Below are 72,089 nucleotides of genomic sequence, written 5' to 3' on the forward strand. Positions count from 1 at the left end.
GAGGGACAATCTTGCTTGAGTTCCTATGCTCATGAGATCTCTCTCTACCACTAGGGATGTTGCTGCCACCTTGGGGCTCTAGCTCCAGCTTCTTTCTAGTTCTCTGAAGCTCTAGGACGTTTCTGTCTAAGGCTACCTGCTGTCTTCGGATTCTAAGCTGATGTTCCTCATATTTGAGCAGCCTTTCTTTCCTCTCATGGGAGGTTTCCCTCCTGTGGGAAGAAACAGAGGTCCTTATAGATGTGTCAGAATGGATAGACTCCTGAAAAGGCGATCTTGACCTTCTAGGCACACCTCCAACTCTCCCAGGTGGAGTAAAGAGAGGGCCATCATGACCATCTTCCTCCTGACCAAGTTGAGCTGCATCTTCCAGGTTAATATCATTGTCATCTTCCTGGTCAGCTTCAGAAGTCAGGGGGTATTTTCACCCCTGGTCCTTTCCTCATTTGCTGCCCCACCCACTCTGCCTGCCCCTTCAGACCCTGAGGCCTTTCTGAGATCATCCAACAACAGTACCTCTATGAGGCGTTGGGTGTTTGCACTTTTTCTTGTCTTCAATCTCCTAGTAGTACAAATGCTCTCAATTCCAAGAATGGGAGTTTGCCATACTTGGATGCCAGTAACATACTGACATCAGGCAGGGACCCACTGGTTCCTGTCCTTGAAGACATCACTGGTGTGGTGTATGTACCTACCTACTCTAGTGTGGCCTACTAAACTCTCTTGAGTTATAGAAAGGGTGTGCTAAGCCCTTGACACGCAACTCTAAGCTCAGTAGAACTTACTGTAGTTTAAGCTTGAGTTATATGTACCTCAGGTACCTTTACTGGTTTTCAGTTAGCCACTCACTTGAGATTATCTGGTAAAACAATTAAGCTTGAATCCCAACCGCTGCACACCAATATGAGAAGTTGGCCTGGCATATGCTTTCCAATAGTTATAGTGGGCACGTTGCACCAGTCCAAACAACCCCTTAGAGGTGATAGGTTAAAGATAACCCTATTTGAAAGCTGTCCTAGTGGCAGCTATGGAGAGCAGCCTTCAGGCTAAGTCTTGAAGGAATGTAAAGCAGCTTGTTTTACCAGTGTATAATCTCTTGAATGGCTAAATGAAAAGAGAACCACACCAGGTATATATATATAAAATATAATTATTTATTCTAAACACACAGTACTAGTCTTATGATGAGGCTAGAGGTCAAAGCACATACGTTACACTTAATATATCATAGTAAATTAGTACAATATACATTAGGCCCTAGGGGCAAACCAAACCATATATTAAGAAAGTGGAGTAAGAACCACGACTTGGATAGACACAAGGCCTAGAGCCTGGAAAATCGCTGGGACCACACGGAACCACTCAGGATAGTGACACTGAGAACCCACGGGGGATGCGTGCAGTGTGAGAACACAGCCGCAAATTGCCGTTAGCTTTGATGTGAAAAGTCGCGGTTGGAAATGTAAAGATTAAGGACACTTAGGAGAGGACTTTGAGCAAACCTCTTTAGACTTAAGGGGTTCTAGGGCCAACACCCATGGGAGCACTGGAGTACTCAAGTTACCTCACCCAGGGAAGCCTGGTGCATAGGTGTCTTTTGGTGTCGTGAATCGTTGTTGATTTCAATGGCGATCTGCTTTAAGGTGCTGCTGCTGTCGAGAAGTGAAGTGCCCGGTGTGATCCAAGCCTGGATCGAAGATGTGAGGAACCTGAAAGCAGAGCAGGCAGAGTCTGGGTCACTTGCCAGTGACCAAGGGCACGATAGACAAATGCCCACTGATGTAGCGTGATTTCAGATTGAAGAGGTGAAGCTTGACTCTGAAGCCACGAGGACCAGGAGGCGTTAACGGTGACCAGGAGCTGGATTCAAGCTTTCCCATGAAGGATGTTGAGTGCTGTGGCATCAGTGACTGGATTGGACCCAACAAGCCTTGGCAACAGCAACCCACACAGAAAGAGACCAGTGACCCTAACCCTCGGGTAGGTCACTCCCCACCGCTGCTGCTCCGCCTGCCAGTCTTTTTGCCTCCTGCTCCCCCCTCCAGATCGGCGCTCTCCTACCCCGTTCGAGCGCCGCCTGGACTGCCTGCGCCTGGTTTGAGTGCCCCTGTGTGCCTGCCTGCCCCTTCCTCTTTTTCTGTACCCCTGCCTGAGTGCCCGTGTGCCTGCCTGCTCCATTATCTATTGGTGCCCCCGTGTGAGTTGCTTCGCCCGCCGGGCTCCTCAGCCCCGTTCTCCCGCCGCTGCCTCCCGTGCGGCCCCGCCCCCCCACACCCATTGGATTCTTCCCTCCCGCCTCCCAGCTGACCCCTCCTCCCCTCCTCCCCTCTTATGACGTCCCCGGAGCAACCGCCCAGCGGACGCGCGCAGAGGGCGCGCCAATTGTGCGCCAAAGGCAAGCCCGTCTGCGCCCATCCGCTCCTGGACCGCGCCCAGTGCCAGGACCCCTGGTCCCCACCACTGCAAGACGACCCGACAGACCTACGACGCCGACGCCCTCTATGCACTCAATGCCGGCCGTAACCCCCCCTGCTGCCGGGCCACCCCGAAACGCATTCACGGACCCTTCACCTGCAGAACCTGCAAGTTCACCTGCCTCCGAACCTGCACTGCACCCGCCAAGCACCAGCAGCAACCTCAAGTGCATCCTGCTCAACACCCGCTCCGTCCACAGACACGCCGTGGAACTCTGGAACCTCCTCGACACAACATCACCAGACATCGCCTTCCTCACGGAAACCTGGATGAATGCCTCCTCAGCGCCCGATATCGCCATCGCCATCCCGGACGGGTACAAGATCAGGAGGGACCGCGTCAACCAGACCGGAGGAGGCATCGCCATCATGCACAAGAACACCATCCTGTTGGGTTTTACCTTTCTGCCCTGCCTGCTATGGTGTATTCTTAGAATGTTCCCTGCGTGGAACACTCTGTTCATTCTCTTCTCGGCAGTTGCTGCCGGGGAGTTGCTGTTGCTGGACCTACAATAAATCCCTCCTTCCTACCTTCCGTGTGGACCCTTCTTCTCTTCAGTGGCGACGATTGCCGAAGGTGCCAGCTCCCAGCCTCCCCAACTCCATGAGAGATCCACGTGCGAGTCTTGTTTCATGGCGGCGGAAATTCGAGGAAATTCAATTTCCTTCGTGTAAAGTTGTATCCAACGTTGTCTTCCTTCCTGCACTTCCGACGCTGTCCTGTTGATGCTGATTCTTCATTCCTTGGGATATTTAAGGTACTGTCAAACCTTTTTCTCCTTCGCGATCGAGCTCTGCAGTGCTCTCGCGCTTCTACGTATTGCCTGACCTGCCTGACTAAGCGGACGAGACATCCTACGTTACGCGTGGCGGCCATTTTTTTGCTGTATCCTAGCAACCTCACGGCTATTCTGTTTTCCGCTGATGCGCACAGCTCTCCATTGCCGCTTCCAAGCGCTCAGCTGTTTTGTGTAATTTACCGCTGATGCGCACAGCTCTCCATTGCCCTTCCAAGCGCTCACCTGTTTTGTGTAATTTACCGCTGATGCGCACAGCTTGTTTCGAGTTCGCCATCAACGCGCTCAACATAATTCTCTCATAGTGTACTAAAGTCTATGAAAGTCTATAGTGATTATACTGAAACAACGCATTTTGACTCACTGTTAAATAAGGAAAAAGACTTTGTATTTTTTTTTTTCTCTCTTTTAAGTACCTCTTATTGCATCTATGTTTTGGCGTAACTTTTTCCTTTGTGTGTACTGAGGCAGCAACTCACCCACGCAATGGATCATATCTTGGCCCCTCCTTCTTTTTTACAAGCTGCTGGCACTCCACCAGTACCTTGGGAACAGTGGAAGGACACGTTTGAAGCATATTTAGAGGCCATAGAGGGTGAAACTTTTACTAGTAAAAAGAAAAAAGCCCTGCTTGTTTACAATCTCGGCAATGAAGGAAGGAACATTCTAAAGACTTTAACATTGGAAGTGGTGAACACTACTGTGAATGGCGATAATGGCGATGCTCTTCTTATTGATGATTATGCTTCTTTAATCAAAACTCTTGATAAAAGATTCTCTCCGAAAAGGAACGTTGTACTAGAACGCCATAGGTTTTTACAACGCGCTCAATCACCCGGCGAATCTATTGACGATTTTGTGGCGGCACTCCGCATTTTAGCCATCAACTGTAATTATAGGGAATTTAGGGATGAGATCATACGTGATCAACTTATTGAAAGAACTTCCAATAAGAAAATTCAAGAAAAGCTTCTGGCTTCAGGTGATCCCGACTTAGAGACCGCACTCACTCTGGCTAAAAGTATTGAGCATTCCCAATTTTGTGTAAGAGAAATGAGTCTTTCTTCATCATCCTCACCTTCCACGTCTTCAGTAGAAGTAAAACTCTTAAATGCCAAACCTGCATCTAAGCCCAAAGCTAGTGCTTTGCCACATGTCATTCGTCCTGCTCCGACCAATGTTTCTTTGCAAAACAAGTCTACACAAAACGATTTGTTATGTTTTCGATGTGGCAGTAAATCTCATTTAGGTTCTGCCAAGTTTTGTTTTGCCCTCAATCAAACCTGCTACAAATGTGGAAACAAAGGTCATTATTCTCGCATGTGCAAAGCTGTGGCCACTAACAAAGCCAATCGCTCTGTAAAAAACATTTCTGGAGAGTCTGATGAAGAAAGTTATGAACTATTAATGCTATCTTCTGCTTCACAAGAGGCCGGAGTAGTTGAACTGTCTGCCTTGTCTGGGCTTCGGAAGAGGAAATCTCCTTCGTGTCTTATAACTGTGAATGGTGTCGTCTGCAAGTTTCTTGCAGATTCTGGTTCTCCCTTCACCCTGTTGAACTTTTCTGATTTTAGCAAACTATCTGGCTTATCAATAGAACCTTCTTGTATAAAAATCTTTGCTTATAACAGCAAAAGAGTTGAAGTTTTGGGAAAGTGTTCTGCCAAACTTGAATTCCACTCCAATCACACTACTGGTGTAGTATTCATAGTCAAGGAAGGCACCAACCTTTTGGGGTGGGATGAACAGGGTGACTTGAACATAGTTCTTGATCCTAACCATCCGGATATGGTGTTATCTCGAAAGGAACTATGTGAGTTTTATGCCTCAACTTCTACACCTATTAAAGCGATTACTGTGTCTCTAGTAAGTAACTCCAAGTGGGCACTTATGTTTCCAGAGGTATTCAGTGGGAAACTGGGGAAACTCAAGGGTTTTCAGCATCGTATAATTTTAAAGGAGAGTGCTGTGCCTGTAGCGCATAAAGTGCGTAAAGTGCCTTTAAGCTTGCGGGAAGAGTTGAAAAAGGAATTGGAGCGGCTGTGTGTTGCTGGTGTGATCGAGCCAATTGAGGGTTCCGAATGGCTCGCCCCCATAGTTTTGGCCAGGAAATCCGACAAATGTTTGAGGATGTGTGTTGACCTACGCGATCTCAATGGCAACATTTGGATCGACCGCCAGCCTCTACCCAACATAAATGAGATGTTAGCGACCCTCGAGGGTGCCAAATTTTTCACATCCCTTGACATCTCATCCGCTTATCACCAGATTGAACTGTGTCCCAATTCTAGACATCTTACCTCATTTGTAACCCCAGAAGGAGCTTATCGCTACATCCGCATGCCTTTTGGGTTGGCTTCAGCTTCAGCCGTTTTTCAGAGACTAATGAACAATTTATTCAAAGACATTCCTGGGGTTGTGTTTTTCCAAGATGATATATTGGTCCATGGCAAGTCTGAACTTGAACATGACGAGCGTGTTAAACTTGTTCTGAGCATCCTTAATTCCAGTGGTCTAACTTTGAGGGAAGATAAGTGCAAATTCCTTCAAGATGGTGTAGACTACCTTGGTCACCACATTTCCCAGAATGGGATTGAACCAAAAGTAAAAATAATCGATGCTATCCAGAATGCTCCTGTTCCTGAGAACAAGGATCAATTACGCTCATACCTTGGTCTGGTGGAGTATTACTCCAAATTTGTCAAAAACTTTTCTTCAAAAACTGCTGCCATGCGTAGTCTCTTGAAAAAGAATGCTAAGTTTGTTTGGGATGATGCGTGTAACCTGAATTTTAATGATATCAAGCAAGAGATTATTGGTGCCCGTCCTTTGAAGTTGTTTAACATCAATGACTTATGTATCGTTTCCACTGATGCCAGCAATGTGGGTTTGGGGGCTGTTCTTATGCAGAAGAGGAGCGATGGTCGTGAAGAAACCATTGCTTTTGCCTCCAGGACTCTGAGGGGTGCCGAGGGAACGTATTCGACCATCGAAAAAGAGGCTTTGGCAATGTGGTGGGGTGTGATGCATTTCAAAAATTTTCTTTGGGGGAACAGATTCATCTTAAGGACTGATCACAAGCCCCTAGTCGATTTGTTCACAACTAAAGGGGGTGGAAGGGCAACTCCACGAATTTCTAAGTGGCAGTTCAGGTTGCAGGAATTTCAGTATCAGCTCGAGTATGTGGCTGGGGCAAAAAATTTGATTGCGGATTGTTTATCCAGGCTACCCCTTTCTGATTGTGACGACTGTTTTGCAAATGACGATTTGGAGGTGGTTTGTGCAATTGGTTCTTTGAGTGACTCTGTTGGTTGTGCTCTTTCTGAGTATGAGTGGTTGGAGGGCATTGCTTCTGACGGTGATATGCAAGTCGTTATTGACCTTCTCTCCAAATCTTGGCCTTGCGAAAAGGACTGTCCTTCTGAAATTGTTCCTTACTTAAGAGTTAGAGATGAACTATCTCTTGTGGATGGCATTTTGAGAAGAGGTGGTTTGCTTGTGGTTCCTTCTTCCATCCGTGGTAAGATTCTTCGTCTCGCTCATGAAGGCCATCCTGGCATCCGTTCAATGAAGCGTAGAGTGAGACAAGATTTTTGGTGGCCGGGCGTGGACAAGGATGTGGAGCATTTTGTTCGTGAGTGTTGTGAATGTGTCGTGAGCGACAAATCTCAAGTCACGCATCCTCTACCTGTTGAACCTGTCATTGTGAAGAGTTCTCCGTGGTCCAAGTTGGCTTTGGACATTGCAGGTCCCTATGGTCTTGTGGGCTCATCTCCTAAGTTTATTTTAGTGTTGATTGATTACATGACCAAATGGCCAGAGGTTAGGTTTGTTGATTCTGTCAGTTCTTCTGTGGTGATTGCTTTTTTGCGTGATGTCTTTTCCAGGGAAGGTTTTCCTGAGGAGATTGTTTCTGACAATGGCACGCAATTGGTATCTGCTGAGATGTCGTCTTTCTTCAAGGAGGCTGGCATCAGGCATATTTGCACCTCTCTCTATCATCCCCGCAGCAACGGCTTAGTTGAGCGTTTTAACCGGGTGGTCAAGGAGCATCTTCAACTGGCCCTAGTGAACGGTTTGCACTGGCGTCAGGTTGTTGGGGACATGTTATGGGCTGTGAGGACCACTCCGCATGTGTCTACCGGCGTTGCCCCTTTTACCTTGCTACGCGGTAGGGTTGCTGGAACCAAGTTGAACAAAGAGTGGATGGCTAGGAAAGCTGTCGATGCTGGTCGTTTAGCTGGTGTTGCTGATGTCAGGGCTTCTGTCCAGGAAAAGTATGGTACGCGATCTGGTGTCTTGTCCTCCAAAGTGAAGGTTGGTGACTGGGTTAGAGTAAAGAGGCCTGGTTTTATTCGCAAGGGTGAGTCGCGTTTTTCTTCTCCCAAAAAGGTGTCTGTGGTGAAGGATTATGTGGTAGTGCTGGAGGATGGAAGGATTTGGAACAAGTCGTTTGTGTCAGTTGTGCCTGATTCCATGGTTGAACGTGTCCGTATGCGTTTGGGTGATGGTGCTTTCCCGGTTTCCCCCAGGGTGGGTGGTGTTGGTTCTCCCATTTCTCCTCCTGGTTCACCCATTCCCACCCCTGTTCCCCTCTCTGTTCCCGGGAGGGCAACTTCTTCCAGGGTCAGGTCTGTTCCGGTGAAGTTCCAAGATTATATGTTGGGTTGACTCAGATCTTGATCTGTCTTCTCCTCGTTTCGTTGACTCTGATCTCGATCTGTCTCCTTTCGTTTTCTTGTTTTCTCCTTGGTCTGTTCCTCTTCTTATCTTCTTCTGTTCCTCGTCTTATTTTCCTTCTGTTGAACGTGCTTTCTTCTTTCCTGTCTGTGCTTTTGGGGTTTATTTTATTTTTGTCTTCTTTTCTCTTCTTCTTTCCTTTTCTGTGAAGAAAGGGAGGTGTGTTGGGTTTTACCTTTCTGCCCTGCCTGCTATGGTGTATTCTTAGAATGTTCCCTGCGTGGAACACTCTGTTCATTCTCTTCTCGGCAGTTGCTGCCGGGGAGTTGCTGTTGCTGGACCTACAATAAATCCCTCCTTCCTACCTTCCGTGTGGACCCTTCTTCTCTTCACATCCGCATCACAACGGACTCCAACGACACCTTTACCGCCGCCGAGCACCTCCACTTCCAGATTCACACCGACCCAAAGACGGCCCTCAGAGGCACCCTCATCTACGGACCCCTGGGACCACGCACACAATTCAGCGAAGACATCACGGACTTCATCAGCCCACACGCCCTCCCTTCCGCCGACTACATCCTCCTAGGGGACCTCAACTTCCACCTGGAGAACAACAAGGACCGCAACACCGCCGCCCTGCTGGACAACCTCGCCAACCTCGGACTCAAGCAACTGGTCAACACCCCCACCCACTACGCCGGTCACACGCTTGATCCCGTCTTCTCATCCGGCAAGCACATCACCTTCAGCCACTCCACCGGACTACACAGGACCGACCACTGCTGCGTCCACTTCAGCTTCAGAAGAACCACAACCCACCACCACCCGCAACAGGTTCCTCACAGAAGCTGGAGCAAGATCACCGCCGACCAGCTCACCACCTCCCTCAGCCAGAACCCACCCGCCAGCACAACGGACCCCAACGAAGCAGCCCGCAACTTCACGCAGTGGCTGACCGCCTGCGCGGACGACCTCGCACCACTGAAGAACCCTCCCAGCAGACCCATAAGCAAGAAGGCCTCCTGGTTCACCGACGAACTCAAGGACTCCAAGAAGACCTGCCGCACCCTCGAGAAAGCCTGGCTCCTTGACCAGACCACTGACAACATGACCGCCCTCAAACACGCCACCCGCAAGCACCACCAGCTCATCCGCACCACCAAGAAGAAATCACTGAAGGAACGACTGGACAACAACGCCCATGACAGCAAGGAACTCTTCACCATCGTCAAGGAGTTCTCCAACCCCAGCACTGGCAACAACGACATCACTCACTCACAAGATCTCTGCGATTCTCTCGCCTCGTTCTTCAACCGCAAGATTGCCGACATCCACAACAGTTTCGGCGCACCATCCACGCACCCAACCGTCGAACCAACGCCCCCCACTGCCACCATCCGCACCTGGACCACGGTGACCACCGAAGGCACAGCCCGCACGATGAACACCATCCACTCCGGATCTCCGACCGACCCCTGCCCCCACCACGTCTTCAACAAGGCCCACTCCACCATCGCACCCCAACTCCGGGACGTCATCAACACTTCCCTCAACACCGCCACCTTCCCGGAGAGCTGGAAGCATGCCCAGCTCAGCGCCCTACTGAAGAAACCAACAGCGGACCCCACCGACCTCAACAACTTCTGCCCCATCTCGCTCCTCCCTTTTCCTTCCAAAGTCATCGAGAAGATCGTCAACAAACAGCTTGCCGCCTTCCTCGAGACGAACGGATCCCTCAACCCCTCGCAGTCCGGTTTCAGAGCCAACCACAGCACCGAGACCGCCCTCATCACAGCGGCACTCATCCTCCTGGACCTCTCTGCAGCGTTCGACACGGTCTGCCACCGCACCCTAGTTCAACGCCTCAGCAACATCGGCATCCAAGAGAAGGCACTGGAGTGGATCATCTCGTTCTTCGCCGGTAGAACACAGAGAGTCCGCCTCCCCCGTTTCGATCCGAGGCCACCGAAGTCATCTGCGGCGTTCCTCAAGGATCATCTCTCAGCCCCACCCTCTTCAACATCTACATGAGACCTCTTGCTGCCATCGCACGCCAACACAACCTCAACATCATCTCCTATGCCGATGACACCCAGTTGATCCTCTCCCTCACCAGAGACCCCGACACCGCCAGAACCAGCATGCACGAAGGGGTGAAAGACGTCGCCGAGTGGATGAAGAACAGCCGCCTGAAACTGAACTCAGACAAGACGGAAGACCTCATCCTGGGACCATCGCCCTCCGCCTGGGACGACTCCTGGTGGCCCCCAGCCCTGGGCACCGCTCCCAAGCCAACAGACCACGCACGCAACTTGGGTTTCATCCTGGACTCCTCCCTCTCGATGACCAGACAAGTCAACGCCGTCTCCTCATCATGCTTTCACACCCTACGCATGCTTTGCAAGATCTTCTGATGGATCCCGACCGAAACCAGGAAGATGGTCACCCAGGCCCCGTCACCAGCCGACTGGACTACGGAAACACCCTCTACGCCGGAACCACAGCCAAGCTACAGAAAAGACTCCAACACATCCAGAACGCCTCCGCCCGACTCATCCTGGATATCCCCTGACGCAGCCACATCTCCGGCCACCTGAGGGACCTGCACTGGCTCCCTGTCAACAAGAGGATCACGTTCAGGCTCCTCATCCACGCACACAAGTCTGGGCCCCAAGTACCTCAACGACCGCCTGACCTTCTACACGCCCCCCCGCCAGCTACGGTCTACTAGCCTCGCCTTCGTCGCCGTACCACGCATCCGAAGAGCCACCGCCGGTGATAGATCCTTCTCCTACCTGGCGGCCAAGACATGGAACTCCCTCCCCATCCACCTTCGGCTGACCCAGGGATACCTCGCCTTCAGGAGACAACTCAAGACCTGGCTGTTCGAGCAGTAGCGAACCCCTTCCCCCAAGCGCCTTGAGACTCTTCCGAGTGAGTAGTGCGCTATACAAGTGTTATGATTGATTGATTGATTGATTGAAAGAGAAAAGATGCTTCGGTGTGTATCAGTAAGGTCCGGGGGACTCACCAAGTGGTGGACAGTCAGGGCACGTCTGGAGCAATCAGAGAAACCCAAGGAAAGTCAAAGTTGCCTTCTCAGGGACCCACCAGTCAACAGACCAGGGAGTGTGAAGGTACCTCAAGCGATAACACAAAGGGCCTGCTCACAGAACCCTCGTGGAGTGTAGGCCAGCAATCTTCAGTGAAAAAGGTGCTCGAGGTATGGGCTACAAGTACGCCAATGCACAGCCTCAATGAACGTCAAAAAGCTAATGAACTTGCCAACGTGCACGGTGTCCAGGGGTTCTGGTTCCATGGTACCCACAAGGGCTACGGGTCTCAGCTTTGCTGGGGACTTGGTTTAGCCTCTGGGAAGTCTGGAACTCCACCTCCTGTGTTGCAAATACTTTGAGGTCCAGCAGGAGCTTCGGAGATGCAAACCAGCAGATGCATCTTAGGTGTCTGCCAAGCAGGGGAGTAACTCCTTTACTCCAAGGGAGATTCTTCAGTCATCTAGTTGTGTAGATCGTCGAAGTTCCTGGATTTCTGTAGCAGAGGTTCGTCCAGGTGTATCTAAAGTCCTGTAGTCAGGGGTTCCTTTCTTATACCCAAGGAAGGGGTTGGGCATATTCTGAGGACCCACCTATGGGAGGGTTTGGAAAGAGGGGTGGCTATACCCATTTCCTTTGTCCAGTTTTTCACTAGAGCTGAACTGGGCTATGCACAGGGACACCAAATGTGCCCCCAGTGCATTCTTCAAAGCACTCTTGGAGTGCACCCACCCAGCCCCATTACACTAAAGCCTGTCTGGGAGGTGGTTACAACTCCCTGTGACAGCAAACCTTTTGTCCAGGCCTCCCCTGATGGAGTTCCATCCAGCAGCAGGAGGCCAGACTCATGTCTGTGGCTGCAGCATCCATTTTGTGATGCCAGGGCTCTTTTAAACTGGTACCGGGTGTACCGTTGTGAACATGTCTCTCCCTGTCGAAGGTGGGATCATACCCCCACTGCCAGGACTGGCTTAGGATATGATTCCAAAGTGTTTGACACCAATATCAACATGTTTCCTTGCAGCCATTCCAAAGTTAGCATTTACTGTGAGGATATAATGCACTTAAGATTATATGGTTTAGCTGCATCACAGAACAACCCCGGACAATCGATTCTGAAGGCTGCAGAGAGGCCCTGCACATGCATGGGCACCCTCTCACACAAAACCCAGCACCCTGCCTTCAGGATTGATAAGGCCTGCCATAGGGGTGACTGATAGGTTTATATATGTAGTGATTTAAGGTAGATATAGGTAGCCTATATCAAAGTCGGGGTGCATGCACCACCTTACCCAGGCTGCAGTAGCAGTTCTGTGGTGTCATTTTGGAAGGCTTCCCAGGGGTGGCATAATATAGGCTGCAGCCCCTGGTAGGTCTCTGGGGTACCTATGCCCTTGGTACCTAGGGTACCATATACTAGGGACTTATAAGGGTACCCCAGAATCCAATGTGAGGTGTACCTAAGGTACTAGGAATCAATTTAGAGAGGAAGCAGCTAGGCTGCGGTCCTGAAATAGCAGGGCCCCAGCCAGACTAAAGTCGAAAAACATTGAAACATCAGCAAAACGTGGGGATAATCATAAGAAGCAGATCCTACTCTCCTACAGCTAAATTTTGCGAAATTTCACATAATTAGATAAATACAAATTCTGCGTACCCTGAACAAAAACATAGTTCACCCTGCTGAGGCTGATACATTAAACACCATTAAATACAAGCAGCCAGCAGCAACATGGTTACAGTGCTACAAGGCTACAAGACTGAGATAGAGCACTATAAAAATAAAGATATTGATCATATTTACTTCCTTTTCTGCTCCCCGGATTAGAGAACAAAGAACAGGGCTTCGTACTCAGGACTTCCAAGAAGGATACCAGACCAGATACCCTGAGGATGACCCAGGCAAAATTCTAATCTATCTTGAATTCCATTGCAGTGATAGGAGATAGCCCCTGCATCAGCCCCGGCCACCCCAAACCAGACCACATCCTGTCCTCACCATCTGCCCGCACCTGCTTGAAAGAAAAATGTGTGCAATTTTCGCCCAACTTAAACAAAGCAGAGTGTCTCTGAAGCAGGCGCTGTGCTTCTGCACAGCTGATGCAAACAACAAGAAAAGAGTGCACAAAGGACATTACATTTAAAAAAAGAGGAAAACCACAGTAAAGGGGCCAGTCTCCAGGGAAACACTAAAAGGTGGGACCAAACAAACATACCCACTAAACAAAAGCAGTCCTTTATAAAGGGCACCAACAGGAGCCAACAGAATACAGGGGTGGTGCTTCACGCCAATATTCCAACACTACAAGCCTCGCAGCAGCGCATGTGCTCTGCTAGGCTCTGCAGTGACCTGCTGGTCACTGTTCTAGTTGTCCTGATGTACCACCCAATCCCGGAGTGCTGGCTTACACCCCCACCCCACAGCCATCCACCACAGGCATCACTGGGCATGTGACCCAGCCAATAAAAGGGGCCAGGCGCACATGCCCAGGGCCAGTTCTACCCACTAACTACGTGTGTCTGTGTCATCACTACTAGTGCATGAGGGCCTAGGGCACTGCACCATTACATTGGCGATGAGTGGGACCTGCTCGCGTGTATAGCCACCTTGTTCGGTGGTGGAAGGGGGAGAGTGCTGCCCTTGTTAAGGTCACCCCCTGCAGCAGGTGAGGGAATCATCTGAGCACCCACGGGTGTGTGGAGAGCCCTGGGGTGAAGGTAAAGGAGTGGGAGCCCACCCCGCGTCTGAAGAGCACGTGGCTGTGCCATCCGGGGTGATGTGAGCCCCTGTGATGTCAGAAGAGAACTGTGAGCGAGGCTGGACTGCCGAGATGCCGGCCGACACCGCAGGCAGTGCCACGAGGCTGATGAAGCCCGACCAGTGAGTGGGTAGAAGGTGAGCCCTAAGTAGGGAGACGGAACAGCGAAGAAAGCCTGATAAGAGGAGGACGAGAGCAGGGCTGTGCCCAGCTCCCTCTCACCCCGCAAAGAAGGAGAACACTACCTTAAGCTCCATGGGCTCCGTGTAGCAGCTCCAGCCCACTACCGTGCAGTGTGTGAACTGAGAGAGGCTGCTGCCGTTCAGTGGCGTAACGAACCTTGAGGGGGCCTCCCTGCAGGGTACGTGAAGGGGCCCCCTCCGGACTCAATCTAGAGCTCCTGAGCAGAAGTGCGATGCTGACGGGGCCCCATGGAGGGTGAGGGCCCCCCCACACCACAGGGGCTGCAGGGGCCTGTGTTATGCCCCCTGCTGCGGTGGGTGGAGTAAAGTGGAGACAGTGTGTGGCCCACGGCCAACCTGAACGGACACTGATGGTACATGAGGTGTTCTCCCACAACTACACTCACTGCACGGAGGAAGGGATGCCGCCGTCTTGCAGGAGTAGTTCCACCACGTGGTGCGGCCGACTGCAATGGTGCCCTGACCGGGTCCACAGGGAGCATGTGTCTGGAAGTCAGAGGAAAGGCCTGGCACGTGGCCTGCAAGGGGAGGGCTGGTCGAGTGTTAGAATGAGGTGAGGCCCACCCCCAGCAAAGTGAACAGACAACGGCTGGAGTGCGGCATGCGCAGCCGTGTGAAGCTGGAGTGAGCAACGAGGCACGCAACATTTAGGAGTTGCCAGGAGACCTGAAAATGAGTGACAGGGCTACCTAGTGGCATAGCACTGGTACCACATCAGCGGCAAGAGAGACACTTTTGAGGATGGCTGTTACCTCCTTAAAGGCGAGAAAAAGAAAAAAAATGAAAGAAAGAAGTACTTGACTAAAGCAACAAAATTACTAACCCTAAAGATGCACTGAAAAGGCCATGCCGCGAGTGCGAGGGACCATCTGCATCAGGTGAAGCTGGTTAACGATATAGGAGGTGGGAAACCATAAAACAATGTGCCTGTACTCCAAGCCGCTCCATGAGGGGAGTGAAGAGTGTAGCGCAAGAGCACCCAGTTGGGGGTGGGAGTTGAGGGTGCTCGGTATCCTCTGTGCTTCTAGCGCGAGGCCGCAGTGTCAGGAAAGCTGCACCAGCCATGCTAGAAATAATGCAACACTACTTATACCTACTTGCCGAATGGAGACACCGCGCCCAAAGTCAAGTGAACTGAATGACCGCCTGCGGTAGGATGGAGTCTGCTGCTGCTAAAAGGCCAAGAGAAGGAAAGCGTTGATCTGTCCAAAAGCAGGAGATGAATGGGTTGCCTGGTGATAGGAAACAGCACTCAGAATTTACAATGAGAAAAAATGCAGAGTGCAAGTTGAAGTGAAAGGCAGAACAAGAATGGCTGCTGTTACCCATAGTTAATGGGGGTGGAGAGTATTGGATTTGCCTCATGAAGAGTGGACCTCTTAAATGTTAGTACACTGCTGGTTAAGGCAGACAGCATGGCCTGCCTGGTGAGGGAATTCAAAGCAGTAGCAGGAACACAGGACTAAAGCCCAAAGCAGCAAGTCCCTGGAGAACTGAAGAAGGAGCGCTGCATGTGCACCCAGTGGCAAAAGGACACCACCGCAAGTAGCTGAGGAAAAAGCGCAAGGAGAAGACGTTGCGCCGAAGATCTACCCCAGACATGGACGGTATGGACTGGAGCACGAGAGTCAGCGCCCTGAAGGAAAGAAGGCCCAGGTGGTCAAACGGTGTGACTCATTCTGTGAAGCCGGCCCGAAAGAACACTGCAATGAGAGAATCAAATCAATGTGGTATTGAGGTGCCAGCAGCACGCCCTCAAGAAAGGTGACCTGCTGGATGTCAGCGGAGGATGACTTGCAAGAGGTCGGTGAAGCGGTGACCTGTGAAATGGTCGGTGAAGAAGTGACCTGAGAGGAGGTCAGAAAAGAAAGACCAGGAATCAAAGAATGAAGACCGACGATCAGCATTGAAAGGGAGAAGGTCTCAATGACAGGTCTGGTCACCAAAGAAAGAGAATGCATTGTCCTAGAGGTAGGACAGGACCAAGCACACCAGTGTGAAATGCACGCCACATGGGGAGGCCTGGGCAGTGAAGACAAGCATGTAGATGGGACTGGACCGTATCGCAAATCGAAATAACACGAAGGAGGAAATGGTGTGGCATGACACCACCGCAAAGAAACTTGGATAAGAGGAGAAGAGTGTGTGGTATGACAACTCGCGCACCGGAAGGCAAAAGTGATGACTGCAAGAACATCTAGCATGGAGCATAGTACCTGGAGAACACCAGTGGCACTTGGAGAAACTAACAACCTACCTATCCATGAGTCTTCAGAACACCTGGTGATTGTAGATGCAAGCAGGTTGGACCATTCGTGATATCCACCTTTGAGGTCGCAGGGGAGACTGGAAGGTGAGACTACTCGGATGTTCTGAAGAAGAGTATCCAACCACTCCACACCAGACCGTGGTGACCCATGGGCAAAGGCCTCTGGGATGCCAGTGAGAGCAGGTCCCGCCAATAGAGATGAATATACAGCTGCTCTTCCGCAGGTCCCAGAATGATGAAGGTCTTGTGCTAAGTGGCAGGAGTAAACACCTACCCTTCAGGGGGAGCTGAGGACTTGAAGGAGGGACTTGTAGCACTTTCTCCACACACCCAGCGGGTGGCATTGGAGCGACATGGTGAAGGGCATCCAGTCCAGTGGAAACCTGGTGAAGAGGGCCTCCAGGACATCCCGTAAGAGGGGAGCACCTGCGAGAGGGGATTACTAGTGAGAGGGATGTCTTGCAACTACTCCACCATTTTGTAGATCGAAGCAATGCCATCTGTGTGGAGATGCCACAACAACCAAGACTGATTGGTAAAAAGTAACATCTATCCGATCCACTATCACTCTACCTGCTCCGTCACCACAAGAGCTATGCATAGAAAGGCATTGGTGTCAACTTCCATGCACAGAGTTGAAGGAAGACCGGACCCGCAGGGCACCCATGAACTGTGCCAAATAGAACTGGTGGTCCCAGCTGCTGTTGTACCATTGTCTTTGTTTTTGCAGGTGGTTAAAGAATCAGGTTGGACTTTATTGTTTCCAGTTTGAATAACGTTTGAGAGAGATGTAGTGACCTGCTGGTCACTGTTCTAGTTGTCCTGATGTACCAGCCACTCCCAGAGAGTTGGCTTACACCCCACCCTACACCCATCCACCACAGGCGTCACTGGACATGTGACCCTGCCAATAAAAGGGGCCAGGCTCATGTGCCCGGGGCCAGTTCTACCCACTATCTAAGTGTGTCTATGTCATCATTATTAGTGCATGAGGTCCTAGTGCCCTGCACCATTACAGGCTCGACCTAAAAAGCATGGGGCAATGTGGTGCAGTTCACAGAGCATTTTCTCACTGGATAATGAAGTACATCAGAATACTTCACAGTATGCAAGTTGACAGAAATGTTTAACAGTGATATCATGAACTGCAGATAATGGTAAAACTGGCAAACAACATTATTAACAAGTAGTGGCTAAGCCAGTAGGTTTCGGCTGTGAAACCTATTGGCGTTGACACTGCTTCTTTGGTCTTAGATAGCCCTCTCAAGGAATGGGATGAGAATTGTTAAAGTAATCTAATTCATGAATGCCCTACACACATTCAAGCACTTGTAAGAGTGGCCGTCTTGGAATGACCAGAAAACCATTTCATGACGGTTGCCCTTCTATAACATGATGAGTCATGAAAAGGTAAAAACAAGCAAACAAGGGGGTTGAGGGGCAGTGGGTGGTGACAAAAAACTGCAAAAGAGAGGGGAAGAGGGGGATCAAGGAGAGAGAAGAAGAGGAATTAGTCCATCAATTCACTAGTACTGTTTTAGATCAAGAGTTACTGTGCAACATTTTCACCCCAAATCAAAAGAAAGCACATGTGGACATATACTAAAGCAGAACAGAAAGATATTTAACCACTGGCAATGTGCTAGATTTTTCCATGCTTAATAGTTATTCTATGGAGTAGGTTTGGATTTCCTTTTACTTGAATGGAGCCTCAAGCCATCGATTCAGGAGCAGAAGAGTGAGACAGACAACAAAGCTATCCAGTCATGAGCAAGGGGCTGACCCAAAGCCCATTCTAGGTATCCTGATGTAAATGAGACAGTAGGTCTCCAACAAACAGGTGAAGCTGCCTGTAGCCAAGATCTAACAAAAGCAGTCTTAATTTCCGGATTACAATAATGAATGAATATTGCACATTACAGGACTCAAATAGTTAAGCTTACATGCTCCACATTTGTATAAATGTAGAATGTAAAATAGTATGATGGGCTGAAGGATGACTTGGGAATTCCAATTCCATAAAACCAAGCGCCCAAATTTAAGCCTAAGTAGTACTAAAATGTTGAGAACTTTTCTAATTTAATCTGCAAGAATGTACGACTAGCTCCTTCCTAATAAATGCTCTATCATCTCCTATCAAAGGGGTGTGAGCCTGCCAATGTTAGATTGTCTTTTAGCAAATGCTCACACTATTAGAAATTGGTGGATGAATAATGTGTTGATTGCTGATCACCGTGCAAGTGCATGTATGAAATGCAAAGGCTGAATAACTTGCATTTTTGGTACTACGCATCACAAATAGCACAGTAAACAAAACCCACCAATGGCATGGGGCATGGTGTTATGCATTTTGGTTGAAGGCGATTGGTTTCTGTTTAGGCCTGGACGTAGTTCGGGAATTAGCGCTACGCGCAGCTACGTGAAGTGCACTTCGCACTACGCGAGCTTCGTGTAGCACTATGAGAACTGCGTAGTGCGCTGTTCGCGATGATTGCACAGTGCTGGATGCTTGTCCCCACTGTGCAATCATTGAAAATGGCATCTTGCACAGTGCGAGCTGTCTTTTACTGGCGCTCGAGTAGATTTTTACTTGAGCAGTAGCTTTCTCAACGCAGACTGGTAGTTTCTCATCGCGAGCAGTCGCAAGCATACGCGACCACTCGCAATGAGAAACCTGACCTCCCCGCGTTGAGAATCTCGCTGGGAGTTTTTTTTCCATGCTCAAGATCAGCAACTTGATGTTGCTGATCGCGAACGAGGAAAAAGTCTCCCCGGGATGTCATTTTGCTTGCTTGCGGTCGCCAACTTGATGTTGAGGACCGCGAGCAAGCAAAAAATGGCCGCTGCACTACGCTACGCGTGTTTGCACTGTGCTATGTGCAATTCTCGTAGTGCGAAGTAGCACAAACTTTGCAAACTACGCGAGCGTAGCGTAGTGCTTTGCCCAGGGTTATTTCTGTTACATATTTGAACAAAGAGGCTTAGAACTTATAATCTGGCACATACAAACCAACCAAAAGTTTTAAAGATAAAACGATCTTCCTTTCTCAAATTGGTTTAAATACTGTCGCATTTGTTCTTCAAATGTCTTTACACAGTGCTATTTTAAAACTTTATGTATTCTTTTTTCCCTATTTATGCTGTCTCTGCTTTTTTTTTTTTACTATTTTGGACTCAGAAATACAAATAACATAAAAGGCGAAAGAGAAGCACTGGCTTTTAATCATTGCAGCAGCATGTTAGCAAAGTAAATGATTGTATTTCAGAGTTTAAAGCACTGTCAATTGTGCCAATTGGAACCCCCGACAGTACAGAAGTTGCACCCTGAGTCCCTGGGCGAAAGCCAACTTGCGTCTAAAAGGGAGTTCCAAAGCAATATGGCCCTATCACTGCGAATTATCAACCTTATTGAGATTTTAACTTGATCCGTAGGATAACCAGATATGTCTTGTTTTGGCTGCGAATGATTCTCGTGGACCGAAAGATCTCTGATTGACAGGTACAAGGGGGGAGATTGTTAATGCTGCAGTCTAGTTTAAATGTAATCTTACCCTTCACTGGAAACTAGTGAAATTGAGTGTCTTTCAAGCTGATGTAACTTGGTCCTTTCTGACAAGGTCTGCAATCAGTCAGGCGATAGCATTTTGCACTCTTCGAAGTCAATTACTCTGAAAGGCTGGGAGCCCTGAGTAAAGAGAAATACAATCGACTAACTTTGAATTGACTGCTGTCAGTTAATAGTGGCAGCTGTCAGTGACTGATCCTACTTGAGAGCTAAAATACATGTTTGCATCGGTATTGCAAGATTTGTTTCCACTTTAGCTGTTGGGCAATCTGTTGGCCAACTATTTTGTGAGGGGGAGAGAGAATGAATCTGCCCTAGTGACCAAAAATAATTATTTACTTTTTTAGTTGTTCAGTTGTGTTAGTTGGAATTCATCCAGTCTTTCATGTCTCTTTACACTAGTACACTCTTCAACCTGTGAATTTTTTATTATGAAGCTAATTTAAGTGTTTATTTTTCAGACACCTGTACCCCCAACCTGAGAATTTGAATGAATGATAAAGGACAAGAGCATCTTAAATAACAAAGGCAGCAGAGGTCTCATCATCTTTTTCCCATAAAACAATTCAATGTGTGATCCTCCGACTGATGAGTTTTGGAAAATATGTGCTGCAGCAAGTAGCTGATGTAAATATTTGATCACTGGGGGGCATATTTACAAGCCCCTATTGCCACAGGAACATCACTTTTTGACATTTTTGTGGTGATAAGGGAGTCGCCTTATACACATTGTGGCGCTAAGCCACTTAACGTGGCTTGATGCCACATTTTGAATAAGGCCCCCTTTCACACTATACCTAGTGTGAATGGGGTTAGCAATGGGTGTTTCACTGCAACACCCATTGATTTTGACGCTGCCCCATAGGGTGGCTTAAATATGGGGCAGTGCCAACATTAAGACAATGGAAAACCGGGTCTTAACATGGTGAAACGAGGAGAAATGTTTTATTTCTCCTCTTTTTTGCTGTTTCTATGTGTGCATTGTGCAGCACGCATAGAAAGAGCAAAACTCCATGAATGGTTGTTTATGTGCATGAAGATGTTCAAGGGGTACCTTCCAGCACATAAAGAATCTGCCTGCAAGGGTGCCATGCAGGCACCCTTGCACTACAGTGCAAGAGTGCCTGTGTTCCCGCTAGACAGCTACGTTTAGTGCCAGCGCTAAGGGAGAGGCAGGGGTGCACTGTATTCTCATGAATACAACGCATCCCTGCGTTTGGAAACTGTCGGAGCGTGGCGTTAGCATTCTTGGTTTAATGCCACGCTCCGATGGTTTCCTAGTAAATATGCCCCTTGGTGTTTTGGTTCTTAGAAGTACCTATGCACGGGACGGGGTTTGCAGTGAAAAATCACAGTGGCTGTTTTTGTTGTTTTTTTCTTAGAAAAATAAATTCCACTCAGAACAAATAATGTTCTAGTGCCTGAAAAGTGTGTACCGATCCTTCTGATTTGTGTGGATACTCAAAGAAAGAGAGTAAAATCTAGCAAAACATACATGCTCATTTTCTATGTTCTAAAATGTACCACCTTTCTTAAAGATGCTGTGATATAGTGAACCTCCACAGCAAATTAAAATGATTAACACATTTCAATAGTATCTCATCCCTGCAGGGTTTGCTAATAATTGGGTGAACAGTTCACAGTAAATTCCTATACGTTCAACTTCTTTACTTACCCCTGAATATATATTTAGCAAAGTAAATATGCTCAAAACACGTTTTACCAACCCTACATTAAAAGCCCAAGGGCCCGATGTAGGTAATCCCAGATTACAGATTCTTCAATACCGAATCATACAGATTCGGTATTTAAGAACAGGCAAATGGGATGTAGGTATTTTTACCGAAAAAATTTCCGAATCAGTAAGTTTCGGTAATTATCGAATCGGTAAATACCGATTCGGTAATTGCCATTCATTCCTATGGGCCTGGAGGCCCAAAGGAATGAATGCCAATTACCGAATCGGTATTTACCGATTCGGTAAAAGGGGGAAACATTGAAGGGTGGCGGGGTGTCACTTTGACACCCTGTTGCACCCCTCAATTGTGTATGGGTGCACATGTTGCATACATACATGCCCTAAGGGCATGTATGTCTGCAACATGGCACTGTTGGAAAAGCAAAAAAAATGCTTTTTCCAAGGTTTTCAGTATTTACCACCAACTTGTAGTTGGTGGTAAATAACGAATCCTAAAAGGGGAAAAATACTCATTTTAGTGCTCCCTACATAGCAAAATCGGTAATTTACCAATTCGGTATTTTAAGGAATCAGTAATTTACCGATTCCTTAAAACACCGATTCGGTAAATTACCGAATCAGTAAAATGCCGTTACCGACCGGTATTTGCCTACCTACATCTGGCCCTTGGCAAATGTTTGTCAGTTTCCACCATTACACTGCAGACAACCCTTGCCAGTTAGCTGACTATGATTGCTTATTTAATTCTTCCTAAGTGCTAGCAGATCTCATTATTCACTGGTTGAGACTTCCCTCTGAAACCCATCGCCTGTCAGTACATCTGACTGAAAACCACTACCAACAATGGAAGACTCCCATTACTTGCCTTTGACCCAAGTGGTTCTCTCATAGCCGCTATCTTTGTAGCTTTAGTTGTCCATGGTGCATTTAGAGAAACAAAATGAATCAGAAGGAAATTATAGAGCTATTGATGGATAACCAGGAATAACTGGGCTGATTTCTTTTGTGGGGTTCCAAGTGATATGAACAAAAGTGATGCTCAAAATGTCTATGATGTTACTTGGAGGACTGAGTTGGAAGAATCCCTGACACCTGTCTTTTTGTTCAAATATCAACCACATCGAGTAAAAAAGAGTAGAGTTGGTAAAAGACCCTAGAAGAACAGGTGAGGAAAGCTGTCTTCATTGTGTCCAATCAAACCAAGTTGTCAGTCATTAATTCTTCAGTGATTGTATGATATGGAATTAGGAATACCAGAGAATTAGGTAAAGGTCACCCTTCCAAGTCCTACCTCTCACACATAATCTGACATAATCAACTTCCTCAAGCAAAGGGACTTCTTATGAAGATTATGCCTTACCTCGCCCTTTATCTATGCTCTCTCCGAGGATGCTCTCTCAACCCTGTTGACCATTTTCAATTCCTCCATCACTCATAGTATCTTCCCAAAATTATTCAAGACAGGCCAGGTTTTCCCTTTATTAAAAAATACTATGCTAGACCCTGACTACCTCACCAACTACTGGACCATCACCTAAAATTCATCTACAAGGTCTTTGAAAAAGTAGCATATGTTCAACTGCAAGATCAAATTAATGCTAACCACTCCAAGCACAAGTACCAGGCTAGCTTCAGATCTTTCTGAAGCGCATATACCCCTACCTTACACATTATTGACAATGCCCTCCTAGCCTCAGATGAAGAAGACCCGACCTCGTGATATTCTTGTACCATTCAACTGCTTTCGACACAGTCGATCATCCCATCCTCATACATACTGTGGAATCTCAAACGTGTTTCATCTTCAAAATCCTTCACTGTTTCTCCACCTAACATTCCAATTGATACCAATTTCTTCACATGGGCAGCTCCAGGTTACAAAAGATCCATGTCCCCTGCAGAGTTCCCAAGTTTTCTATGCTATCTCCTGTCATCTTCAATTTCTCCCTGGAGCTACTAGGTGCTCTCCCCACAGATAATTGCATCAAAATTCCCCAATATTCAGATGATGCACAAATTTACTTGAGAGTCTCCTCTGCTTCAGACACGCAGTGCCTTTATCACTGCCAGCTCTTCATCTAGAATTATTCGTTATCACAAATCATCATCCAGCGCCTACCTGAAACTCGACCCACCAAGACAGAATTCCTGTTATTTGCCAAGAACAGCAAACAAGTAACAATACAAACCTGTTTCAATTACAGTAATGTTGATTGCATCAAAGTAACTTAAATTCACATTGGAAACAAACCTCTCCCACAAGGAACACAACAGCAAAAAAACAAAGACTGTCTGGTACCAGGTCTCTCTTATAAAGAAAGTGAAATAGTTACTTCCAGAAAGAGGCTCCCCAACTGCTGTTCAAGCCTTCAAACTGTTGTATCTGGAAGGTAGAAATGACCTTCTACATGGCATCCAGACTCCACAATGGTACCCATTATGGGAGTCCTACACACCAAAGCACACCTCATTCCGGGCCTGATGAAATTCCATTAGCTCCCCTTGTCGGCTCGCACCATCTTCAAAACCAGCTACATCATTTACAAAGCCATCAAAAACAGCAGTCCTACTTGTCTAGCAGGAAGGCTCACCATTTCCGGTAATTCTTGACTCATCCAATGCAAGCCCACCACCAGACTGCAAACTAAGAAGTGTTATAAAGTAAAAACAAGCCAGCAGGCCTTTTCCATCTATCCACCCAGGATCTGGAACAACATCTATGTTCATCAGGACTATCCCAACGCGGCTCCAATTTAGAAAATCAACATTGCTTAGGAATCCAATTTAAATGTGTGTGTCAACAACATGCATATAGTATACTGAAAGAGAAACTCAAAATATGTCAATAAAAAGTTGCATTAATTTAATGTTTGTGTTATATATTGTTATTTATGACATGTCAATCTGTGTTATGTTATGTAATGGTATCTTCTTTAAACCATTGGATAGGTGTTCCAAAGGGGAGGGAACAATGATGGAAAAGGATCTGCTACCAGTTCTTCATTTCTTAAAGTAAGGAATTTAAGCAAAAACAACAAGACTGTAATACTATAGTAGTAAAATACCAGATTTGTTCATGGATTTGTTGGTTCTTTCAGAGAGAGATTCACATGCCAGACAAAATACCTTGAACAAGATACTGGCCTTAGCCAGTGAAATTTCTTTCAGGATTGGGAAGCCAACTTCTACCAATCTTGCTGCAGGATTTTAAACAATTTGACCATGGTTTAGAAGAGAGCTAACCATTTAAAAAGAGGTCTTTATTGTAGTCAAGTAAGGACCCAGCTAAAACTGCTGCAACAGTGTAGTATCCATCCTCAGTAAGATAGAGCAGCAGAAATGTGTATTCTGACTTCTGCTGAAAGCAATACAACTAGTCTACTAAAGTGACTTGGGGGCATATTATCAAGAACGGCGTTAATAAAAATTATCGCCGGTTTCGCGGCAGGAAACTGCCGCCCAAGCAGCAATACTAGGCATGATAATATGTCCTTGAGAATTCCAATAGAAGTCCATGTTCTGGTGTGAACATGGGCTTCTATTGGAATTTTCCAGGGCATATTATCAAGCCCATTATATGTTCTGCCGCTAAACCGGTGATTATTTTATTTCCATTCTTGATAATATGCGTCTTGGTTCTTAAGCTGAAGAGTGAGATCAACTCTAACTTCTAGATTTTCAACAAACTTGGCAGTAATGGAATACTTTCTTTCTTTAGGGACCAACGTCTGGCCACAGAGGCCAGCACAACCAGCCACCAGCAATATCTCTGCTTACTCAGCATTAAGGTTAAGAGAATACATCCCCATCCATTAGATTATCATCAACAGACATAAATAACGTAATTAGTTGTGACAGCCTTACACTACAGACATACAAATCTGGGTGTCATCAGAATAGATGTAAATTTGAAGGCCAAAAGAGAGAATGAGGGAGGCCAAAGGTGCCACATAAATAAAGGGGAGGTGGGTTGAGAGGGCAGAGGTCTTCATGATACAAGAAGTTGAAAAAGTCTAAAGTTAAAAATGGAAAATAGAATAATTGTCCTTAGAAAGGTTATTGACCTCTAGAACTTGACTTAATTAACATTGGAGTTAAAGTTGTAATATAGTAGATTTAATTTTCTCCATTTTCTTTTTCTGCTGTGGACTTCCTGTTTAAAGAGTGGATAATGTAGGAGAACCATCATCAGTTAAATAATCTCCTGATTAAGATTTTCATGCAAAAACAATGGAATTAAAATCTGCTGAAGTTCATCAAGAGATTTTCTATAGCAGGAGCTAGATGAGCTGAATCATTATTTAGCTTGTTCTTGGATGTGTGGGTTAGGTGGGAGAAATACCAGTGACTTGCTTGAAGACAAACTTATGGCAAGTGATGACAGAAGATGTGAAGAGGGGAGACAAAGAAATGCTGTGTGTGACCTGTGAAGGAGATACATCAATGATGTATTTATGATCTGAACATGTACTCACAAAAACAAAGAATCTTTAATTGACCCCCTAAATGACTGCTAACCAGACATTCAGTTTACCGTGAGTTATGACAAGCAACGTATAGGTTTCCTGCACCTATGTAATAAATGCCATGATAACAAACTGTACATCACAGTTCACACGAATCCGACTGATAGACACAGCACTAATGTATATTCCACTTACCATCCAAGGAGTCTTTGGCATAGCCTCCCATGTGGCCAGTTTTAAATATTACACCAATATTGCACGCTTAAGGATTAATATGTTTACGAATCAGAGATCCTGATTCAAAACTACATGAAAGAGGCTATCCCTAGTAACTTCTGACCAAGACACGCAAATGTGTATGGTTTCACCCATTAGAAAATTTCCTAATACCTCACCAGAAAGAAATATTACTGCAAGTAGACATTTGTGGCACCATTAAATCCATCTAGCAACAAATGCAAGAAGATTATAGGTAAGCGGTGGATCATTCACAGGTTACTTGATTCCTTGATATAAAAGCCTTTGTGCACTTTTAAAAGACAAAAGAAAACCAAGGACTACATAGTGAAAGAACAGAGCAACAGGAACACACAAATGTGAACCATTCTCAGCAGCAGGGTGTATCGACCATAGCTGGTGAATTCAAGTCTCATTCATAAAAAAGTATGTAAGAACATGTGCCACACAAAGTGTATCAACATGCTGGTATCTGCATAACTCTAAGGGGACATATATTTGCACCACTGCACATGTTATCTACGTATTTGGCAGCCCTTGTTCCAAACTCTTTATGGAAAAAAAAAGACGGATAAATACAAAAATTCTACAAAATAAAACAAGGATCACCTTCTGCACTCCAAATGTCCACTTGTGAAACCCTTCTCAGCCTCTAGTTGTGATACCGAGGATATCAAGTTGCAAGTATATGAGAATATCCTTCCGAACTGACATGCATGCAATTCACAAAGAGAATTATGCATACATGTAAGCTGATAGATAGATTGTATAAAATCAGAGAAGCTGGGACTAAGTGACTATGAGGATCTTGCTATGCTGACTCTATGACCATCCCAAATTCCTTTGAAATTATTCCCTTTTTACTCCTAAATCAATTAAAGATGAAAGACAACTCTTTGGGCGTGAGGTGCTCCTCTTACCTCACTTCTTTGGTACCAGACATTGGAATCTAACAACTGCAGGATTTTATGTGTTTTTTTAATGAATTATTAATTGTGTATAATTTCTAATGACACCACGTAATTTTCTATTATTATAGAACAAAATGGTTTCCTTGTTTTATATTACTTCATTGCAATATGTATAACATTATGACTATTCTTGCACCTTTCATTCCATGTACACAGTAAAGTCTTTTGGAGTAGCATAATTATGGCTCCATCCTTTTACGTTTGGTTAGGCCACATATATATTTGCTCTTGGCCTTATATACTCGTGTGATGTAATAAAACCAATGAGATATGGTGCACCAAAGTTATAGAACGTACATTTATTGAATGTTTTTGACATATATGTGTGTGCATATTAATGTTTTTCCTTTTCAGAAACATCTGGATTGTTGATATGAATCTTCCATAGGTTTAGATTGGAATATGGTGCGCTAAAATACATTGAATGCAGTGCTATCGCCAGGGATTAGTTAGAATGAATAATATGTGTGTTCAATGCTTTCTTTATAAATTGTGACCAGTACTCATCTTTGTTTAATAATGCATATATTGGTTTATTATGTCACATATCAGAGTACAGTATAATACAGCTTGATTCCATTATTAAAGATTTCATTTATTGGATTATATTTAGGTTGTAGAACTAATGTGTATTTAAAGAAAACTATTAAGTTAGCGTGATTGTGGCCCCTAAGCGTACAGCTGAGACATTTAATAGTAATGTAAAAGTTCTTTTCCTGCATGTTTTCTCCTCTGCAGGTGCAGACCAAAGGCATTCATCAGTCAGTAAAACGCACCTTGAATTTCGGAGATAGTGAGGCGAGGAAGAATTGGCAAGGTCAAATAATTTTAATGAAGAACAAAGGGAGTGTTACCAGTTGGTACTATCAGATGAAGGGACAAAGCCAAGGACACTTTGGAATCAGAGGCTGGAATTTGGGGGTTGTGTTCAAGGAGCCAAGTTCTTTTCTGGGAACAGGAAAAATACTGTGATGTGTATGAGGTCATATTTCTGGACTGTTCTTTGAGCATTTGATTAGCGAATCCATCTTTGGGTTAGTCAGATTCCCTTTAGACTTGGAGAGGTACAGACCTCTCTTGACAACTCTGATTATGTGGCTTCATGAGATACATGTTTTCCTTACCTATAGAGCTTCTCCAGAGGTTCTGAAATGCTGACACCTTTCTTGCTTTCTTGATTCAATAGGGTTTTCCCTATCCTTAGTTTAGAGCAGGGTTTAGTAGAGGTTTCAAATATTTTCCATGTACGGGGAGAAGGATTAAAACCATTCATCTAGAAATTTCCTTATTTTCTGAATTGCTGTCACAAAACATCTTATAGGCTCTTTGCTGTTGAGGACAAATATTGCTCAATGCTTTGATCCCCCTTTTGGAATCTTGTTTTTTTATACTATGTTCTTGAAATTGATATATATTGGAAGAGATGCACCAGAGCATTCTTAGATCGTAGCATACCGAGGATGTTTAGTAACTGAAGTAAAGAGGTTAGAAATCTGTTACTTTAGACTAGTTCAAATCAAATCTCAGTTCCTAGTACCCATGTTTCGATTTGGAGAATTGGTGATGTTCCAGTGGTTGGAGAACGCATTGTAACAGTGGAGGAGTGATTGTCAATAGGGTTATTTGTAAACAGCTTATGATTAGCTTGCGGTGTTTGTGACGATATTGTGGTGTCTCCCAGAGATTGCATGAAATGATGTGGTAAGTTGATGGTGTGAGTGTAGCACTTATTGTGGAGAAGTTGTTATCGGGTCCAACGTGGCCTAAGATTCCAAATGATTCTGTATTGTAATTGTCTGCTGAGGTTTTGTGGGACTTGTCATGGGATGTCATCAACAGCTCAATCGAGATAGGGACATTTATCTTTTGTGTAAAAGTGTGGTATGAGTAGTAAGGCAGACTTTTTGCACAGAGGAAAGCTGCACTGATCAGACTGATTCCCACAGGCCGAGGTCTCATTTGAATGTGTATTTTTGTTAATTTTGATTGATTGATTTCTGTCAATTCTTTAGTAAAGCAGACAATTGTTATTTGTTGCTATTGAATTGTATTTACTTGCAAACATATTGCTCAAAAGAGTGCATTCGTGAAAATTGTATAGGAGGGTCAGCTGCTGCGAGGAGTGAGATTGTTGTCACAGCGTGCAGAGTTGAGATAGATTGGTTGGTGTAAAGTCGTATTATTATTGACTGTCCATGTCACGTAGTGCCGTGCTATTATTGGTTGATGATTTGGAATGAGATTTTTAAATAAAACATTGATTTTTGTATTGAAATGAATACATTTGAATTGAAAGTGGAATGTTTTAAAGTTGTACGAGATTTGTTTGGAGGAGATGTTAAGCTACCTCTTTGAGTGTGTGAAGGAGTCCCACCCTAAAACACTGCATGTCATTATATGTCGATAAATGTAGGTATAAACATGTATTTGACCTGAAAAATGACATAAGGTCACTGAAAAAGAAGGTGCACTAGTGTTTCCACGTTATGGTACATTTAATCTGAGAATTATTGGAAGATTTTAGGAGTATTCTATAAGAGATGAAACCACAACCTAGACCTGCGCAGTTTGAAGCGCTTAACACTTGGGGCGTGAAAGCAAAAGATACACAATTGATGGACGAAATGCAGAATAAATCAAAACATTCATCCCCAGTCAACATATCTGGGTTAATCCATCATTCTATTTGCTCACCATGCCACCCTAGTTTAGTCCTGGCCATATGCAAATCAGTCTTGAACGTGTGCCTCATGGGAACAGTCCTGCCCGAACTGCCAGGCCAAGTCTTTCCTGGAAAACAAGCAAGCATCCTAGGACCGGTTTCGGGGTTTCACCCCTCATCAGCCAGGATTGCTTGATTCCAGTGGCACAGTGAGCCCAGGACCTACGTCTGGGCATACCTGGCGCACTTTGGGCGTGAAAGCAAAAGACACACAATTGATGAACGGAATGCAGAACAAATCAAAACATTTACCCTCAGGCAAGAGATCTGGGTTAAATCCATCATTCTTCTGCTCACCATGCCACCCCAGTGTAGACCTGGCCATATGCAAATCAGTCTTGACCGTGGGCTTCATGGGAACAGTCCAGCCCGAACTGCCAGGCCAAGTCTTTCCTGGAAAACAAGCAAGCATCCTAGGACCGGTTTCGGGGTTTCACCCCTCATCAGCCAGGATTGCTTGATTCCAGTGGCACAGTGAGCCCAGGACCTACGTCTGGGCATACCTGGCGCACTTTGGGCGTGAAAGCAAAAGACACACAATTGATGGATGGAATGCAGAAAAAATCAAAACATTTACCCTCAGGCAAGAGATCTGGGTTGAATCCATCATTCTTCAGCTCTCCATGCCACCCTAGTTTAGACCTGGCCATATGCAAATCAGTCTTGACCCCTTCCTCAAGGGAACAGTCCAGCCCGAACTGCCAAGCCAAGTCTTCCCTGGACAACAAACAAGCATCCTAGGACCGGTTTCAGGGTTTCACCTCTCATCAGCCAGGATCGCTTGATTCCAGTGGCACAGTGAGCCCAGGACCTACGTCTGGGCATACCTGGCGCACTTAGGTGAGAAAGCAAAAGACACACAATTGATGAACGCAATGCAGAACAAATCAAAACATTTACCCTCAGGCAAGAGATCTGGGTTAAATCCATCATTCCTCTGCTCACCATGCCACCCTAGTCTAGACCTGGCCATATGCAAATCAGTCTTGACCCTGGGCCTCATGGGAACAGTCCAGCCTGAACTGCCAAGCCATGTCTTCCCTGGACAGCAAACAAGCATCCTAGGACCGGTTTCGGGGTTTCACCCCTCATCAGCCAGGATGGCTTGATTCCCGTGGCACAGTGAGCCCAGGACCCATGTCTGGGCATACCAGACGCACTTAGGGCGAGAAAGCAAAAGACATACAATTGATGGATGGAATGCAGAAAAAATCAAAACATTTACCCTCAGGCAAGAGACCTGGGTTAAATCCATCATTCTTCAGCTCTCCATGCCACCCTAGTTTAGACCTGGCCATATGCAAATCAGTCTTGACCCCTTGCCTCATGGGAACAGTCCAGCCCGAACTGCCAAGCCAAGTCTTCCCTGGACAACAAACAAGCATCCTAGGACCGGTTTCAGGGTTTCACCCCTCATCAGCCAGGATTGCTTGATTCCAGTGGCACAGTGAGCCCAGGACCTACGTCTGGGGGTACCTGGCACACTTAGGTGAGAAGGAAAAAGACACACAATTGATGAACTTAATGCAGAACAAATCAAACATTTACCATCAGGCAAGAGATCTGGGTTAAATCCATCATTCCTCTGCTCACCATGCCACCCTAGTCTAGACCTGGCCATATGCAAATTAGTCTTGACCCTGTGCCTCATGAAAACAGTCCAGCCTGAACTGCCAAGCCATGTCTTCCCTGGACCGCAAACAAGCATCCTAGGACCAGTTTCGGGGTTTCACCCCTCATCAGCCAGGATGGCTTGATTCCAGTGGCACAGTGAGCCCAGGACCCATGTCTGGGCATACCAGGCGCACTTAGGTGAGAAAGCAAAAGACACACAATTGATGGATGGAATGCAGAACAAATCAAAACGTTCACCCCCATCAAGAGATCTGGGTCAAATCCATCATTCTTTTGCTCACCATGCCACCCCAGTTTAGACCTGGCCACATGCAAATTAGTCTTGACGCTGTGACTCATGGGAACAGCCCAGCCCAAACAGCCAAGCCAAGTCTTCCCTGGACCGCAAACACTTGGGAGCATGCGGCTCACACCAGAGGAAAACAGAGATATCAGAGATGAGTGAAAATGGCAGTGTGTACTTATGCAGATGCATGGTGGAATGCAGAGTAGAAAAGGTTGTGAACTGACATGATAGAATGAACATTATACCCATTACTGCAAAGCGGAGCAGTGCAAAGAGGAACGGGAAAGAAGAATAAAATAAAAGAATCTGGAGAGAATTATGAAAGCAGTGTTAGTGATACTAGTGACAGTCTTTCGGATATATTAATGTCTGAGGGACCACCTTTCTATAATGAGTTTCGAACAGTGAGAGGGGGGAGCGATGCTGCAGGTGGGAATACCGTATTGCCTACTGCACCAGTAATTACGAGATCTAATACAATAGGGATTTCTCCTGTGAAAAAGGACAAGAGCGTGATGGAGACAATTACTGTGAATCAAAACATGATAGGAGGAATTCCAGGGACTTGCGTTCCTGGGACCATCACCGTTTGTACTGTACCAGATGCACTTACAGTTTTGTTACCATTGGACTAGTGTTTTCTGTATACAAACCTGGTTCTGGGGGAATTGGGATTCAAAACTCAGCGCTCAACAACAAGCTTCAGAAATTACACCCATGAGTCAGAGGTTGGGAGACTTTAACCCTTTAAATCTGATTATTAGAAGTTCTCCTTGTGGTGCAAATACAGAACCATCTGTGCATCAGACTGGATTTGGACCTTAAGGTCATTCCAGAGATTCCCAGATCTGGGTTCATTTACCTGGAAACCACCTTTAAATATGCATGGGGCACAACGGCGACCATGATGGCTGGCGACTGTAAAGCTCCGGCTCCAACGGCCCATTCACTGCAGCTAATAGGCAGACACACAACATCCCTAATCATCCCCTACACTCACAATGCCAGACATCAATCCGCTGATGGAGACTCCTGCATTTTGCCAGTGGATACGCCTCATCTAGACGGTGACCCTCTGAGCTGCTTTGTAGTGCCCTGCTCTCCTTGGAGGCCCAGACACAACAGGGGCCATGAGTGAGCCTCAGGACTGGGATACCAAGCCCTGCAGGGCCCACCACTACCACTTACTTGCCTGTTGTGACACTTGTGCGGGGCCGCGATCATGGAAGGGAAGGCTGCCGATGAAGACAGATCACCGGATGGCCTGGCTGATGGTTTGTTGGGCCACCAGTGGCTGTCAGCTTCCTCTGCCGGGACTGGCGTCCCAGATGCTGGATACCCAGGTGGGCAGAGCTGTGCTGGGATGGCGGCTTGCTGGACTGGGGGGGCCACAGAGGGGTGCACTTCTTTCCGGCCTGGATTGAATGGCAGCTGAACTGGGGCACAGTGTGCTTGGGGGGTGGTCCTGCTCTCTTGCTCTCCCCCATCTTTGGGGGCTCTGCTGCGGTGTCCGCTTCCCCACATCTGTGTGTTGTTGGCCTGTGAGTTGCCCGGGCAGCTCTCACTGCGGGCCCAGCCTGGGTCCCAGTGGCTGCAACCTCGTGGGGTCCTGGGGGGGGTGCCTGTTGTTGACCCAGGCCCAGCATTCACCACCAACACCTCATTCATTGCAGTGGCTTCCTATCCCCCCTCCATCCTTTTCTCAAATTGCTGCATTCCTCCATTGCAGCACTTTCCTAATGCACATGCAAGGAGCTTACCGGGTTTCCCTCTTTGTAATCTATATTTCTGCCTGGGCATAGACATGGATCGCCGTTTCCATCTAGAGGCGCCCATCTGCCATGCTTGATGGGCCTGTGAGAGTCGGCGTACCATGCTGCCCACTCTGAGTCAAGCCGGCCTGCCTGTCAAACAGACATTTGCGTGGACCGCAACCCTTGCCAATTTCCTGCCTGTGCCAATACAGGTACCTACAACCGCTGACTGCTTGATATTTGTGCTCATCCTCCCCCCTGCACTTCACCTATCTGCACTGGCTGACATGGAAAGAGGGGAGCCAAAACTACATAAGCTCCCTTTTGAGCATAATAGGCAGTCAGATAGGGCCTGGCCCTGTCTGATACTGAGGAGCATGGACTGAGCTTGGCCCCTGAAGAGAACGCAGCAGGGATGGATGCTATTGTGGCTGAGTTGAGGGTTGGTTTTTACTCCACGAGTGCCTGATTTGACAATTTAAACAACCGACAGGACTGCATGGGAGAAAAACTGGAACGTCTTAACACATGGCTGGATGACGCTGAGGAGAAGATTTCCGGCCTCAAAGATGGCACTACATCCCTTACCAAATGCCTGGATGAAATGGAAAGATTAGTCAAAGCAGTAGCAGTACAAAAAGAAGACCTCGAAACGAGGTTGTGACAAACCATCATCCGCATTATGGGTATTGCCAAGACAGCAATACAGAACAAACTAGAAAACTCCCTCTTGACCTATAAATACTTTTCACAGAGTTAATCTCACCAACACAGGGCGTATACACATATATAACACTTGTATTTAGATTTTTAGTTATTATATTTCATTTTTTCATATCCAACTTTTTATCTCATTTTTTTATAAATACATTGATTATAAAAAATCTCCAAGAAACATAATTTCAATACATTGGAGCCATCACTGTTTTTCATTAGTTATCCAAAATTTATATATAAATACAAAATAAGTAAGACCAGCCCAGGTAGAGAACCATGCATACACTCACATACATACTTACTAAACATCCATTACATTACAATCAAACATAGACATCCTATAACATTGCATCTGTTGTCCAGTGTAAGACCAGATTCAATAGATCTACAAAATGAAAGCATAGGTCTTAAGTTGGTCGACGCATTTCGGTGGAAAAACAGCAGTAAGGACCACCTTCATCAGGACCATCCAGAGACAAATTACTACAGGATCTCTACATCTGGGATTCAAGTCTGAAAAAAAATTTATATACACAAATTTCTTTTTTTTTTTTTACTAATACGCCCTGAAAGACATTTGTCTAAATACATTTACATTTGAGACATCAGAATAGACCAAGACATTCATCCAAGTTCACACTCATTCGTACCCAATAGTGCTACCTTATAACCCAAACTAAATGGAGTGTATTAACACAACTATCTCAAAGAGAAGATTCCTATTTTTAACAAAAGTTGTCCTCATCAAAGCTTTGAAACTATGGGGCTTATAACACAGTTACCTTGCAAATGATCTTACTAAAAAGTGTTGCTAATCCTACCAAATTGCAACCCCAACATGATGTACTTTAAAAAAGGGAACAGACAGCCATATTGGACACTACAGTAGATATCCCTGTGCACAATGAGAAACTAATTACATTTTTAATTACCTGAGAACTTCTACTCATCATGGCCAATATATGGAACTATTGCATACTCTCATCAGAGCACAAGGTGGAAATTTCCTGAAAAGTATAACAATGACAATAGCGGTTCAGCCCTAATTGGTATTTAATGCACATAGTAGCTAATGAACCAAAGGAAAGCCTAATACCTGTAACATTTGCACCAGCGTAGAACGAGGCTCAGGTCGGCTTATCCAACAACTCTAGATTTGATTCGTCATTTTTATTGACATGTGGAGGGGAGGCCACATCTAAAAGTAAGTTTATTGGGTATGTAGTTATACAAATGTCTATGATATAATTCTACTATTAAGGTCATCATGATTGAGCACAGGAATCTACTTACTTTTGATTTATCTTTTCTTGATATACTTGATATGTACGTTACACCAACTTTTGTTTAGATCACATAGTGTGTGAGACCCTGTTAATGAAAGAGAACATGCATCCACTAAGTAGGGGCCAGTTGTTTTAAAATTGATTTTTTAGGTGCCCTAAACGAAAACTGCCTACCCCCATCTAACTCATGCTGCTGATAATTTTTCAAAGGACATGTGGTAAGATTAGCACAGTCCGGTCCAGCCTGCCAGATAAATAAACGAACATCGCGAAGAACCCGCACACAGGACCTGGAGATAAAAAACAGAACTTCATTCTAACTACACCCTTTCCCAGTCCTCTCTCACCCATTGGAATATTCGTGGCTTCCTTCAGTAGAAGTATGTCACTTCAGCGTGCATTGACTATTCTATATTACATCGTTACCGCATCCTACTTACTTTTCCATTTGTGAAAAACTTCCTCGTCCCCTTCTCAAGCCGCCTCCGCCTACGACCGCAGTTCCTACCACAATGTCGATTTAGGGGAAATACGCCTCCTTATATATCACGCTGGTTAAAGCTTAACCAAACGCACCTGTATGAGTGAAATGCCGGTGCTCACACATGACCGGAACATAGGCATAGAGAGCGGACTCAGCCCCACGCCGCCATGATGGAGTTGTATTTTAACGCGGCACACATAATGTGTCTTATCAAACATTAATTAAGCGATCAGCAGACATAAATTTTACCTTTATAAAGTTTTTTACTTATCGCTGCCACAATGTTGTAATTGAAACTCACTAGAAACAGATAGGATGTTTATATTGACCTGCCGTGTTTGAAATACTTGGCATAGAAAATGGACTATTATACATGCCACCATCTTAGAGTGTTCTTTTCACAATACGTGTTCTGTTGCCCTAACGTGTGTGAGATAATAGACATAAAAAGCGGACTATAACACATGCCGCCATCTTAAAGTAATGTTTTAACGAAGAGTGTGTTCTATATTGACTCAACACCCGTACATCAATACCAGGCATAGTAGCTGCCTGCATCCAATTTTTAACAAAGGCCATCTCAATATTATAGCTGTAGGTCGCCACATCTGGAAACTGGGACAACAAATAGTTGCTCATGTTCTTATATATGGGTCTGATCATTAACGCAATAGTTTAAATACCCATATAGGGGATAAACCACTGTTGCCTGCACCGTACTAAGGCTGTCTTCATAATCTTTTCTCTTATTTACTTTTAAGTTACCACGGATTAGTAATGAACCATTGTATCTCTTCATTCAGACTGTATCGAACCGAATCAAAGAAGAATATCCAAAAGCACTCGCGTCGTTTACGTGAAATATCCATAGGAGTGCCAGCACTGCCCTTCACTTTTTCTAGGATAATCCACTGCGCATCCTTCTCACAGTGGCTTTTTTCATTGGCAAGACAGCGAGCATGGGCCCCCAAGACCTGTTTGTATAGCAACTGCTCGTGGACCTTTTTGACCACTCTAGCTTCACCAAGAATTTTTGTGGTAGAGAGGGCACACAGAAAACCTGGTTCCAGGCCACCGCCGGGTACACCATGGAGCCCAATAATAGCTCGACTTCAAAGCTTCAGGGACAGGGAAGCAGCACTACACATGATGCAGGAAAAGGGGCAGCTGCACCACCATAGGACTGCTATTTCTATCTACCCTGACTTCTCCCAGATGGTACAGGAGGCATAATACAAGTTCCTAGACATCAAGGCCCTCCTCAGCAAAAAAGGCTTGAAATCCGGGATGTTATACTCAGCAAACCTTCGAGTGGAAGTGGATGGTAGAATCCGTATCTTTGACAAAGGAAGCGCTCTCTTTCTGTAAGAAAATTCAGCCCAGTGCCCACGAGGTTCCCCAACCCAGACATTGGCTGATTTGCAGGAGTCGCAGCATGCAGACCTTTTACCTTCAGGCTGAGATACAGGTGCAATACTTCTGCCTTTAAGGTACCTTAGGACTATCAGCGGGATACTCAACTAAATGCCTGGCCAATGACCACACGCACCTGCCCATAACTATTTCTTAAATTGTTTATGAATGTTTTCATAATGGGCTACGAAAGCTGTAGCGTTGCTCGCCTCTAAGGTGCTCATCACATTTGGATATTTTTGATCTTGGTTTCTGTTACATTCTTAAATGCTGTTCCTTTACACCTTTTAGAATGTTGGTGTATCTATGATCTGTACCAGAATGTTGATAGTTGAGTTGAAGATAAGCTGTTCCTGAGCCAACATCTAAGGGGTCTTTTTCTACAAATAAACTTCTATATTTACCTCTAATTTCCATGACTCCACTTCTTAAAAGTGGCGACGAGGGAGAAAGCAACCCATCGACCCCTATGATGTTTTTATAAATGAATATTTTTTTTTTTTTTTTTTAAAGAAGAAGCGAAGAGAATTTCTGGATATTTATTTAAAAAGAAGCTCATCATTTCATTTCTTCAAGCGAACTTGGGCGTCATGTGAGTAGATTGTTTATGTACCGATGGACTGTTCTGTGTGCCGATAGCGCTTAGACGAGTGACTTAGCAGTCAGCAACAATTCAATTAAGTACTTTGACTATTCAAAAGAAAAAACAAAGAAAGTGGCATGATTACTTGAAACGACGTTGTGCTGTTCCTGGACATTTCGTGAGCATGCCATGTATGCATATAGCGTTATCGATATAGAAATCTACTTGCATTTTTTTTAATTCTGACTCCTCGAGAGCTGGCAGGCATCTTTCAAATTAGTGGCTTCTCGACGCTCGTGAATGCGGTGAAGTCAGCGTTTCTTCATTCTAACGGCCATCGTTTCTTCTGTAGCATCACAAGTGTCAGGAAGGTATCGGGAAGTACGTCAACCGCGCAATGCATTCTGGATGACGCGCATGCATTCTGGGGCGCGTTTCCTAGCAACCACTCTCGATCTCCGTGTAACTTTGCATTACATCCATTTATTAATGTATTTCTTCGTTTAAGAAGACTTCTTTGAGGATTTTATGTATAAAAGCCACTGAATTTAGACTTCTTCTTAAAGCTTCATCAACCTACAACAAGAAACTTTCGAATTATATACAAGACAACAGTGACTACTTTTCTTTTGTTAGTTTATTAATTTTTTTTTCCCCCACATACAGTCTCTAGTGTTATTAATTAATTTATTTATTTATTTATTTTTTCTTCAATTAATTCAATTGTCATTATGGAAACTAATACTATTTTAGCTCCACCAAAATTTTTACAAGATCCTGGTATTCCTCCTATGACATGGGAAGATTGGCAAGAATCTTTTGAAACCTATTTAGAAGCCATTGGAGGAGAGGTGTTTCTAGCTTCACGTAAATTAGCGTTACTTAAGCACAGTCTTGGTGTTGAGGGTAGGAAAGTGTTAAAAACCTTACCCATACAATCTGGTAACACTATTTCCAAGGTATGTGAGGGTGGTGATGAAGATATCAGTGATGAAGAAGTTGTATTTGATTGCTCAAAAGTTGAATCATTTTCGTCAGATGAATATCTTGATGCATTGAAAGCTCTAGAGGAAAATTTTGGAAAACAAACAAGTATTGTTGTAGAGAGACACAAATTCTTTTCAAGGGCACAATTAGCCGGCGAAACAGTGGAACAATATGTTACTGTTTTAAGAAGATTAGCTGCTACTTGTAAGTTTAAGGATCTACATGAAGAAATTATAAGAGATCAGTTCATTAACAGAACTAATAATACTAAAATTCAAGAGAAGTTATTGGATTTAAAAGATCCATCTCTTCATAAAACTATTTCTATTGCTAGAAGAGTTGAGAACAATTCTCGATATGTTAGAGAGTTAAGCAGTGTACATAGTAAGGACCGCAAGTTTTCTGACAGTAAAGACTCTAGTGATGTGTGTGCTGTAGTTAATAACAAGCCAAAATCTTTTGACAATAGATATAATACTAAACGTGATATCAAGGTTAAACCTCGAACATTTTCTAGCAGTAATAAAAATACCATGTCACATAGCAAACCATTTTCTGGCAAAACACAAAATTTTAACAAACAATTTTGTTTTAGATGTGGGAATACTAGACATACTACTGAAAATTCTTGGTGTCCTGCGTCAAATGTCACGTGTTTCAAGTGCAACAAGACAGGACATTTTGCAAAAATGTGTAGATCTGACAATCCTAATGCATGGAAAAATTCCGTTAATCTTGTTGATCAATCTACTTATTCCAGTAGTGATAGTGACATTGAGGTTATGACAATTTGGAATAATGAGGTTTACGAAATTTTTGAAGAAATTCAACCTCCCAAATGTGAAGTTATGATCAACAATCATAATTTATTTCTGTGGGCAGATTCCTGTTCATTATATACTATTATTGACAAAAACATGTGGGAAGCATGTGGTAAACCAGATCTTATATGTTCTCAAAAAACTCCTGTCGGTTACTTAGGCATCAAATTACCTGTAATTGGATGTTTTACATCTGATATCATTTTTAAAGACAGGAATACTCCTGGAACTGTGTATGTTGTGGAAAAGGGCAGAGCCTTATTAGGGTGGAAAGAACAAAGGAATTTAGGGATGACTCTTGATCCTAATCATCCGGATCAGGTTCTATTATCTCCTAATTGGCATAAAAAACATTCTGACCAAGTTTTATTAACTCAAAATTATGCTGGTTTGGAATGGCACAAAAGATTTCCAGAATTATTTAGCCCAAAATTAGGATGTCTTAAAAAGTTTGAACATCGAATTATTCTTAAACCTGATTGTAAACGGAGATAAGACCGAGGTTATTATATTAGGCAAGCATAAAGATCTGTGGGGCTCTAGACACTGGCCATGTGACATGGGTCCTCTGCCTACCCCTGTGCCTGTTGCTCGTAACCTCGGATTCTTGATTGACGACAAACTTTCAATGAGGCAGCAGGTGACCAAGGTCGCTGCAGTCTGTTTTAACTCCTTACGCTGGCTGCAGAAGATCCTATGGATGCTGCCTGAGTCCACTCGAAGAACTGTCGTCCAGGCCCTTGAGATGTCTTGCATTGACTATGGCAATGTGCTTTATCTTGGAGCGGATAAAGCAACAATTAATAAACTCCAAGTGGTACAGAACTCAGCTGCTCGCCTCTTGCGCAATGTTCCACGGAGAACGTCCGCAATGCAAGCCTTGCGTGATTTGCACTGGCTGAGAATTTCAGATCGTGTGACCTTCAAAACACTGTGTTCTTTGTTCAAGATCCGTCAGGGTTCTGCCCCTACCTACCTTCATAACCTTGCCCAGCCTTATCTACCTGGCCGTTCTCTAAGGTCATCTAATAATGGCAATCTTCTTATTCCAGGAATCCGACTGGCAAAAATGGGAGGCCGTTCATTCGCATATCTTGGACCAAAGATGTGGAATACTCTCCCGCTGGCGTTAAAAACAGAAACCAATCTTCTGGCCTTTCGTAAAAAGTTGAAGACTTTTCTGTTTTGATTTCCCCTTTTTTGTGATCTCTTTTTTGCACCTGCTTGTTCTCTTTCTTCAGTCTGTCCCTGGCGCCGGGAAACCCATTGTAGGTAGCTGAGCGCAATACACATTCAATAAAATAAAAAATAAATCAAATAAAATATACCTATTGTTCATAAAGTGCGCAATGTTCCTTTAGTGTTAAGATCTCAACTTAAGGTGGAACTGGATCGATTATGTCAACAAAACATCATTGAACCCATTGAAGCATCTGATTGGCTTAGTCCAGTTGTTTTGGCGCGAAAACCCAATGGCAAATTGTGCATGTGTGTCGATTTAAGAGATTTAAACAAGAACATTTGGGTGGATCGCTACCCTTTACCCAAAATTAATGAAATGGTTGCATCTGTTAAAGATGCTAAGTATTTTTCGTCAATTGACTTATCTAATGCTTATCATCAGATAAAATTACACCCAGAGTCTCGTCATTTAACATCTTTCATCACTCCGGAGGGGGCTTTTCAGTTTCTATGAATGCCTTTCGGGTTATCCTCTGCATCAGCTGTTTTTCAGAGAGTTATGTGCAGAGTTTTTGAAGGTATACCCAACATGTTAGTTTTTCAAGATGATGTACTTGTGTGGGGAGAAAATAAAGTTAACCATGACAGAATTTTAAATGATGTGTTACACAAACTCCAGTGTGCGGGTTTAACTGTTGCTGCTGAAAAATGCAAGTTTGCTACAAATGAAATTGAGTATTTGGGGCATACTTTGTCAGTGGAGGGGGTTAAACCTAAGAAGAATTTATTAGACGCCATTCAAAAATGCTCCATCACCATCTGATAAAGATCAACTTTGTTCCTTTTTAGGACTTGCGGAGTACTATTCCAAATTTGTGCCCAATTTTGCTTCTAAAGTTTTTTGTTTAAGGTTATTAATGAAAAAAGGTGCTAAATTTCTGTGGAGTTCTGAATGCCAATCAGTTTTTGATGATGTAAAAAGGGACATCATAAATGCTGTTGCACTTAAACCTTTTGATCCCAACAAGAAGTCAATCATTGTTGTAGATGCAAGTGCATATGGTTTAGGAGTGGTTTTAATGCAGGGCAAGGACAAATTGGAATGGGTTGTAGCTTTTGCTTCCCGTACATTAAAGGGTGCTGAACCTTCATATTCGGTTATAGAGAAAGAGGCTCTAGCTTGTTTTTGGGGTGTAAATTATTTTAGGAACTATGTTTGGGGCACTAATTTCGAATTGAGGACTGATCATAAACCCCTTGTGGATATATTTTCAACTAAGGGCGCAGGGAAGGCTACTCCTAGAATTGCAAAATGGATTTACAAATTACAAGAGTATGATTTTTTGATGAAATATGTACCGGGCATTAAGAATGTAAATGCTGATTGTTTATCTCGTCTTCCAGTTTGTGAAGAGGACTGTGTAATGGATCAAGATGAGGATTGGTCAATAGCTACTGTAGATGAAGTTTGTAATGGTGCAATTGGTCTAGAGGAGTGGAAAAAAGCTGTTCAAGATGATGTTGTCTTAAAAGAAGTGATTGCACGGTTAACTTCACCGTGCAATAGTTTCTCATGGAGTGATTGTGAATTATCTGAGTATAAGACTGTGTGGCCTGAACTTTCTTATGATTTTGCAGTAGGTATCGTTAGAAGAGCAGACAAACTTGTTGTACCATCCAGTTTACGTAACAGGTTGTTAGATCTTATTCATGAGGGGCATTCAGGAATGTCTGGTATGAAGAGAAGGTGTAGATGTGATTTCTGGTGGCCAGGCATGGATAAAGATGTTGAAAGGCGTGTCAGGAATTGTTCAGCATGCACTTGCAGTGATAAATCTCATGTTTCTCAAGAATCTAGCATTAGTTCTGTTCCGTTTCCAGACAAACCATGGCAAAAGTTAGCTATGGATATCTGTGGTCCGTTTAGCATTGGTAACATTGCTGGGAAATTTGCCATTGTTTTAATGGATTATTACAGCAAGTGGCCTGAAGTAGCGTTTGTTAGGGAGATCAAAGCCTCCAATATTGTCAGTTTTTGTGATGAGTTATTCCATAGAGAGGGTTTTCCTGAAACTATTACTACAGATAATGGCCCACAATTTGTAGCTTGTGAGTTTCAAAGTTATTTACGTTTGTGTGGTGTAAAACACATTACGACTGCTGTTTATTGTCCTAGGGAGAATGGTATGGTAGAGAGATTCAACCGTGTGTTGAAGGAATGCATACAGTTGGCCATGGTTGAAGGTGCAGATTGTAAGGTTGCGGTCAAAGATATGATTTGGAGTTATCGGAATACTCCACATTCTGCAACTCTAGTGTCTCCATTCCATCTTCTCAAGGGGCGTTCTGCTAGTAATAAGGTAACTCCAGCATGGATGCTTCAAACTTCTGCTAGTCATGTACATAAAGAGAGCCTCAGTGATAGAATGAATGTTTATCAACAGAAGTATGTGGATAGACACAACAGTAAAATCAAGAAAGGTGTAAGATGTTTTCATGTTGGTGATTGGGTGAGATCTTCTCGTTTTGGTTTGTCGAAGGATGGTTCTTCCAAGTGGTCTCATCCAAAGAAAGTGCTGGAGGTAATGGGAAATTGTGTGTTGTTAGATGATGGACGCAAATGGAATTTTTGTAATGTTGTTTTATGCAACGAGTTGGAACGCCATCTATGGTTAAACAGGAACAATAATATTCCTGTACCAAAATCTAATTCATGTATTATGCCTCCTAATTCATGTACTGTTCCTCCCATATCAACAGAAACATTTCCAAGTAAAGTTCGACAAATGTCTTCTGTTTTTGTTAAGAAAGATGTTCCTAGCTCAAGGAGATTATCTGGACGAATTGTTGTGAAACCTGTTAAGCTCAATGACTATATGTTGTATTCTTGAATGTACATATTTAGATTTTTTTTATTGCATTTTTGGAAAGGGAGATGTGTTACATTCTTAAATGCTGTTCCTTTAAACCTTTTAAAATGTTGGTATATCTATGATCTGTACCAGAATGTTGATAGTTGAGTTGAAGATAAGCTGTTCCTGAGCCAACATCTAAGGGGTCTTTTTCTACAAATAAACTTCTATATTTACCTCTAATTTCCATGACTCCACTTCTTAAAAGTTTCTATGTTGTTAATGTGGGATTCACAGGGCATTGTATTGCTCTGTGTGGGTGTGGGGTGATTGGGGTGATTTATGTTTAAGAGGGGAATTACTGAAGCACTGTTGTTTTCTACTGATATACTTCATGAGAAGGGAATACATCTGCTTAATGGAGCACCATACAAGACATATGATGAATAATACATACATGATACCGCCAGGCCACTGACATAATGTTTCTAACATGAAACATCAGAGGTGTAAACAACCCCCACAAAAGTAAGCAGGTACTAGCATAGCTCAATAGACCGGGGCAAAAATAGCTTTCCTGAAGGATTCTCCTTTACTTCCACAAGACACCCCCTTGTTCTTCGAATTCATGGGGTCCCCATAGGTACTTCTCCAGTTACAGTGTAGTTACAGTACATACTAGCGGGTCGTATGCACCCCCATCCACAAGAGCACCCCCCTCTATCTTACCAATAGCGTTCTTGACAAAGAAGGTTGCTACGTGATACTGGAGGGGCAGTTGGCAGATAACAATGTACTCCTTATAAATATCTATGCACCTAATGTTGACTACTCAGAATTCTTTCATGTCCTTTCCTCATTATTGGGGCCGCAACTCAACACCACTATTATACTGGGGGGAGATTTGAATATGATACATGATCCGCTATTGGACACTACCGGAGCCATCACTATCAATAAACCGCATGCTGTCAAGGTCTTTCGGGACATGCAAGACACTTTTCATCTAATAGACACATGGCGACATAATGTCCTACCATAACAGCGTACACATTTTACTCCACACCCCAGAATATGTGGATGTGCATTGACTACTGGTATGCAACCCCTGTTGCCCTCGTGTGGATGCAGGAGATATGCCATTTGCCCAGAGCACTATTGGACCATTGGTCAGTAAAGATGCTCCTGCTAGTCCCCTTTGACTGGGGACTGGCAAGGAGGTGGTAGCCTGTGAAGTGTTACAAACAAGTTGAGTGGTTTGTGAAAATGTCAATAGATTTGTGGACTGATTTGAATACCTTGTTTAATATTGTGGTCCCAAGTGATTTTTGGACGGTGTGTAAAATAGCCATAGAGTGGTTCGATAGAGAGCCAACAAGAGTCCCTGAAACTAATGGTCCATCAGCTATAGTGATGAAGAAGTATGATCAGGTGTTGATGTGGTTGAAGTCTAAGGTCCTTCCCCAAGTTATTGACAGGGTCAAGTTCGATCGGATGACCCAAGAAGCGAAAGAGACGATTTATGCATATTATGAGAGATTGTTAAAGACATTCAAATAGTATAGTGGAATGGAAACATTTGAGTCTAAAGATGTGTGCTATTTTGTGTCTAGGTTTGTGACAAGATTGAGGCCTGAAATTAGTATGATGATTCAACAGCATTTGATTTGATTTGAATAAGTAGGTTGATGAGATTTAGCGATATGCTAAATATAGAAATGAGGAGATTGATAATGAGGCAGAAAAAGTTAAAGGAAAAACTGATGGTGATACAAATGAAGGCTGCTCAGAGAGTAAATCAAACCCACCATTTGTAGGGATTGCCTCTCCAATTCAGGGAGTGTTTCAACAGGGATCTCCTGTGATTCAGGGTGGAGGTGGTCACAAGGTAGAGGTCGGGGTATCCCTATTGATCAGAGTACTGGAATTGAGGCAGCTACATTGAAGAGGTCTAACCCATGCCAATATTGGAATTGGTTGGGGCATTGGAAGAGAGAATGCCGTCTTAAACCAACAAATCAGAGTCAAAATCCAGGGTTAGTACAACCTCAGAATAGCAATTTCATGTAAAAACAGAATGTGCCCAGACCTAGAGCTCAGAATTTGAATATGCCACAAGCCCCAGTGATTCAGTTTCCCCAACTTCTGATGCCACAGCAAGCTGCTAAAGTTCCCAGATTTCCTTAAAACCGAGTCCTGAATTTGAATTGGAATGCTTCCCAGAATAATAATGCTTACCAACAATTTCCCATGTTTGAGATAAGGGAAAGTTTCAGCATCGATCTGTCTTCTTGATGGTGCCTGAGGGAGGAGAAACATGCCGTGCTTGGCGTAGTATTGGAGGTAGACCAGAGTGGCCCAGTTATAGATGCTGAGGTGAATGGCTACATTGTATCATTATTGGTTGATGCTGGTGCCACCATTCTAATGTGAGAACAGTGGAAGCCCCAAACCTATCCCTCTCAGGAAGAATGATCATGTTGTTCGAGTTGCTTATCAACAAACAAAGAACCCCATTACTCAGGATGTCCCTGTAAAGATAGGAAGTTTTGAGGAAAATAATAAACTTGCGGTTTGTGATTTGAGTCCTTTGAGTTTGTTAGGACGCGATTTGTAGTGTAAGCAGAACGGCACCATATACTGTACCCCAAAAGGAATATAGCTACAAACCCATGATGAGGACATTGCCTTTATGTTGCCAAATCAGAAATAAATTATTGGAAAGTATCCAATGATTACAACAGAAGACTTGCCTTTAGATCTCAGAGATTCAGTGAGATGAGAAGCTTGGGATTTTTCAGGAAAGGCCATCGGACTCATTAAAGGAGTTGAGTCTGTCCGTATACAGATAATGCCGAATGTGGAATATCCCAGAACACTGCAGTATAGTTTGACCCCTGAAATGATTGCTGGAATAACTCCAGTGATCTAAAGAATGATTCAAAATTGTATATTAAAGGAGATCATGGGGGGGGTCCATCTAATTTACTCATTACAGGCCTCCAGAAGCCTAGCGGTAAGTACTGTATAGTGCAGTACCTTCACAAGAAAAACAGCAGTGACATTCCATGTTGTCCTGTGGTATTGAATCCTGCTGTAATATTGTTTCATTTTTTATGTCAGGCTGAGTTGTTTACTGTTATTGATTTGTGGCAGGTATTCTTCATACCTTGAGAAGAGTAAGTTCCTTTGTGCATTCAAGCTCAGCAACCCTGTTTTGGCATGGAGCCGAGTTTCACAAGGTTGTGAAGGCTGGGCTTTGTAGACCTGGGCTGCATTCGAAGTAGTGGGGGAGTTTTTACTAGCACCTGAATACGCCTGGTCTGCATTTAGAGTGGTGGGAGGAGATTTCCCGTACAATGGATTAGGTCCTGTCTGCCTTAAACAATGCTGTCTCCACCTCCAGCTGGAAAGCTGGACCATAGAGGGCAGAACTGGTTTGGGCTGAGCTCAGACACTCTCTGCCCAAAAGGACAAAGAGAAAACTAGGTATAAATATAACTGTCCAGACCTCTGAAGTTTAGATTGCTGCTGAACTAAGGAACCTGCCAGGATGAAGGGCTGGAAAAGCTGTCAGGAGGAACTGCCACTTCGCTGCGTGCTCCGAAGTGTTGGCCCCCTGCTTGCTGCTTCAGTCTTGGGCAGGGAAAGGACTGGATTGTACTTTCATCATCCTGTTGTTAGAGTTTTCTACAAGGGCTTGAAGTACAGCTTGCCTCCTGTTGGAAGTCTCAGGGAGATAAGAGACGTCAGAGAACTCACTGGAATCAAGGAAGATGCCAAGAAGAAGAGCTGGAAGAACTGTCAGGAGGAGTACTGCGCCTTTGCTGTGTTGGCGCTTTGCTGGGTTGGCCTGCAGTTGCTGCTTTAGCCTTGGGAAGTGAAAGGACTGGACTGCACTGCACTTTCTTTACTTGTGCTGAGTATCTCCAAGGGCTTGAAGTAGAAATTGCCTCCTGTTCTGAAGTCTCAGGGACCACTAAGACTTCACCGACCTCTGGCTGCGGCTGTTGGACTGTGGTTTCAGTTGCCACTAAGGGGGGAAAGCAACCTACTCCATCACCAACTCCGTTGCTGGCTCTGTGTCCTGAGGGCACCGCAGAGGGCACCGCAACCCTAGTCTCACCGATGATGACGGCCGCCGCCTCCACCACCATGCTGCTGCTTGCACAGTGACCTGTGGGCACTGCATTCTGCACTGCTTCACTTCACCATCCTGGTATCACCGACGCTGTCGCTGCACTTTGATCGCAAATTCCTTGACCACATCGTGGATTGCGGACACAGCTCATAAGTCTCCCTATGCACCGCCCCGTCTTACACTGCAGACCGGACTGACCAATGCCAGCTCCCTGCTACCGGCTCTGTCGCCTGCACCATGATCTGTCAGCAACGCAACGAGTACGGCCTTCACTCCGCACCGCAGCCTTGGTCTCACCGACGCTGCTCGACGACCGTCACCGAGCCGCTGCTAGCACAGTGACTTGAGGGCATTGCACTGCTACGTTTTTCACCGCAACCACGCCTGTTGCCTTGACCAGCCTGCACCAATGTGTTTGCCACAACACAAAAGGTACTGTTTACGAGTCTGTTAACACCCCTGACCGACGCTGTCAGATGGAACTGTTGGATTCTGTTGTTTACAACACTGCTGCAGCACAGGACTGAGCTACCGGCTGTGTTTATAAAGTATTCTTGCAAAGTGCATATTTTTTAAGTATTGTGTTATATTTAACCTGTCTTCTTTCTACCTCTGGGGTTTCATGGTCACTCACATGATGTCACCACTAGAACCTTGGGTGACATCATGGAGTGTTTGGGGCTTAGCCTGGTAACAACTGGCAGTTGGAACCAGGCAGGCTGAGTGGCAAGCTAGTCACTCCTGGTGGGTCTTCTTTGTAACTTGATTAACATCCTGAAGACTTGAATAAAGTAACCTACACGATACCAGGCTATGTTGGATTTTTGTTGTTTTGATCTTGTTTTGAATATATAAAAATATTAGGGTTTTTTCAAACTGGTGTGGTGTCCTTTTGTAGTGTTTTTACTGTGTTAATGTTGGTTATGTGCAAATGCTTTATACTCTGCCTCTGAGATAAGCCTGACTGCTCGTGACAAGCTACCAAGGGGGCGAGCAGGGGGTATTTTATGAGTGTAACTCCCTTACCCTGACTAGGAAGAAGGGTCCCTACTTGGACAAAGGTACCTACCCCTGCCAACTAGAGATCCCCATTTCTAACACATCTTATCTTAGATGTTGCATAACTTCACTGTTTGGATGCAAATGAGTTCCCTGTGCTAGCTGATTAACTGAATGATTTCATACTGGGGCTAATAGAAGATAAAATAGAAGTGTTTATTATTAAAGACATTTCATTGACCTTCTAGGGAAGAAAGAAGAGTACCGACGCCCGAAGGGACCTGAAGGAGCCTACGGTTGTCCTTTAGAAGAATACTGAGTAGGGCCAAGGAAGACTCATGAAGATTTCTGTATATATGTTGTTGCATATCGTTTGAATATTGTTTTTGTTGTTTGCACAGGTGGAAACCAACAGAGAAGTCTCTGCAGCTGCTACGTTCCACCCAATCTTTAGATTCCAATGAAGTAATAAAAGCCAATCCGGCTTGCTTGAATCCAGTGGCAAAGTGAGCAAGGGGACTCACGTCTGAGCATACCCTGCCAACTTATGGTGATCATTTCCTTTAGTTTTTCTTTGTTCGCCATAAGTTGGCAGGGTATGCTCAGACGTGAGACCCTTGCTCACTTTGTCACTGGATTCAAGCAAGCCGGGCTGAAGAAGGCTGAAATGCCAGAAACCGGTCCCCGGTAGCTTGTTTCCGGTCCAGGGAAGGCATGGCTTGGTAGTTCGGGCTGGACTGTTCCCATGAGGCACAGGGTCAGACTGATTTGCATATGGCCATGTCTGAACTGGGGTGACAGAGTGGGCTAAAGAATGGTGATGGATTAAACCGAGATCAGTTGACTGGGGGTGAGTGCTTGTATTGTCAACACTCCGTCCATCATTTCCTTTGGTTTTTCTACATATTTCAAATTGCCATATGTATGGAATGGTGCCTGTTATCTTGCCATTGTTTTCCCGAAGACTTATCATGTAGAACATTTTAATGATCCTGTATGGGAAAAGAAATAAACGAAGCGCAGCAGAAGTAGTACGTTATATTTTTGTATACATTTTCCTGAACACTGATATTCAAATAAATGTCCAATCTCATAGAAGTCCACAATACAAATATTTTCTTCTTTTTCCCTTTTTACAATGTTGACTGATGCAATCAAAAGCCAAGTTCTTTTTCTTTTTTATTCTAAATAATTACTATTCAAGCTTGACGGATACACAATTCATATTAGTAGCCAATAGTCAACATGTGTTTCGTTGTGGTATGGTTCCACCACTGACTTTCTCAAGGCTACAAACAAAGAAGACATGTCTGATATCACAATTTCAACTCTTCATCATGGTGACCACTTGAATACCCTATTTGGAACATATATCTTGTTCTTTTGTTTAAAATACTCTAAACAGAGAAGCCGCTGGATCATTCCATTATGCCGATCCTTGGGCGTCCGCCATTAAATGGTAGCAATTAGAATTTGTAGAGCCGATACGTCCCCAGTCATAGGTATCTCAATTGCTACATTTTTAGAAAGTATTTGACCAATCCGTGCAAAGCTATAACATCTACTAACCCCACAATAAAATACAATGCAACAACAGAGGTTACCTAATTGTATTTCTAGAAAAGCGCTGTATGATTTTATAGACTAGACCAGTGTTTTAATTTTGCTATGCAGATTTTATTCAACTTTTATGTATTGTCTTTAGACAGGATTAAAGTAATTTATTCGTATTGTATTATAATGGGTATTGCTTTTATGGTCTGTGACCGAAATAAAGTAAACAAACTAACATATTTTGGCTCCGTCCTTTAACTTTTGGTTAGGCAACATATATATGTACATTTTGCCTTGTATACTCATGTGATGCAATAAAACCAATAGATATGGTGCACCAACGACCTCTCCTCCTGCCTTGATGAAGTCGCCAAGTGGATGAGCCTTTCCCACCTGAAACTCTATAGGGAACAGACAGAGCTCATGATCCTATGAATCTCTTGAAGTTTTCCATCAAGCACCTTGTGGCCTTCCTCTATGGGTCTGGAGCCGGCCCCCAAGACAGATATTAAAAGTCTGGGAATCTGGCTAGACCAAGACCTTACTTTCACAGTACAGGCGAGGAAGACTGCTGCGTCATGTTACGGCCTGCTGAGAATGACTCGCAAAATTCTTCCCCTCTTAACTTTCCACTCAAAAAAACTACTAATCCAAACTTTAATTCTGTCTTGGATAGAATACAGAAATGCCCTCTACCTAGGTGCCTTGAATTCTGTGATCGTGAAATTGCAGGTTGTACAAAATTGCGCAGCCAGGCTACTTACTGAGACCCCAAATCGCTGCTCAGCCAGGCCCGCTTTACGCTCTCTTCGCTGGTTGCTGCTACAAGAGAGAATCAACTTCAAGGCCCTCTGCATTGCCCATAAGGTGCTGGACTGACGGGGACCCCCCATCAATAAAGCCATGATTCGCCCCTACAGGGCTAACAGAAAACTCTGCTCAGATAAACTTCACTTTGCTATAGTCCCCAGTATTAAGAAGGCAAGAAGTGGTTGATGGCTCTTCTCATTCAATGCCCTGAAACTCTGGAATGCCCTTCCACTTCATCTCCGTAGGGACCCAAATCACATGATATTTCGGACACAACTAAACACTTGCCTCTTCCCCATGGGTATTATGTCCTATAGTTACAGTTTCAGCGCTGGGATGCTTCCAGGTAGCCATGCGCTATATAAATGCCAATCCAATCCAACCAAAGTTATAGAAAAGGCATTTATTGTGTGCTTTTGACATATATGTGTGTGTGTGCATATTAATGTTTTTTCTTTTCAGAAACATCTGTATTATTGATACTAATCTTCCATAGGTTTAGATTGTAAGGTGGTGCCAGGGATTAGTAAGAATGAATCATATGTGTATTCAATGACTTCTTTATAAATTGTGACCAGTTGTTTTTGTTTAAAAATGCATGTATTAGTTTATTGTGCCATATATAAAAGTACTGTATAATATAGCTTGATTACTTTATTAAATAATTCATTTATTGGAATTTATCTAGGTTGTGGTACTAACATGCATTTAGAGAAAACTGTTGAGTTAGCCTCATTGTGTTCACTAAGCTTACAGCTGAGACATTTAATATTAACGTGAAAGTTATTTTTCTGCATGTTTTCTCCTCTGCAGGTGCAGACGAAAGGCATTCATTAGTTAGTGAAAAGCATATTATATTTCTGAGCTAGTGAGGTGAGGAAGAATTGGCATGGTCAAATAATTTTTAATGAAGAACAAAGGGAGTGTTAAAAGTTGGTACTATCAAACAAAAGGGGAACTCGAGCACCCTCTGGAAATGGAGACTGGAATATGGGGGTAGTGTTCAAGGCACCAAGGGTCAGATGTACGACCATTGGCATTAGCGATTCACAAATTGCAAAAAAATTTGAGTCGCAAATGCCAATGTATAACAGTGTCAGAGACACTGTTTGCGAATCCCAATGGGGTTGCAAATTGCATGCCTCATCAATATTCATGAGGCACTCGCAATTTGTGACCCCATTGGGAATGCCAGCCCTCCCAGGTATAGTGTCTTGCTGGGCTCAGCATACCGCCATGTCTGGGACTGCTTTTAAATAATTTAAATAAAGCAATTTTTTTAAATGCAGCCCGTTTTTCTCAAAGGAAGATGGGATGCATTCAAAAAAGGAAAAATGAAATGTCTTCATTTCATTTTTTAAGGGCAGGTTGTGGTGCCTGGGACCACTGCCAGCCCTAAAAAATATTTTCTTCTTTATTCACAAAGGGGAAGAGGTCCCCTGGGGACCACTTCCCTTTAGCGTGTGCTTTACCACCCTCTTGAAGAGAGCAGTAAACTGTGAGTGTTTTGCAAATGCAATTGCGGTCGCAAAACATACTCACATAGGGTAGCATGTTGCGATTAAGAAGGGACACCCTTGAGCCACCCCTTCCTATTAATGAGTCGCATATCCTATTTAGCGAGTCACAAATAAATTGTGACTTGCTAAATAGGGTTTGTACATGACCCAATGTTATTTTTGCATGCGCAAACAGGTCGCAAGCCGGTTTGCGCATGAAGAAATGAGTCGTACATCTGGCCCCAACTTCTTTTCTGGAAACTGGAAAAGTACTGTGATGTGTCATATTTCTCGAAACGTCTTTGTGCGTTTGATTAGTGAATCCACCTTGGTTTTAGTCAGATTCCCTTTAGACTTGGAGAGGTACAGACCTCTCTTGACATGTCATATTCTGTGGCTTCCTGCTATACATGATTCCTTACCTACAGAACGTCTCCTGAGGTTCTGATGCTGACACATTTTTTGCTGCTTTGATGCAATTTTATTTTCCTATGCATGGTTTAGTGTAGGGTTTGGTAGATAATGCAATTTTTTTCCATGTATGTGGAGAAGGAATGAAACCATTCGTCTAGTCATGAAATCCTTTTCCTTATTTTCTGTATTGCTGCCCCAGAAATTCTTATATGCTCTTTGCTGTTGAGGACCAATATTGCACAACGCTTTGATCTTCCATTGGTAATCTTTTATTTTTATAGTATGTTCTTGAGATTGCCATATATCAGTTTGGCTTTGAGCTTGCATAAACCTTTTAATTTCAAATTATTGACTCAGACTTTTATTGTGTGGTCTTAAATGATCACACTGTACCTTAAGATTTAAATCGTTGTTAACCCCTTTTCCTCTGAAGCTACTATAAAGGTCAATTGACCAGAGTTAAATTGGAAGAAATGCCCCGAGGGTTCTCACTTTCTTCTACCTTTATATCACTGTGTCCTTGACTTTTACAATCCCCGTCATAAGAACTATTGGTGCGCATTGCCCATTTCTCCTATAGTTTTCTGGAGAGGTTTTCCCACATGTGTCCTAGTAAGGACAGTGGCACTGCTTTCCTGCAATGGACTCTCAAATCTCTAGTAAGCTCCTGAGACATGGTTTATTAATTTCCTCCCTTATTTGTCTCAAATTAATAAAGCAATCTGCTTCTTTGTTTCCTTTTAGAAATCAGGCATCCAAATGCCTTGGCAATCCTGAGAGGGCAAGCAATTTATCTATGCTCTTTCGAATCTGCAAATCTTACATTGTTCTCCATTTTGGGTAAGTCCTTGACTCAGGTGTCCTTTCCCTACTTTATACTGCTGTTGTGGCAAAGTTTAGCTCTAATTACATACTTTTCTTCTGCTGTACTCTACAACTCATCAAATGTACACAAAATCTCACTTTTTAATAATAATAGCCTTAATTCATTGTTCCTATATATTCATTATTATAAGAAGGTAAACATTTTACACTACTAGACCATCTCCTCTTTCTTTTTAAAAAAAACATCAATATTCTGGGTTCTTTAATTCTTGGTTCCATATGATCACTCTCCTCTAATTTGTCTCACCACAATCCAAATAAAAAAGTCATCATTAAGAAAAGAGGAAGCGTCTAATTCTGAAGGCTCATATATGCAGAGGTGGGTGTCTTCTTCAAAGAAAATGTTCTTGGATTCATAAAGTTACTACAACAAATTGAATTCCCAGCAGTACCATACCTATAGTAGATTTGTTAGGGGTGCATTCAAAGAAAGGAAAATATCCTCCATAACATACCTGTTTGTCTTGGAAAAATATATGACATTGACAGTGATTAAATATCTTTCCTTTCTGACTTAGCAGATGTCCATGTATGTGTTCTTTTGATCTGTGGGTAAGGATGTTGCATAGTTACTCTTACTCTGACAATTTACCTGTCTTATGCAGGACAAGCATTACTCATCACAACCTACTATCTAAAAACATAGCTGCATCAGGTAGAGAATACCATCATGAGTTTTGTTGTGTTCCTTCCTTTCGGTTTTGTTTTCTAATTGGGCAACATGCCTTTGAAACATGATGCCAACAATTGAACATCTTATTCTTAATATGGCCTACTGGGGTATTAAAGGCTTCATTCGTGAGTTACAAACATGAAGCCTTTAATTTTGTCTCATCTCCTCTGTATGTGGATGTTGTAGTTTCAGGTGTAGAAATAGACTTCTCTGTCTCTGGTGTCAAATTAAAACCTATTAATGTTATTATAATCACTAATGTTATTAAACATGTAATACCCATGATATTTGTGCATCTATCTCTATTTAGACAATATGTTCGTCTGTAGTCAGATTGTTTAATCAAAATATATAGCAATAATTTAACAGTTCAGTTCAGAACATCTCAAGCAGTTTCTTTTTGCTATAAGTTTCTTTAAACAATCTCTTTATTTAAGCAATTGGTTCATTCAGCTTTTAATTACAACAATCTTCATATAGTCATCCCTAACCCTACTCCATCTTATTCTAAAAATTTTATCCCTACTCTTCTTAAGCAGCCTTAGGCCAAGGAAGTCTTCTTTAAAGAGAATCTTTTTTGCTACAGTATTTATAGTGTTTCAACATTGCATAACAACAGTATTGCTTACCTTTCGACTAGGAGAGTCCCTAGGGTCCAATATATGTTGGGATTGCTGATGGACTTTACACTGTTTAAGATTTTTGGGAGGTTATAAACTGACAGCCATGCAATATTGCATGTTGATTACCACAGAACTAATGCGCATAGAGATAAGCATGATCACACAGCTACGTCACAATTAGGATCAATACTAATATTAGGTTCAGGACACACGAAGAACTGGGATAAAACAGATATTATTATGGTTGCTCTGATGCTGATGACTGAAATCACAAAAAGCGGAATAATACCGCACATTTAGGTCACATAGAGTGATACTAACAATGAACCAACAGCATATTCAAAATACTGAATGGATTATAATAAACACCAAAAGCAGATGGTGATGTATAGGTCCAAGACCAAGCTGATGGGTTCGTAGCAGCATATGCTTCTCCCTAAAATGTGGTTATATTTGTAATTATAGCCCTAACAAAGTTGCTGTTATTATATCAGCCAAAGACGATACACGTGTTGGCATGGGCAGAATGAGAAAAAAGAGTATGGAATAAAGGGCACAAGTTAAATGAGTAAGTGCCTTCTGTGAATACCAAAATGAGTAAGTGCCTTCTGTGAATACCAAAATGGTAGTTAAAGTTAGGAGTCCTAACTTTACTACTCCTAAACTGAGAAAAATCCTAGCTTTAAGACTTTCGGTATTCACAGAAGGCATTTAGGAGTCCTAAGGTTAGGAGTCCTAACTTTACTACTCCTAAACTGAGGAAAATCCTAACTTTAAGATTTTCGGTATTCACAGAAGGCATTTAGGATTCCTAAAGTTAGGACTCCTAACTTCTGTGAATACCGAAATGTGTAAGTGCCTTCTGTGAATACCAAAATGAGTAAGTGCCTTCTGTGAATACCAAAGTGGTAGTAAGTTTAGCATTTTGCCTTAAGCTAGTTCTGTGAATCGGGCCCAGAGAGAGGTAAACAGAGGGAGACAGAGAGAGAAGGAAACAGAGGGAGGGAGACAGAGGAAGGCAGAGAGAGAGACAGAGGGAGGGAGTCCGCGGGAAAAAGAAGGAGGGAGAGAGAGGGAGACAGACTGAGGGAGACAGAGACAGACAGAGTGAGACAGTGGGAGGGAGACAGAGGGAGGGAGACAGAGACAGACAGAGGGAGACAGAGAGAGGGGGAGACAGAGAGGAAGGGAGATAGCGAGGAAGGGAGACAGAGGGAGGGAGACAGAGGGATAGAGACAGAGCGACGTAGACAGAGGTAGACAGAGAGCGACAGAAAGAGGGAGACAGAGGGAGAAAGGCAGAGGGAGGAGACAGACAGAGGGAGGAGGGCGACAGAGGGAGGGAGACAGATAGAGGAAGACAGCGGGAGGGGGACAGACAAAAGGAGACAAAGGGAGACAGACGGAGACTGCCAGAGGGAGACAGAGGGAGGGAGGGAGACTGAGGGAGAGAGAGGGAGGGAGACAGAAAGAGAGAGAGAGAGGGGGGGAGACAGAGACAGACAGAGATAGAGACAGAGACAGGGACAGACAGAGACCGATAGAGGCAGATACAGGGATAGGGGTGGACAGATAGAAACAGACAGAGACAGAAAGGGAGACAGAGGGAGGGAGACAGGGACAGACAGACAGAGGCAGAGGCAGAGACAGGGACAGGGACAGACAGATAGAGGCAGAGACTGAGATAGACAGAGGGGCAGAGAGGGAGACGGGGAGACAGAGAGAGGGAGAGAGGGAGAGGGAGGGAGGCAGAGGGTGATTGAGGGAGGGAGAGGGAGGGAGACAGAGGGAGACAGAGAGCGGGAAACAGAGGGAGACACATAGAGAGGGAGCCAGAGGGAGGGAGACAGAGAGAGGGAGAAAGAGGGAGACAGAGAGACAGAGGGAGGTAGACAGAGGGAGGCAGAGGGAGACAAAGGGAGAGAGTCAGGGGGAGACAGAAGGAGGGAGAGGGAGACAGACAGAGGGAGACAGACAGAAGGAGACAGACAGAGGGACGGAGACAGAGAGAGAGGGAGACAGAGAGAGAAGGGACAGAGAGAGAGGGAGACAGAGTGAGGGGACAGAGGGATGGAGACAGAGGGAGGGAGATAGAGGGAGAGAGGCAGAGGGAGAGAGACAGAGGGATCAAGACAGAGGGAGGCAGAGGGAGGGAGAGAGAGGAAGACAGACAGAGGGAGAGAGAGGGGGAGAGAGGGAGGGAGACAGAGGGACAGAGACATAGGGAGACAGGGGGAGGGAGATAGAGGGAGGGAGACAGAGAGAGAGAGAGAGAGAGAGATAGAGAGAGGGAGAGGTAGGGAGACAGAGAGGGAGACAGAGAGAGAGAGGGGGATGGAGGGAGGGAGGGAGGGAGGGAGAGAGAGAGATAGAGAGAGGGAGGGGGACAGAGAGAGAGAGGAAGGGAGAAAGAGAGAGGGAGGGAGAGATAGAGAGAGGGAGCGAGAGAGAGAGAGGGAGACAGACAGAGGGAGACAGAGAGAGTGAGACAGAGATAGATAGAGAGAGGAAGGGAGACAGAGAGGGAGAAAGAGAGCGAGAGGGATAGAGCGATGGAGGAGCCAGGTAGGGAGACAGACAGAGTGAGTGAGACAGAGTGAGACAGAGAGAGAAAGGGAGAGAGGGAGGGAGAGGGAGGGAGAGAGAGAGATAGAGAGAGGGAGGGAGACAGAGAGAGAGACAGAGAGAGGGAGGGAGGGAGGGAGGGAGGGAGAGAGAGGGAGGGAGAGATAGAGAGAGGGAAGGAGAGATAGAGAGAGAGAGCGATAGAGAGAGAGAGAGAGAGAGAGAGAGAGAGAGAGATATGTGTAGGCCAAGTCTGGTGGCTCAGTGGATGAGGGCGTCCACTGCAGGGGCCCGTGTTCAACCTCATGGTCACAGTTTTCTTTGTGCTCTAGCCCTGCCCCCTCCCCAACTGACCTCACCCCCACAGTGTGGCCCTCGGCCACAAACCACACTGTAAATTTGACCCCGAGAGTAAGTTTGTGAGTACCCATGGTCTAGATGATGGCTTCATCTCATATAACTTTTTTTTCTCAACCTTTCAATTACTCTCAGTTCATGTGTACCATGTTGTGGGAAGCTCAAAGGACCTTCTTTGTCAGTGATCTTGCACCATTGACCAAGCCACAAGCATGTATCTAATCCCACATTCTTTGTCAGATAATGCGCCGGTGTACCTTCGGGAGGCGCCTTGTCACCTTTCTGTACTGGCATTATTACATCACCTCTAACAAGACTCTTAAAACTTTTAAAACATTTCATGATTTCAGATTATTCACCAATTTTCAAACAATGTAATCCAACTTCACAAATGTTTTAATTCTATAACGTCAGAAATATTTTCTCCAATCCTGTAAAAGCTTTAATACTTAATGACTTGCTAACCAATCTCAGTGCGACACTTACACAACAATTGACCTATGGCAGTGTAGCACCTTGTGTTGTCTGCAACCAATAGCAACGCAACAGTACACCAACCAACAAATCACAGCACACTATGACATATGATCTCACTCCTTGCAGCGGCTCACCCTCCTTTAAAATTTCTCTCATACACACAATTTCTAAAACTTTATGGGAACACATTTTAATAATATTTGTCTGCTCCACCAAAGGAAAAAAAAGGTTTTTCAACAAACGGAATATTAAGGTGTTTACACCCTCTGACTATTTACACAAAACACAATTTCACACACACACAAATTAAATCTCGACCAGTGGTAAATCACCCTAATCAATGTAGATTCACCTTATGTGCAATTTGGTCTGCCAACACCAATCAATATATTAGTACATTTGCAACAGTTTGTTATAATCCCCATCTCAATTGTGTAGTCGACGGTACCTCACGAAGTACACCACAAACCTCTAGTAGCCAAGGAACAAGATATAAAGTGTATTCCACACTTATCCCAATATCCTGGGATCTTAGGCTACGTCAAGCCCGATAACCTCTTCAACTTCTTCATAATAAGCACATAAACATCAATAATTCATCTAACTGCAGCACTCAACTATATCAACAACAACAATTACAACTGCAACATATAACCCTATTAATACTCACAACTACAATACAGCAACCACCTTCAAAACTGCACCTTGTCAGTCTTTAGATTCTGGGCTTTAGGCTGTGGGACTTCGGCATTACTCTAACTCAGGATAATTATTTATAGCTCTTCGTCTCATAACGTAAACCAAAAGTCTTAAAGTTAGGATTTTTCTCAGTTTAGGAGTAGTAAAGTTAGGAGTCCTAATTTTTCTACTCCTAAACTGAGAAAAATCCTAACTTTAAGACTTTCTGTATTCACAGAAGGCATTTAGGTGTCCTAAAGTTAGGAGTCCTAACTTTACTACTCCTAAACTGAGAAAAATCCTAACTTAAAACTTTTGGTATTCACAGAAGGCATTTAGGAGTCCTAAAGTTAGGAGTCCTAATTTTACTACTCCTAAACTGAGAAAAATACTAACTATTAGACTTTCGGTATTCACAGAAGGCATTTAGGAGTCCTAAAGTTAGTACTCCTAATTTCTGTGATACCAAAATTAGTAAGTGCTTTCTGTGAATACCAAAATGAGTAAGTGCCTTCTGTGAATACCAAAATGGTAGTAAATACAGGATTTTGTCTTAAGTTAGTTCTGTGAATCGGGCCCAGAGTTTGCTATGATGGAGTCAGCCTCTGCTGCTTCACCAAAGCCTGGCGCACCTCCTCCATCCCATTTGATGGTGCCTATACCAACAAATCCGATCAAGACTAATCCTAAACGTCTCAAAAAAGACCCTCCCTCGCCTACAAAGTTGCCACCACCTGCCTCTTTAGGCTTACTCTTGGAGGAAATCCGGGCGTTAAGGCCCTTTATAGAAGAGACAAATTCCATTCTTCAATTTCTAACTGATAAATGGTCTCAGCTGGATGAGATACTTATTGCGGTGGAACAAAGTGTTTCTTCCTACAATATGACTGTAACTAAAGTGTGTGCTCTCCAATCATAGGTATCTCTTCTGTAAAAGCATGTTGAAGATTTAGAAAACTGAAACCGAAGGAATAACTTATGTATTTACGGCTTGCCAGAATACACGGAAGGTGCAGATCCTCTTACCTTATTCAAATCTTTTCTGCCTAAGGAGTTGGGTCTGCCTGTAGATACTGTTCTAAATGTACAACGCGCACATAGTTTGGGTCATCAACATACTTCTACGTCTAATCGTCCAAGAGGTGTGATTTTGACTTTTTGGAACATACAGACCTACTTAAAGTTTTGTCAGCCTCTAAAAAATCGCCACGCATCTCATGGTTGGGCCATACATTGTTTTGCTCATAAGACTATGCCAAGAGTACTGCTGATCGTCGTAGAGACTTTCTAAAGATAAGACCGGAGCTTCGAGCTCTTGGAACTAGATATGGCCATTTTCATCCCTGTCTTTTCAAGGTCACATATAAGAACAAAACAACCATTTATGAAGATCCTGTCAAGCTGAAAAGTTTTCCCAAGTTCTGTAAAGCTGATACTATGGATACGTCAAATGCTTCCACTTCTTGATGTGGCTGATTCTAATAATTTGTTTGATGCTGTTGTTCTCTCTCCTTTTCCTACTCTTTTCCAGTTATTTTTTGCTCTTGTTGTTCTGGTTATAATATAAACCAATTATGTCATTTTCATAATTATAATTTTGTCTCTTTTTCTCCTATAGGGATCCCCGTTATGTGTTAACCTTCTTGTCATGCACCAGGTAATATCCAGTCATATCTGTGCCTCCTTTCGCGAGATCCGGATGTACCATCCTTCCATGTGGTTTCACCCCCTCTCCTTTTTTGGGATTTTTGAAGTTGTGTGTCTTTTGTTTTATGTTCTTCTACTTCTTTTTTCTCTTGATATTCCTTCACTATACCCCTCCTTTACTTATTTGCTAGCTCCCTTTTCTATCGGTTATCTTATGCTCCTTTCACTACTGTCATTTTCTTTTCCATTTTTTTCTACTACTCTCTAGATTTATGATATACGTCTCTTCTTCCTTATCCCGTTATTCCTCTTAATTTCTGTTGTTTTATATTTACCTATACGTTATTCCACATCCTTTACCTCTTCTTCTTTATACCTTTATCTCTTTCTTCACTTTCCCCCATTCTTTCTCTAAAACTTTATTCTTGATGTTTCTCTTAATTAATCGATTTTCTATTACGTCTGGTTTGAATCTAACTGCAAAATTCATAATGATTTCCTGCTTTACTGACAGAATTCTCTTTCTATGTAATATTATATGCTATTACAGTTATATACTTTTGTGGTTTACCTTTTATCGAGTTTATCTCGTACCTGGCCTAACTTAACTTGTTTGCTTAATGGTTATCACACTTTTTTGGCTTTTTTCTTCTTTCCTTTCTCTTCTCTTCACATTGTATTTTTACTTAATTACATGAGGTTGTGGTCTTCGTTATATCTATTTAATCTTTTCACTGATTTAATTTGCATGAGTTTTTAATTTATTTACTTATGTCATTGAATATTGTTACTTGTAATGTCCGAGGTCTGCATTCGCCGATTAAAAGGCTATGGGCTAGATGTAGGTAAAATAGATTTACCGATTTTTAATTACCGAATTTTACCGATTCAGTAATTAAAAATCGGTAAATCTAAGCTGTGGACATGTAGGTATTCCAGATGTGCTGGAATACCGAATCTGAAGTATTCGGTATTTACGATTCGGTAAATACCGAATCGGTAATGCCCATTCATTCCTATGGGCTTTGAAGCCCGTAGGAATGAATGGGCATTACCGAATCGGTAAATACCGATTTCCACAAGGGTGCAGGGGGTGTCACTTTGACACCCTCTGGCACCCCCAAAACAGGCTCGGGTGCAATGTGGCAGGCATACATACCCTAAGGGCAGGTCTGCCTGTCACATGGCATAGGTGTGCATGCACACATGTGCATGCACACCGGAATTGGTATTTTACCATCAAATTGGATTTGATGGTAAAATACCGATTCTGTAAGGCCTCTGGGACTCAGAAGAGTCCCATCTACATCTGGGAGCCTCAGATTTGGTAAATTTACCGAATTTTTATTTTACCGATTCGGTAAAATTACCGATTCGGTAATTTTACCGAATCGGTAAAAAAATGCCCCCTACATACCTGTCACCCATTTACGGATCGGTAACGGCCAAAATCGGCCGTTACCGATCGGTAAATGGCCTGAAACGGCCACCTACATCTGGCCCAAAGTGTCTTAACGCACCTATCTAAATTGAACACTGATACTGCATTGATTCAAGAATCACATCTTACAGAATCTGAAACCTTGAAGTTGAAAAGAGACTGGGTAGGTGATGTTTTTGTAGACTTGTGTACTTCTGCATGTCATTATTAGAATGTTAGTTATGTTGCTAGGATGGAATGTTAGCTTTTGAGTATAGGAGTTGATCTGTGAGCTGTGAAGCTGTGCTGGAGGTATCTACCCTTACTCTCCAATAAAGCTATTTATTTTTCATCAAATTGATTGGAAATTGGATCTTTTCATTGGCGACGAGGTGGTCTTCTCTGTGCAGGGGACAGAGACATTGATACCTCCACCCCTGGATTTATGGACTTATTGGAGATTTATGCACTAATTGGAGATATATTTAGAACCAACAAATCGTGTCCTCTTACTTCTGGATATGCTGTGAGTACATTTTATTGGATGAAAAGGCACGATTCTCAAGATTTAATTCGAAATTATGTGATTTTGAATCTCCAATAAGAAAATGAATATTTATTTTCTTTAATATTCTTCTAAAGATTGTTTAAATCTAAGCCTGAATGTTTTAATACAGGAGCTTAGAAAGATTTTTCATGTTTATATCTTCATATTTCGGGACTGCATGTATTAAACTGTATGGCAAACTGAGCACAATCTAACTTATGGCAAACTGAGCACGACCTAACTTCAATTTCGATTATATTATTTTGTGAGCTGATGGATTTGTGAGATATCAAGACAATATCCTGCTACGCTTTAAATGAAGTCTCCACTGTAAAATATCGAAGATTATTTAAAGGTAAACACTATAACGCTTACTCACGCGAGCCAATCTTCCTTGGTTTTCGTTGCTCGTCTTCGTCATTTTGCGCATGCTCGTTGTCATGACGTTTCTTCGAAATGGGCCCTAATTCCTTTAGAAATTAAACTGAATGTTTATACTGGTGGCCATATTGAATAGCAAGCTCTATTTCCTGCAGAGAATTGTCAATTGTTTTTGACGACGGACATGTTGGATATTCTTCTAAACATGCCCTAATTTTCCTTGAAAACAACTTGAATGTTTTTGTTGGTGGCCATATTGAGAGATTGGGCAAGTCTTCATTGGAAAACATTGCTTGCGATTATTATTGAAAAACGATCACAATTTTGAGAACTTTATTTATTTCAAGCAACCGAAAGAAAGGAGAAAAAAGAACAGTTTTCTAGAGTTTTGGAAATATATTGAACAGTAATTCTCTACAGTCTTGGGAAACATATAGTACTGGAGGAGGTACTAACTGATATTTTTCTTTAACTTGGGAATATCTGGAATTGAAAAGGAGAACAAGTGGACAAGGGATTTTAGAGGAATAAAATTTGTCAACTTTCTGGTTTGTTATTTTAAACTATTATTTTATCTTTTTGTATTAACTTATTGTTTTGGTTTGTTATTTTATGAACCAACATTTTCCTCTAGGTATGTTGTATTGCATCTCATTGTAATTATTTTTACCAATATGGGAAATCAATCGATGTCTGCTCCTCCAAGTTTTGTTCCTGCTCCAGGTGATCCGGCAATCCTTTGGAAAGATTGGAAAAAACTGTTTCTCACTTATATTTTAGCAACAGGAACAGATAAATATGGGCCCATACGGGAGCAAGCCATACTACTCCATCATCTTGGAGTTGAGGGGCGTCAATTGTATGAAGATTTACCTGAGATTTCCTTGGGGGCAGGGGATGGCCAACCCATTAATGTATATGAAATCTCAACGAAAATGTTAAAAGCGCGTTTTACTACTAAGGTGAATGTGGTCCTTGAGAGGCATACATTTTTTAGTCGCAAGCAAAAAATTTACGAAGATATTGGTACCTATGTTGCTGCGTTAAGGGGTTCATAACTTACATGCCAATTTGAAAAGGTAGCTGATTCTCTTATTCAAGATCAAAAAGTAAGGTGCACAAACAACAAGAGAATACAAGAGAAATTACTCATTAAAGATCTATCTCTTGAAGAAGCAATTCAAATCACTAAGGGCTTAGAACATACACAAATGTGGATTAAAGAAATGGAAGTTTGTAGTGATTCATTAACTAAGCATCAGAGCAATAAGAGTTGTGAAATACAAGCCTATATTGATGAAACTAAATTAGTTAAACAAACAGAAAAATATCCTATAAAAAATCCTGTCAAATCTGACTGATCTGTTGGTAATAATAATATGTCCAAATTTGACATGAGAACTGTTAAATGTTACCGTTGTGGGGCACCTGGTCACATCGCTTCTAGTCTCAAGTGTGCTGCGAGAAATGAATTATGTAGGATTTGTAGAAAAGGGGGACATCTTGCTAAGGCATGTAGGATTAAAATCCAATCAGGACAAACTCAATCAAGTCAAGTACATGAAGTGAGTGATGTTTCTGATGATTTGCGAGAGCTTATGTTGTGTGTTGATGGTTACAGCGACACTACTGAGTACGATCAGGTATACAGTAATGATTCAGAATCACATTGCGAACATTCAATTTTGGATTGTGATGTGGTTAGGGAGAGCACTTCATTATTAACCAAACATCATTGCATCATAAAATTAGATTCATATGATGTTATTATGCTCGTAGATTTGGGTAGTCTTTACACTTTGTTATCCATGGAAATGCATTGTGAAGTATGGAAAGATAAATCTGATACTAATTCATGGAGTAAGCCTGACATAAGAACTGTCGGGTATGGGGGAAAGACTATTGACATAATTGGACTCAAATGGATGATAATATTTTTTAAAGGAAAGAAACTTTATGGAAGAGTGTTTTTGACTAAACAAGGTTCGAATTTATTGGGTTGGCACCATCAAAAAGATTTAAATATTATTCTCAACCCTAATGCTGAAGAACCTGTTATGTCTACTGTTGTACATGATGTTAATTCTGTCTATCAAAATTATTTATTCGAGAAGTTTTCAAGAGTATTCTCTGATGATCTAGGAAATTTGAAAAACTTCTCACACAAAATTATTTTAAAGAAAAATGCTGTTCCAGTGGTGCACACGGTTAGAAATGTACCCCATCTAATGAGAGAGCCATTGAAATGTGAACTCAAAAAGCTTCTTGCTCAAGGAATTATTGAACCAATTGAAGGCTCTGAATGGTTGGCTCTGATTGTTGTAGCTCCAAAAGATGGGAACAAAATTTGTTTGTGTGTGGATTTGTGCGATTTAAACAGAAATATTTGGGTGGATAGGCAACCTTTGCCAAATATTTCGGAAATGCTTACAGCTATAGGAGGTGGTGCTGTTTTCAGTGTGATAGACATGTCTTCACTGTATCATCAGATAGATTTGGAAAGTGGATCAAGACATCTTACCTCTTTTGTTATGCCGTTAGGGGCATTTCGATATTGTAGGAAGCCTTTTGGTTTAGCATCCGCCTCTGCAGTATTTCAGAGAGTGATGGAAAGGATGTTTGGAGAAATTAATGATGTTTTATGTTTTCAGGATGATGTCTGGATTGTGGGAAAAGATAACCCGCACCATGATATCATTCTGAATGAGGTATTGAAAAGGATGGATGACAATGGATTGACTATAAAGAAAGACAAGCATTTGCAATGCAATGGTTTCGCCTTTGGAAAAGTTAGAGCTATTGGCCTTGTAAATGACAACATTTGTATTTATGTGTTGGTTTTGAAAACAGATAAATAAATGGCATTGTCATTTACATTGCCATTAGCTTAACCTCTGCAGTCACTCTGCAGTCCCTAGCACTGCACAGCACTCCCTAGTCACTTTGCACTCCCTAGCACTCCCTAGTCACTCTGCACTCCCTAGAACTCCCTAGTCACTCTGCACTCCCTAGCCCTCCCTAGTCACTCTGCACTCCCTAGCACTCTGCACTCTGCACTCTGCACTCCCTAGCACTCCCTAGTCACTCTGCACTCCCTAGTCACTCTGCACTCCCTAGTCACTCTGCACTCCCTTGCACTCTGCACTCCCTTGCACGCTGCACTCCCTTGCACTCTGCACTCCCTTGCACTCCGTAGTCACTCTGCACTCCCTAGTCACGCTGCACTCCCTTGCACTCCCTTGCACTCTGCACTCCCTTGCACTCTGCACTCCCTTGCACTCTGCACTCCCTTGCAGTCCCTAGTCACTCTGCATTCCCTAGCACTCTGCAGTCACTCTGCACTCCCTAGCACTCTGCACTCACTCTGCACTCCCTAGCACTCTGCAGTCACTCTGCACTCGGAAATACATTTGAATTCATCTTTATTTGTTGCTTGGACTTTTGTTAACCAACAAAGTACCCACCAGTTGGCTGCACTCACAGTTTGGGACACACCTGCATAAATGGTACACAACTACACAAATACTGCACCTGCACTTGTGCGTATAAGTCGTGAAGATGTTTGTGTTGTTACTGTTATTTTTAAGTTGAGGCTCACACAACTGTTCTTTTAAGCAACAAACACCACCAACAGAACACATTAAACATAACTAACACTGAATACATATCAAACTCAGATGCAATATACCGTATAGCTAGGTATCACTGAACCACAAGTAATCAATTACAACCTGTAAAGGAATTAACTAAGATCACAACAGTACTTATTACTTCAAAAGAAAATATCCCTTTCCACAGACAACATGCAGCATACTACAGCAACACTGCACAGCTAGGTAGATTGAATGGGACTGTGTGAGGGCAGGAACACACTATAATCACAGCTATCCATGCACATACCCAGTGACCAGATGGTTCCATATCACTGGGACACCACTTGACTATTCATGGACTTTGCTTTGACCCATCATTGTCCTCAGGTCTGTTGGTCCAACTAGCTCAATTAAAATGGAAGCACGGATATGTGAACTCAAAACTAGAACTCGATAAGTTGTGTCCCAGTGACATGGAGTCATCTGGTCACCCTTAACGTCGGGCAGCACACATACCAGGTCTTCGAAAGACAAGTAAAGCCCATCAGCCACACACAACGAAAAATATAGAAGAAAATATTAACAGCACGGACTCCGCCAATTTTTCTAGTGTCTGTAAATGATACCTCAAGACCTGGGACCAAGGTTGTTACCCGAGCTCCTAGCTCTGCGAATGTGTACTGTCAATGCAATAGGACACAAATCTCTGGTAACATGATAAAGTGACCTGTCAAAAGCTATGGCTTAGAATATTCATGGCCACTTTTCCCTACCAGCCTCTCCCAGCTCTCGTTTATAAGTGTCATTCACCCGCACCTCTAATTAAAATAAGACTCTTTACCCGCCACACCCCCACTAAAGTACACCGGTCTGTGAAGAGAGCAACTATCAATTCACATGCGGTGTGCGCCCTCCCCCAACCAAGAGAGCGCCTGTGCCACATCTAAACTCAGACAGTAAAGCGTCTCCGACCAACATGAAATGCCTCCGGGGCCTGCATTAAAAACCTGCTTGGACAGTGCAAGCTCACGCACAGCGAGGGGCTCTCTCCCAGTCACGAGAGAAGGAGGTGTCAGTATACATACACCACACACTTTGCACTAACAAAGGCTCCATCTATGAACGCCGAGAATTATTAGAATACCCTGTAACGGAGGCGCGCCGCACAGCCGTCACCCTGCCGTGAGCCGGGCACTCCGCCAAGCCGGTGATCACCCTCCTCAGCGCCCAGCCGCTCTTCACCATGGTGCCCGCTCACGGCCGGTAGTACTCTTCAAATGAGTGTGAAGTCACTCACTTCCGAGGAGGCGGCGGCCCTGCCCCGCAGGGACGGCAATGAATGGAGAGGGGCGCGGCTACCCAGCCGCCCGGCAGAGAATATAAGATTCCATTTTATATTATTTTCGATACTTAATTACCACATCTGTCTGCACACTCCAGTGTGTAGCAACAGCGTCGCAAGCAGGTATTTACTTCTGAATGTTGCGTATGTATGGGCAAATGGACAGCGGGAGGGGGGGAAGGAACGGGCACACTGACAGCGGGAGGGGGGGGCGGGAACAGAGAGAGGGACATCGCACAACCTACCCCTGAAAACGACTTCAAAAATGGCGAAAACAAAGCTTGGAAAAAAATTAAAATAAACAACCGCCCACCGCTGCATGACGATCGCAAAGAGGCTGGATGAGAAAAAATGTTGTTAACGCCCACGAGTCGCCTCGCAGAATGACGGACGCCTCTGTTTTCCAATGGCTAGCCTCCATTTATGGAGCTAGCCAATGGGAAACAGAGGCGGGACTAACATCCATACTGTAACTCAAAAGATTTCGCCCTGCGCGAAAGTCTGCTGCCCAGCTTTCGGCGAGGCGAAACCTAAAAATGTCAGTTGAAAAAGGATAGTGTAACATATCTTGGACATGAAATTTGCAAAGATGGTATTATGCCTAAAAAATGAAACATTGCTGCAGTTAGAGACTCTCCTATTCCAAAAAATAAAGATCAACTTAAGTCATTCTTAGGACTTGCGGAATATTGCTAAAAATTTGTCAAAGGTTTTACAGAAATTGTTGAACCATTGAGGTTGCAGATGAAGAAAGGAGTTAATTTTTCCTTGAAATGGAGATTGTGATAAGGCATTCAACAATATAAAAAGAAGTATCATTAGTGCTCCTACTCTTGGTCATTTTAACGTTAAGAACAAAACGTTTTTTACAACCGATGCAAGTGCAGTAGGGATTGGAGCTGTTTTGACTCAGTTGAGCAATGGTGAGGAAAAGATCATTGGATTTGCTTCCAGAAGATAGCGAGATGCAGAATTATCATATTCTGTGATAGATAGGGAAGCCTTAGCGTGTTGTTGGGGAATCAAGCACTTTAGGTACTTTGTATGGGATCTTCCATTTAATGTACGAACTGATCATAAACCGTTACTTCATCTTTTCAAAGGAGGTAGAGGTTTAGAAGGAAATGTTACCCCATGAATTTCTAGATGGATTTTATCTGTACTCGATTTCAAATTGTTGTTGAATACGTTAAAGGTCTCAAGAATGTAGTAGCAGACTATCTATCAAGGATGCTAGTTGAGGGTGTGGAAAATAATATGGATGACATGATTGATGTGGTACATGATGTTAAAAATGTTGAACATGCTATTAGCAAGGAAGAATGGACAAGGGCAATGTCAAACGATGAACTTCTGCAAGAAGTGATTACTTGCGTTTCTCATGGATGGCATCAAAACAATATTGAAGATGTTAAACTCAAACATTTCTACCATGTTGAGGACAAATTGAGTGTATGTGAAGGGAAATTGTAGAGAAGATATCAACTTGTACCACCAGTAAGTTTGAGAGGGAAAATTATAAATATTGCTCAGGAGGGACACCTAGGCAGAAACATGACTAAGAGAAGGGTCTGACAGTCGTATTGGTGGCCTGGAATGGATAGAGAGATTGAAGATGCAGTAAGAGAGTGTTATGCTTGTGCTCAAGAGGATAAAACAAAAGTTATAAGGCAACTTCCACTGGTGTGTACGTCTCTTCCTAATTGTCCATGGGAAAGAGTGGCAACTGATTTTCTAGGACCAATTGCTAAGCTTGGTTCTCGCAGTAGGTTTTTGATGGTCAATGTTGTCTACCATTCCAAGTGGTTTGTAATAGAGAGCACAGAATTTATAAATACTCAAAGAGTTGTTGATTTTATGGAAAGAGTGTTTATGAATGAAGGAATACCTAAGACACTGATGCCAGATAATGGTGTTCAACTGGTGTCGAGAGAAATGCAGAAATTTCTTTCACACACTTTTTTTCATGTTTGTCTGAGTGCGACACTAAGGTGTGTGATATTCGTCGTCTCACAACTGTTATATTTTATATTAAGGGCTTGGGCATTCTTTTAATATGGCACAACATGGATGTACCTCCTACCTCAATAATTAAAATAGAGGAGTTAGTTGCAAAAGCGTTGTAACGTTTGGTACAACATGAAAATAACGAATTTCTAAAGTGCCTCGGTGGTCTGGGTCATTTTGTGTGACAAATCTCTTCATGTCAAACTTATTTCTCAGGAAAAAGATGATATAGGAGAATGGTTGTTTACAGATTTGCTAATTGGAAAAGTGCCTCTCTCTTTACTTAATGTTTATGCTCCTACTGTGAATTACTCAACTTTTTAGTCCCATCCTGAACAAAAGTTGTTACACTACTCCCATGAAAACTTTATTTTAGCTGGAGATTGTAATCAGATTATTGATCCCTTTATAGACCGGAATTCCATAACCTCCTTCATTCTCTCTGAAGCACATAAATTATTTTTAGAATCCTTTCAACACAGACACTTGACAGATGCCTGCATCTCTGCTATCCTACCCGAGGGAATACACCTACTTCTCACCAGTCCATAAGACATAGTCACATATAGATCATATTTTTACCTCCCATAACATTACACAATCTATTTTATCTGCAGAGATTGGTTCTATACTAATCTCTGATCATGGCCCTGTTTCCATTTCATTAGATATACTTCATACTTCTTCTGCTCCTTGGCGTTGGCAATTCAACAATTCCTTGTTACTTGACCCTGTGTTTACCTCTTCTTTCACTTCATTTTTTGAAGATTATTTCAGTTTTAATGACTCTGAGAATCTTCCTTTCCATACGATTCGGGATGCCTTTAAGGCTGCAACTCGTGATTTTGTTATTAATTTTGCGTCTAAAAAACATCATGCGGCTCGCAAGAAAGCCACAGATCTTTTTTCATTGATAAACAAATTGGAACACTCTTACTATACAACTAAATCAGAGGACTCTTTAGCCGAATTTATAGCCACTAAACTAAGTATTTAATGAGGAATCCACCGATAATGCTTCTTTATATCTCCTTAAGTCTGCAGCAAAATTCTATGGAGGCCAAAATAAAAAAAAATATTGGCAAATTATCTTAAAGTTAAAAAACTGAAATTTAACATTGAGTCAATACTCAATGAACAAAACCTTCCCAAATATAAGGACTCTGAAATCCTGCAGGAATTCTATAATTTTTATGACTCCCTATACACATCAGATTCCTCCCCTGCTGAAAACTCCATTTCAGACTACCTTTCCTCCATTAATAAATGCTTTATGTTTCCTTGAATTTTGGTTCATTGAAATCTGAGAATTACATCGTGCGCTATTCATGCTTAAAAAGGATAAGGCCACAGGCCCGATGGCTTTACTGTTGAGTTTTTTCAACATTTTTCCCAATTACTTCTTCCTAAATTACACAGGGTATTACTTTCCTTCTCACAAGCAGGTTTTTCCTCTGGTTCCTTCTTAGAAGCCCTGATTTGCCTCATTCCCAAAGAAGATAAAGACCAATATTTCTGCAAAAATGACAGGCCCATCTCATTAGTTAATATTGATTATATATAAAATGTTTTCAAAATC

The sequence above is a fragment of the Lissotriton vulgaris genome, chromosome 3_1 (assembly GCF_964263255.1).
Source record: "Lissotriton vulgaris chromosome 3_1, aLisVul1.2, whole genome shotgun sequence".
Taxonomy (NCBI): domain Eukaryota; kingdom Metazoa; phylum Chordata; class Amphibia; order Caudata; family Salamandridae; genus Lissotriton; species Lissotriton vulgaris.